The sequence below is a fragment of the Geotrypetes seraphini genome, chromosome 9 (genome assembly GCF_902459505.1).
Source record: "Geotrypetes seraphini chromosome 9, aGeoSer1.1, whole genome shotgun sequence".
Lineage (NCBI taxonomy): Eukaryota > Metazoa > Chordata > Amphibia > Gymnophiona > Dermophiidae > Geotrypetes > Geotrypetes seraphini.
The window spans coordinates 67938111-68009754 of NC_047092.1; the positions used below are offsets into that span (position 1 = coordinate 67938111).

The window sequence follows — 71644 nt, forward strand, 5'->3', positions numbered from 1 at the left end:
TCTCTTCTCCTTTCTTTCCTTCGCACCCCACAGTCTGGTATCTTCCCTTCCCTGATTCTCTAGCATCTCACTCCTTTCCTTTTCTTCCATCTCTCCCTCCCCCACCATGCTCTGATATCTCCTCCTTCCTTTCCCCCTTCCTTTTCCCTTGGTCTTGCATACTTTCCTCCTTCCCTCCATGCCCTGGCATCTCTTCCTCCCTCCTTTCCCTCCAATCCCTGGCATCTCGTTTCATTCCCTCCCTCATCTTCTTTCTCCCTCCAGTTGGGTGCAGCAAGTCTCTCCCCCTCTGCTCCCTTTCTTCCTTCTGTCACCCATGACCTGGCGTCATGAACTTCTTCAGGCAGCAGCATTCACAATTCGCTGCTGTTGCCAGCTTCGGGCCTTCTTCTCTGTCGGGTCCTGCCTTCATGGAAACAGAAGTAGGCAGGACCCAGCAGAGAGGAAGGCCTGAATATGGCAACAGAAGTGAATTGTAAATGCTGATGCTAGCCGAAGAAGTTCATGATGCCAGGTCGAACACCCGGGGCAGACTGCTACTCTTCCCCCCCCCCACGACCCTCCTATCTCTCCCTCCCTCCCATCACGAGACTCTAAACAGCACTGCTGTACTCTAAGCAGGCTGCTTCAGGGCTTTCTCCTGCCGTGATTCCCTCTAGCACGTCACTGATGAGGGAAGGAGGGAGAGATAGGAGGGTCGGATCGGGTTGGGGGTCGCCCAGGATGATGATGAGGCTGCTGCTGCTGCCAGCGAATCCAGCAAGGATGAGGCCCCAAAGCACAGCACTGGCAGGCCCCCCCTGACTATTTCAGGCCCTAGGCCTGTGCCTACTGGGCCTATCCTTTAATCTGGCCCTGCTTCCCCCCCCCCATATGCCCTGACATCTCTCTCTTCCACTCCATGGTATGGTATCTCCTTTCCCTCCCTCCCATGGTCTTTGCATCTCTTTCCTCCTTTTCCTGATCTTCCTTCTCCCTCCTTCCCTCTCTCTCTCTCCAAATGGGTGCAGTAGTATTTCTCTTCCCCCTCCCCCCACTGGGTACAGCAGTATCATCAGCATTTCTCTTTCTCCCTCCCAATTAGGTACACCAGAAGCAGAATTTATCTTCCCCCTCCCCCCTAATTGGGTGCAGCAGCATTACTCCTCCCATTCCCCCCCGTCTCACATACCCGGCAGATTCGCTACAGACAAAGGCAAGCTGCAAGTTTCCCTTGGTCGCTGACCTATCTCCCAAAGGGCAGCGACAGAGGGAAGTTTACAACTTGCTGTTCTTGCTTACTTCGGGCCTTTCTCGTTGCCGGGTCCTGCCTTCACGGAAACAGAAAGTAGGCAGGACCCGGCAGCGAGAAAAGCCCAAAGTAAGCAAGAGCAAGTAAGCTTCCCTCCGTGGCTGGCCTATCTCCCGCATGCTCCGGGGCTCTAATGGTCCTGCCGGCTTCTCTTCTCTACCCCCCCCCCGATGTAACTTCCGGTTTCGGAGGGAAGCTGGGTTCGAGACAGTCGCTTGCTGGGGTTTTTTTTTGTTCAAAGTCCGGTGGGTTTTTCGGCGGCTCTTCAGGCTGCGCATTAAGCAGTGGCGGCAGCAGGATTCGGCAGATGACAGCCGGGCGGGCATCTAAATTTGCTGGGTGTTGCGCCCGGCTGAAAAGCGCTGGGGAGAACACTGGGGAGCCCGGGCCCCCTGTCAGCTCCAGGCCCCTGAATGCAGGACTGGTAGTACTGCCCTGATGGTGGCCCTGGGTGTTGCCACCCTCCCACCCTACTATAATGCGATCCAAAACTCGCCATTTCAGATCTTTTAAAGTGTGACCACAATTAATCCAATGACGGACTAAAGGAGACGATTCATTTTGAATGTGGACACGCGATTTGTGGTCTGTTAAACGAACACGAATGGGGCGAGTAGTACGGCCCATATACAACTTGGGGCAAGGACATTGGACCACATAAATGACATTATCAGAATTACAGGTAGTGTTATGTTTAGTGACAAATACTTCCCCCGTATTAGGGCGAGTCCACATTTCACCAGGTATAGTATATATGCACCATTGGCATTGGCCACAAGGGTGGTGACTTCCACGACTCTGGGGGGTATACTCCTGTAGTTTATTATGATTTAAATATTCACCAATATTTCTTCTTCGCCTATACGAGCATAAGGGGTGATCTTCCAGAGTAGGGATAGCCAACTTAGGAATGTGCCAATGTTTCATGATGACCTGAGAAATACGGTGGGCAAGGGTGGAGTATTCCTGGACAAAAGCCACCGTCTCCAAAGGGTTGGTATCTTTAACCGTGTTTTGTAGCAACCACTCCCTATGAGCGTGTTTTGCTCTCTTATAAGCACTTTTTACTACCTCATAGGGGTATCCTCGCTGGTAAAACCGGTTTTTCATGATTTTGGCTTGAACACGAAAGTCATCTGTAGAGTCACAAATTCTTCTCAACCTGAGAAACTGACTTATAGGTAGACTTCTCTTTAAACCTTCAGGATGGAAGCTATGGAAACGTAGAAGGCTATTACGATCAGTTCTCTTTCTGTAAAGTGTAGTAGATAAAATGGGTAGCCCCTTTCTTTACTAAAATATCCAAAAACAGGATCTCCTTGTGTTGTATAGTAACTGTAAATTTTATATTATTGTCCAGAGCATTTAATAAGTCTACAAATTGGACAAGATCTTCCTCGGTCGAGGTCCATATACAAAAGATGTCATCTAGGAACCTCTTCCAAATTTTCACATATTTGAACCCAGGCATTTGATAAATCTGATGCTCCTCCAGATCAGCCATAAACAGGGCCGCCAGAGAAGGTGCTAGAGAGGCCCCCATAGCTATCCCGTGCTTTTGGAGATAAAACTCATGATGGAACCTTTGTGTTTATTAAACGGAAGTCTGTTGCAAGATTTCCCTTATCCAGCAATTGCTAGTAGTTGTCTATGATATCAAGTAAGACAGTTTCAGTGCTGTGGTGTTTTCTGAAGCCTGAATGGAATGTGGAAAGGGCCTCCTGTTTGTCGATGAATGTTTGTAGCTTGGTTAGTGCTGCCTTTTCCATTATCTTAGATATACAGGGCAGGTTGGAGACAGGCCTGAAGTTGGTTGGTGTGTTTGGGTCAAATTATGTTTTTTTTAGGATCGGCTTTAAGATTGCTGATTTCCAAGCACTTGTCCTGTTTGTAGCGAGGTGTTGATGAGTGGAAGGATAGAGTTTCTAAAGGAGTGTTTGACTGACATTAGAAGATGTGATGGGCAGGGGCCCAAGATAGAATTTGAGGGCCGGATTGTGTCTGCAATTCCGTTAAGTTCTTCATGGGAGATGGTATCGAAGCTGGTTAGGGTTTCTGTTATTGCTGGTGGTATTTTGGTTGGGAGGGGGGTCGATGTAAGGTTGAGGAGTGTGATGGGTGGAGGAGTCAAAGTTGGAGTGCATTTTATCTGCGAAGAAGGTAGAGTGTGTCTCATTATCCAGGTTGGTGTTTAGGAGTTGATCGTTTCCTTTGGATGGGGTGAAAAATCTCCTTGTCAGCCTAAATAGGTTTCTTGATCTATTTAGAGACTTTAGTAGTTGCTGAGAGTAGTAAGTCTGTTTTGCTTCAAGGTTGGCCTGTTTGTATTGTTCAAGTAGTTCTTTCCACTTAGTCTTATCAACGAGGTGTTTTGTTTTGCACCATTTTCTTTCAGCTCTTCTCAGCTCTCTTTCTTTTGGTTCTTAGCTGATCAATGAACTAGGGAGAGGGTGGATTGTGAGGGTGTTGTATAATCACTCTGGTTGTGGCTAGGTTGTTGCAGAGGGATTTGACTCCTGTGTCCTAGTTTATAGTGATATCATCGATAGAGGTTGGGCTTAGTTTTGCAGGTTTTGTTAGTTGAGCAATGCCAGATGAGAAGGTTTCTAGACAGCTGCCTAGGACAGCAAATTTAGAACATGGTATATGTATTAGTACTTGATATTCAGGTTCCCTCTCCTTCCTCCCTTCCTCCATCCCAACATATTTAGGCTTTACCTCCCTCTGGGGCAATGATGTGGCAGTTATACAAAATGCCTGGGGGCCAACCTGAGGGGATAGGACTTGAGCATGCATAGAAGCCTAATGCCCTGTTCTGATCACAATACATCTTCTATAGCTGTTGACTGCTGCATGGCTACCATGAAGGAAGGGAGTTAAGACCTGAACATCTTGCAGGGGGAGAGGGAAGGGGGGGGGGAGGGAATAAGAGAAATGCTGGAGACCAAGAGACAATTAGGGGGGTGAGGAGGAGAGAAATATTCCAGAGACTCGGGGGAGGGGGTATTGTGGGTAGAAGAGAAATATGCTGGAGACCAAGGGATTTTGGGGGTGGAGGAGACAGATGCTGGAGGCTGAAGGAAGGGAAGTAGGGAAAGAGAGAGATGATGAACACCATGTGAGGTAGGGGTAGGAGTGGAATGCCTTGAGCTACAAGCTGTCCCTGTGTGTGTGTGTGTGTGTGTGTTGGGGGGGGGGAGGGGGAAACTAAATGTTTGCCTAGGGCATCCATGCTCTAGTTTTTCATCTCTGGTGCGGACTAGTAGTCCTAGGTTGGAGGCAAGCTGGGCCAGCCCAACCATTAGGCAAAACTAGGGCAACAGCTTCTGGGTGAGAGAGAGAGAGAGTGTGTGTGGGGGAGGAGGGGGCAGCAAAATGTAGCTACAGTCAAAGCAAAACAGCACACATCCTAGCAGGAATCATCAATGCATATTTCCTGCAGAAAGGATGAACAATTTTATAATAGCCCTTTTATTCATTTATTTAGAGGTACGAGATCTGATAGGGGTGGGGGCTGGGGCAAAATAGGGGCCTGAAAGGTAGGGAGTATGGCTAATTATTCATGTATTATTTTTCAATTTTTCACAGCTATAGATCATTTAGAATACAAACTACTTGTGAATGCAAAAAAACAATAATGATAATAAAATTATATAAATAATTTGTGAAGTGCTCAGACCTGATAACCCGTTTAGTAGTGATGTCACCACAATGAGGTTAACTAGGGGACCATCATTGCATTCACTTGTCCCCTGCCATCCCTGAAGATTGAATACTTTTTGCTTAACTAATGGTGGTACTTATCTTCGTTCAGGGGTTGTTCATGTTGAAGGTGTTAACTCCCATTGGTGACTGGTGTCTATTAAAGTGCTCGTGCTTCTTTAAAAATGTTGTTAGTTTCTTAGGTGATCTCCCGTCCCCCCGACCCGGATTTCGTCTCTTCGTCAGGGAGGGACACTAAGAAATTTCAAACAGCGAACTAAAAATAAAGTATACTAGGTTATATTTCTACCATCTAAGCAGTAATTAGATACCTGAAAAACTCTTATAACCAGTTTCTAAAATACATCTTATTTGTTATTAAATTACCTGATATCGGCTCGCTATGATCAGAGAAGTTCAGAATGGACTGAGCGAATGAGGCTCACTTCACTGCGTATGTATTATATAGGAAGGCTAACCGGAACTTAGCTTATATGCTTATTGACAACAGCCGGAAGTAAATGCAGCATTGAGAGATTACTTCGCAGGATATGGATCTATATTGTCAACCATTCAATATCTAAATTTAATCCTGCTGGTTGCAGGGTCTGCCAGTTATATATCAGACGCTGTTCTTTCAATATTAAAGATCTTGATATATCCCCTTCTGTTTTACGTGTGTGGATTAGCACTGTATACTTTAGATCTTCTAGTTTATGTGAATGCTGGGACCAATGGGAGACGAGGGGGGCGGTAACCCTATTGGTTCTAATATTGCTTAAATGTTCCGTAATTCGGGTTTTGATTTTACGTATCGTTTGACCAATATAAACTTTTTTGCATGGGCATTGTATGTAATAAACCACTCCCTTAGAGTCACAATTGGTCCCAGTGTTCAGAAAGAAATGTCGTGATCGTGATGGCGGGATTTCTATAGAAGTAGCGTCTAATACATAACTGCAAACCCTGCATTTACCACAAGGTTTGTGGGGTGATCTGTTTATGGGGCTTTGTTGATAATAGTTATATTTGAGCAATTCGCCCAAATTAGAAGCCCGTGAGTACGCAAATTTAGGTGGATTTTGAAAGGAAGGGTGGTATTGCAGTAATGCCCAATGTCTTAAAATGATATGTTTTATGGCATTACCTTTGCTAGTGTGTGGCATCACACAAACCATATCCTGCTGAGTTTGTTTATTGTGATCGTTGAGCATTAACCAGGGGCGGTGACAATTTTTAGCTCTTTTCCACGCTTTTCTAACGATTTTCCCAGGATACCCTCTCTGAATGAATTTGTCATACATATCATGTGCTTCTTTGTCAAAATCAGATTCATCAGAACAGATTCTTCGAATACGGAGGAACTGTCCAATTGGGATACTGTTCCTGAGGGCTTTGGGATGGAAACTTTGATATTGTAACAGTGTGTTTCGATCAGATTTTTTCTTGTGGAGAGTGGTGGAGATTTGTTGTTCATTTTTAACAATCTTTATATCCAAAAAGGATATTTGATGTTTATGATATGTATATGTAAAAGCTATATTAGCATCTTTTTGATTTAATTCTTGCATAAAGATTTTTAAAGCTTCTTCTCCACCACTCCACACAAAAAATATATCATCGATGAAACGTTTCCAACAGGAAACCAGATGGAATTGTGAAGAGGTGTAAACATTGGTTTCCTCGTACTGAGTCATGTATAGGCACGCTAAGGTAGGAGCTACAGTGGCTCCCATTGCTACTCCTTTGGTTTGGAGATAGATCTTGTTCTCGAATTTGAAATAATTATTAAAAATAACCAATTCAGCAAATTTTATCAGTAGATTGCGTTTAGAGGTGGAACAATTCAATTTTGTGACTGATGACTCAACCAACCGTACTGCTTCCATTTGCGGTACGTTAGTATATAACGCAACCACATCAGCGGTAACTAATAATACTTCATGGGAGTCAATTTGTTCAGCATATTGCTGTATAAATTGCAAAAAATGTGTTGAGTCCTTTATATATGACTCAGCACGAGGAACCAAATGCTTTAATTGGCTGTCTAAATATTGGGAAACTGGCTCAAGAACTGAGCCTGTGCCGACGACTATTGGTCGTCCTGGAGGTGTAGTGTCTGACTTATGAATCTTAGGAATAAAATGAATTCTGGGTATCCTGGGAAAATCGCTAGTGAGGAATTTAATCTCTTTAGGGGTTAAACTCTGTTCGATTCTAGCTGTCATTAATATATCGTCAATGTTGCATTTAATTTCGGGTGTAGGGTCATTTTGAAGCTGCGTGTAATATGCCGTATCGCTTAATTGGCGCTGAGCTTCTTTTTTATAATCTGTATAGTTTTGAATAACGATTCCCCCTCCTTTGTCAGCCCTGGATATGTAAATGGTACTATCATTTTTTAATTTTGATAAGATTTGTCGTTGTTCATATGTAAGATTGGGATGGCTGGTCTCGTGTGAATGTTCCTCTAAATTTTGTATGTCTTTGAGAACCAGTTTTTCGAAAGAAGCTATTAAAGGGTCCGGGAGCCCGGGGGGCATCCAGTTAGATCTATACTTTAAGCCTTCTGGTAGGGTTACTTCTGTGGATGGTTTATCGTGAAAAAATTGTTTCAATTTAATGGAGCGAAAAAATCGCTGTAGATATACTCGGGTTTCAAAACCATCATATGTGGTATTTGGGACAAAAGAAAGTCCTTTCATCAATAAATCTTCTTCAGCTTTATTGAATTGGCGTGAAGAAAGGTTGAAGATACCTATTGGCTCCGTGGTTACTTTTTGTCTTTGTTTTTGCTGCGTGTTCCTATTCTGTTTGTCGGATAGGGTGTTCCTTCGGGGGGTTGTAATCTTAAAAAAGAATCCGGAAGAGTATTACTATCTTTATGGATAGTTGCTTCTGACTGCTTAGATGTTGCATTCGAGTCATCTGACGAGGAAGAATTACTGGTGGATAAATTGAAATTAATTCTCTTATTCTTATTGTTAAATGTCATTCGTTGTCTTCTAGTTTTGATGTTTCGATTCATCCAAGGGTATACGTAACCCCTGGTGAAATCACTTTCATCCCGACGGAATTTTTTTATTTTTAGTTGCCTTTGTTCTTTTTGATATTTGTCCATTTGGGATAAGTGTTCTTGATAACTGTTCATGAAGGAATCATCCGGTAGCTGTTGTTTAATTAATTCCAATTTAGTGCCCAATTCTTTTTGTTGTGTTTCAATCAATGGTACTAGTGCATCAATAGTTAAGAGCATAAGGTCGATTGAGCATCGTGTTAGAGTGTCATTCCAGTTTTTTATAAATTCTGGGTTCTCTTGGAACCTGGGTTCTTTATACAGGCGTAACCCTCTAGGAACTCTCATGTAATGACAGTATTCAACCAATGCAGCTGAATGCAATTGTGATCTAATCAATGCTTTATGAGTAAATTTGATATCCTCCCATGTGATAGTTTGATCCATTATTCCGTCTTCAAACAAGCGTGCACTACCCATCAGTGAAGAGATACGCTCTTCCGACAGTCCAGACTTTGAAGTTCTACTGAGAGCAGCCATTACTCTCTGTTGTACTAGATTAATTACTCAATAGAGAGATAAGTTACTTAGTAATCTGTGGCTAACAGGGATTATTTTTCAATTTTTCACAGCTATAGATCATTTAGAATACAAACTACTTGTGAATGCAAAAAAACAATAACGATAATAAAATTATATAAATAATTTGTGAAGTGCTCAGACCTGATAACCCGTTTAGTAGTGATGTCACCACAATGAGGTTAACTAGGGGACCATCATTGCATTCACTTGTCCCCTGCCATCCCTGAAGATTGAATACTTTTTGCTTAACTAATGGTGGTACTTATCTTCGTTCAGGGGACAAGTGAATGCAATGATGGTCCCCTAGTTAACCTCATTGTGGTGACATCACTACTAAACGGGTTATCAGGTCTGAGCACTTCACAAATTATTTATATAATTTTATTATCGTTATTGTTTTAGCTCTGACCACTATACCACGCTCTCCTCCAGTGCTATAGAAAAGATAATACTTTTCCTTCCAGGAATCCTGAGTTTGGAGGGATCATCGTGGAGGTGTTTGAGAGCATTGGAAAGGGGCTGTGTTGAGGGGAGCCCCGTAGTCGAAGTGGGGAGAGAGTGCTCCTGATAAAGCGAGCTTTGAGAAGCCGGAACTGTTCCACGCTCGTAAGCTAATGACATAGCGAGCCAACGCCTCCAGAGGAATTGGTTGTTAGTTTTAGCACTGGGGCATATCCTGAATCCAAACCCTGGGCTTCCTGCCTTTCCTGCCAAGGGTCGCCCTCCCTCTTCTGCTTTCTCTCTCACACAGGCAGAGGGTCGGGCAGTGTGCTGTTTTGCTTAGCACGCCCTCCTGGGCCCTCAGGAGCTGCTGACTCTCCCATGTGCCCTTACTGTGTGGCAGACGAGAAAAACAGAAGCGGGTTTTCATTGCGCATCTGGGCCTGGGGGTTTGGCATGGCCTGGGCAGGTAGGGACAGGTCAGTGGCCCTCTGGCTGTCTCCTCTGACACTACAATCTTTTTATCTGCAGGAGGGACCTCCCAGCCACCTTCAGGTGCTTCTGGAGACAGAGGGGGGTCCGCTTTTCTTGGAGCTTCAGCAAAATGAGTAAGTGCGAGATAGGAGATTGGGGTTAGTGGGGGGTTCACAGCGCTTGTGAGTGAAGAGGAGATTTGGGGAACACATTAAAGGGGAGCTGGGCCTTTCAGGAAGGGAAATGGGAAAGGTTTGAAGGACTTTGGGGTGCGCTGAGGAGAATGGGAAAGGTGGGTTTATTGAAATGCCTATGGGGGGGAGCCAGGAAGAGTTGTGATTACTCACTGAATTTTCTCTGAATGCTTGCCACCATGAGGTGGGACAGGAAGCAGATAAGGGAAGGAATTCTCAGTGGTATTGTATACGTTAAAACTTTCAAATCACAGCTTCCACGGAGCTGGACCAGAGCCCGTGAAAAGTTAAATCTGGAAACAGAAGAAGGCCAAGAAGTATTTTGGGAGGGGCTGTGGCGATCTGGCTTTGCTATTGTTTTGGGGTTAAAAGCAGAGGAACATTTGTCCAAATGATGCAGAGGGAAACTCTGAGATACCGAGGGATCTGGGAGAGTGGGTGAGGGGCAGCCTGGCAGGATATGGGACCCAGTGTCGGCTCTGCAAGCTAGGACTCCCAAGTGACTGTAAAGACTGAGGAGAGGGTAACCTTGCGGGTTGTGATACCCGAGGATCTTTGTGATGTGCTGGGGGGGGGGGGGGAGCCCTATAGAATGTGATTACCCAGGGGTCTTGGTGATGGAGGGGTCGGTTTTGTAGCCTGGGATAACTTGGGGCCTTTGTGATAGGAAAGAGGGAATAGCTCTGTAGGTTATGATGCAGAGGGTCTTAGCGATGGGGGAGCAGGGGCAGCCCTTTGCCATTGGGGGGCAAATATCGCACAGACCCCTTTTAAATGGTGCATCCATGCTGCTGTACTGGAGTGGCGTTCTAGCCCAATGTTTGAAACGATCCGGGTTCAAATCCCACCATGGGTGCATTGTCAACTTGGGTAAGTCGCTTTACCCTCCATTGCCTCGGTTACGAATTTAAATTGTAAGCATGCCAAGGGCAGGAAAATATCGCCTGCACATGAATATAATTCTCCATGACCTACTGAGAAAGATATTACTTAAATCTAAATCCCCCTCCCCCCCCCTTATACATGTTGCATTTAAATTAAGACAAGGGGTTCAGATTAAATAACGGAGAACGTAGCCTAGGGGATGAGGAGTGACACTGGGAGAAGTAGTTCTCAGCCCTGCTGGTGCTTGCACTAGGTCAGGAGTAGGCAATTCCGGTCCACGAGAGCCGGAGCCAGGTCAGGTTTTCGGGATCTCCACCATGAATATGTACGAGATGGATTTGCATGCATTGCCCCCTCGAGATGCAAATCCATCTCATGCATATTTATTGTGGATATCCTGAAAACCTGACCTGGCTCCGGCTCTCCAGGACCGGAATTGCCTACCCCTGGCCTAGAGCCTGAATAGGTATAAGCCAGACACAAATGGAAGATCAGCTTAGATCAGGGGTAGGCAATTTCGGTCCTCGAGAGCCGGAGCCAGGTCAGGTTTTCAGGATCTCCACCATGAATATGTATGAGATGGATTTGCATGCACTGCCCCCTCGAGATGCAAATCTATCTCATGCATATTTATTGTGGATATCCTGAAAACCTGACCTGGCTCCGGCTCTCCAGAACCGGAATTGCCTACCCCTGGCCTAGGCTGATTCCAGGCTGTCAGTGTAACCTCCATTGTCGGAAATACCTGGGCTGGAAGCAGGAACTTTGTCTCGCTGGTGGTGAGAGAGAGCAGGATGGTCCAGTCGGACTGAGGGAGATCTAGAATCATCTTTTCTTTCGTGTTCTCTTCCCTTTCTAGGGTGCTGCTGAGCGGTACGCACACGCTGGTGTTTTACCTGCCCAATGGAACACGGGTGTCGGAAGATGGCACAGGACAGGTACAGGTTATTCCCGCAGGATCCTTGGCTCTCACTAGAGAATGACACGGGGACAATTTTTCCCTGTCCCCCGCGGAAACTTATTTTCCCGTCCCAGCAAGTTCTTTTCCTGTCCTTGCCCCGTTCCTGTAAGCTCCGTCCTCATCTGCACAAGCCTCCAACACTTTAAAATCCTAAGTAGCAACATTCTAGAGCTCAGCTTGTGATGTCATAATGCCTCATTCCACCAATGCCTAAGCTCCTTCCTCATCTGCACAAGCCTCAAACCCTTTCGAATCCTAAGTAGCAACATTCTAGAGCTCAGATTGTGACGTCATAATGCCTCATTCCACCAATGCCTAAGCTCCATCCTCATCTGCACAAGCCTCAAACCCTTTCGAATCCTAAGTAGCAACATTCTAGAGCTCAGCCTGTGATGTCATAATGCCTCATTCCACCAATGCCTAAGCTCCTTCCTCATCTGCACAAGCCTCAAACCCTTTAAAACCCTAAGTAGCAACATTCTAGAGCTCAGATTGTGACATCATAATGCCTCATTCCACCAATGCCTAAGCTCCATCCTCAAATGCACAAGCCTCAAACCCTTTAAAACCCTAAGTAGCAACATTCTAGAGCTCAGATTGTGACGTCATAATGCCTCATTCCACCAATGCCTAAGCTCCATCCTCAAATGCACAAGCCTCAAACCCTTTAAAATCATAAGTGTTTGAGGCTTGTGTGGTTAAGGCAGAGCTTTCAGGAATGGGGCAGGGGCAGCAACAAAACTAGCGGGGATGGGGAAATGAAGTTCCTGCGGGGCCAGGGACAGAATTTGTCCCCATGTCATTCTCTAGCTCTCACCCTTTTATTTTAGAGGCATGTAGACCTTATAGACTAGCCAGTTTATTGAGGACCAGAGGCCTGTTCATACTGAAAGCGCCAGCGGCAGCGTGAGCCTCGTTTCAGCCAGGCAGGACTAGTCAGGGCCCAGGTAGTGTGAGATTCCCTTTGACCTAGCCTTCTCATTTTCTGTTTCAGGTGAATTGTTATTATCATGGCCAGGTGAAGGGCCACCTGGGCTCCTGGATCAGTGCAAGCGCGTGCGGTGGACTCAGGTATCGGATAGGAAACTTCGGGAGCGAGTCCCTAGGGTTCTCGCCTCCTGTGCCAAATGGCTCAAGCTCCTCTTGGCCCTCTTTTTTTTTTTTTATTCCAGGGGGCACCTTGCTGTGTCTGGAAACAGAAGCTATGGCGTTCAGCCCGTGAGTGGACCTGGTGACCCGAGACATTTCTTCTTCGAGATCCAGGATACGGCTTTCCCAGACACGAAATGTGGCCTGACCCAGTGGACGCCAGTGCATCCTTCAGGGGAAGATTCCTCTCGTCTGCACAGGGTAGGGAAAGGACTTAGCATGGCTTAGATCCTTCTATGAGAGACAGTGCAGCTCGGTCTCACCTGCCGTGTCTTGAAAGATGGTCTTAGAAATGATCCAGCTGCTTGTGAGGCTTCTGCTCAGGTCCCATCTAGAGGTCTGCACGGGAACGGGGATCGCGGGAGTCCCGCGGGTCCCGCGGGAGTCCCGCAGGAATCCCCTCCTAACCCACGGGACTCCCACGGGGACCCCCCTCTGGCCAACGGGACTCCTACGGGGATGGAAGGCTTTGGAAGCAGGGTTCGTCCATATAATATAATGGACACGTCAGCCTTAGTGAAAGGAGGGGGTTTATAAGTTAATTACCTGAACAGAAAACAAAAAAAGGGTTCCACCAAAGAGATTCCACAAAGAAAACAGCAGCGCAAACACAAGAGAAACTGTGGAATTGATGATCCAGTCAGAAGTAATTGCTGCTTTTTATGGGGACGGGCGGGGATGGAGGTAATTCCTTGCGGGGATGGGTGGGGACGGAGAGGATCCTGGCAGGGACAGGTGGGGACGGAGAGGATCCTTGCGGGATCGGGTGGGGACGGAGAGGATCCTGACGGGGATGGGTGGGGACGGAAAGGATCCTGGCGGGGACGGGTGGGGACGGAGAGGATCCTGGCGGGGACGGGTGGGGACGGAAAGGATCCTTGCGGGATCGGGTGGGGACGGAGAGGATCCTGACGGGGACGGGTGGGGACGGAAAGGATCCTGGCGGGGACGGGTGGGGACGGAAAGGATCCTGGCGGGGACGGGTGGGGACGGAGAGGATCCTGGCAGGGACGGGCGGGGATAGGTGGGATTTCTGTCCCCGCGCAACTCTCTAGTCCCATCTCTCCCAGCTGAATCTCTCTCAATTCCATATCCCCTTTTCCGGTCCTAGAATTTGAGAACCGATCCAGGAGACCAAAGAACTCTGCTACCGAGTTCCAAGGCCGAGGAGCTCTAGTAAGCCACCGGTTTCCATCTCAGCTGGTGATTTCCTGTGGTGTACACCTTAAAATGCTTGAGGTCACCGAGAAACCGTATGTGGAACTGTGTATGTGTGTGTGGGGGGGGTCAGTGGCCCCTGCAGCACCTGGCTTATGGTCCACGAAATGCTACTGTGCCTGTCTGTTGAGGAGGGGAGGGGGCGGAAGGGAGAAGGCATGTCTGTAGCCTGTGTCTTTTCACTTAGCCCCCTTTTGTCTCTTGTAGAGGAAGAGGGATCTCGTGGGCGAGGTGAAATATATAGAGCTGGCGATAGTTACCGACAAGAAAGAGGTGAGAAGACGGTGGACAGCGTGTCACGCTCCTGCACGCCTTGCTGTATGACTCGAGTGGGCTGAACTCTGGGCTGAAGTTTATATATACTTTTATATATATATATTTTATATATATATATATATATATATATATGGGCCATGCTTTATATACTGTGCACCGCTGACATGCGTGTTGTATTCTCTGTATGTGTGGTATGCTAATCTATGTACGCATTGTGTTTTAACTGTAACTTTTTATTGGTGACAACCAAGAAATGCATAACAATGAAGGCATTGACGATATAGGTGAGGTGGTTTGTACCATGGCACCACATATCAAGAGGCAAGGAGTGATTGTGGATGCAAGTGGTCAAAGGAGGAGCATCTTCCAGTTAATAATAATAATAATAATATTATTCTTATATACCGCCATACCGAAAAAGTTCTAGGCGGTTCACAACAAGGTGAGCTAATACACGGGATACAGATAAAATAGAAATTAGAATAATGGAGTTAAAGACAGAAAGCATTTACAGTATAATGCAGAAAATGCCAGCACAGCAGGGAAATAAGTAATACATAGAACAGATCAAATACATCAAGTTGACTATAAGGAACTTGATTGAAAAAAGGAAGCAGAAGGCATTAAGATACCAGCCTAGCAAAGAGTTGAGTTGATTATTACGATTATTGTCAAGAGTAAGAAATATGATGTCTGGGTTTGATTTCTGAACTGTGGCACAGAGCTTGGTGCTATCCAGATTGGATTATTGCTATTCCCTGTTGTTAGATAGCGCGAAAAATAAAATCAAGGCAGTCAAAGTGGTGCAAAATGCTGCGGCGAGAATGATTAAAGGGGTGGCATGGAATGAGCATGTTACGGCGGTAATGAAGAGTCTCCACTGGTCGCCAATTCCAGGTAGAACTGAATACAAAATTTTAATGGTTATTCACCAAGCGATCTATGAGGTAGCACCGTGGTATTTAAAGCAAGCATTGAAACATAATATACCATCTAGAACAGGGGTGGGCAGCTCCGGTCCTCGAGGGCCGGAATCCAGTCGGGTTTTCAGGATTTCCCTAATGACTATGCATGAGATCTATTTGCATGCACTGCTTTCATTGTATGTTAATAAATCTCATGAATATTCATTGGGGAAATCTTGACAACCCGACTGGATTGCGACCCTCGAGGAGGGACTTTGACACCCCAATCTACAGTCTATGGCAGACATGGGCAACTCCGGTCCTCGAGGGCCCGGAATCCAGTCGGGTTTTCAGGATTTCCCCAATGACTATGCACGAGATCTGTTTGCATGCACTGCTTTCATAGTATGCTAATAGATCTCGTGCATATTCATTGGGGAAATCCTGAAAACCCGACTGGATTGCGGCCCTCGAAGAAGGACTTTGGACACCCCTAATCTACAATCTATGGCAGACATGGGCAACTCCGGTCCTCGAGGGCCGGAATGCAGTCGGGTTTTCAGGATTTCCCCAATGACTGTGCATGAGATCTATTTGCATGCACTGCTTTCATTGTATGTTAATAGATCTCATAAATATTCATTGGGGAAATCCTGACAACCCGACTGGATTGCGGCCCTAGAGGAGGGACTTTGACACCCCGATCTACAGTCTATGGCAGATATGGGCAACTCCGGTCCTCGAGGGACGGAATCCAGTCGGGTTTTCAGGATTTCCCCAATGACTATGCATGAGATCTGTTTGCATGCACTGCTTTCATAGTATGCTAATAGATCTCGTGCATATTCATTGGGGAAATCCTGAAAACCCGACTGGATTGCGGCCCTCGAAGAAGGACTTTGGACACCCCTAATCTACAATCTATGGCAGACATGGGCAACTCCGGTCCTCGAGGGCCGGAATGCAGTCGGGTTTTCAGGATTTCCCCAATGACTGTGCATGAGATCTATTTGCATGCACTGCTTTCATTGTATGTTAATAGATCTCATAAATATTCATTGGGGAAATCCTGACAACCCGACTGGATTGCGGCCCTAGAGGAGGGACTTTGACACCCCGATCTACAGTCTATGGCAGATATGGGCAACTCCGGTCCTCGAGGGACGGAATCCAGTCGGGTTTTCAGGATTTCCCCAATGACTATGCATGAGATCTGTTTGCATGCACTGCTTTCATAGTATGCTAATAGATCTCGTGCATATTCATTGGGGAAATCCTGAAAACCCGACTGGATTGCAGCCCTCGAGGAGGGACTTTTTGACACCCCTGATCTAGAATGTTAAGATCTGAATCTGCCGTGAAGCGTTCGATAGAGGCGCTTGGTGAAACCCGTTACAAGAAGATGCGAGCAGCGGCCATTTCTGTGGCGGGTCCTCTGAAATGGAATGCCCTGCCAGGATTTTTGAGGTTATGTGAGGACAAGATATCAAAGCGATCAATTGCAAATACAAGAAAAATAAGATAAGAAACATGGAATATCCGGAGCTTGTGGTCGTCGAATACACTTTTCCAATAAAGAAAGCCAGAAGAAAAAAAATCCCACTGATCTCTTCCCCCTTTTCCCCAAACCGCCCCCAACCGAACAAGCATCAAACCAAAGCAGACTGCTGCAAAGATCCCTCCAGTGAGGCCATCCGGGACTTGTACTCTTTTTAATCCTCGGAGTAGGCCCTAGGAAGCAAAAATGGCATCGCCAAGTGCCCCACAAGGCGACAAATCAAAGGAGAGATCCAGACATCCCCCAACCCCCCACCCCTATATGAATTGTGTTTTATTAATAATCATTACCTTAGTGCAGGGGTAGGAAACTCCGGTCCTCGAGAGCCGTATTCCAGTCGGGTTTTCAGGATTTCCCCAATGAATATGCATGCACTGCTTTCAATGCACATTCATTGGGGAAATCCTGAAAACCCGACTGGAATACGGCTCTCGAGGACTGGGGTTCCCTACCCCTGCCTTAGTGCTACTAGATGTACACAGCAGTGTACACATTATGGAGGTACTGTGTCTGTCCCTAATGGGCTCATAAGCTAGGGCAAAGGAGGGTTGGGTGACTTGCCCCGGGGCGGTCCGCCTCCCTGCTTCTCCCTCACTACGCCACTGTCTGCACCAGTGGTTCCCAAACCTGTCCTGGGGTACCCCCAGCCAGTCAGGTTTTCAAGATATCCCTAATGAATATGCATGAGAGAGATTTGCATATAATGGAAGTGACAGGTATGCAAATCTCTCTCATGCATATTCATTAGGGATATCTTGAAAACCTGACTGGCTGGGGGTCCCCCAGGACAGGTTTGGGAACCACTGGTCTGCACTGACCTTTAGCTCCTCCTCCACATATTCCATTTCATTATTTATATTCTGCCACTACCCCAAAGAGTGAATCAGAAAGAAAGACGATGACTAGGATCAAACCCAGTTAAACAATCATAATAGGAATAATTTGTCTACAAAAAGCACCTAAAAAGTTCTTAAATAAATGTGTTTTTAATAATCTCCTAAAAGTCATGTAATTACCTTCGGATCTTATAAAAAAAAAAAAAAAAGAAACCTTATTCCAAATTATAGGTGCCTGATAAAAAAAAGGCCTTTCGGTATATTGCATGTTATTGGGTGATGCAGGGGTGGGAGGGGGGGTCTCTGAAGCTGTGAAATTTACATGTTTGCTGCATCACTGTGTGAGGTGGTGGTCTCTACACCTGGCCCTCTGTTGTGACTTTGCTTCTCTTCCCTTTGACAGTACGAATACTATCATGGGGACATCAGGCGTTTGCAGATACGGATGCTGGAAATCGCCAATCAGGTGGATTTGGTAAGTGGGCAGCTGCAGATTTGCCTGTGCGTACATTGGGCTAGCACTCCGGGGATCCTTTGAGATTTGACTTGTACCCTTTTTCATCACACTCTCTCTTCATACCTCTGCCTCCTGACCGTCTGTTCTCCCCCTACAGTTTTTTCGTCCACTGAATGTGCGTGTGGCTCTCGTGGCGGTGGAAATCTGGAACAAGATGGACCATATCACTGTGGATCAGAACCCTTCCGTCACACTGAACCGCTTCTTGGCATGGCGGCAGGCCGAGCTCCTGCCGCACATCAGACATGACAACGCCCAGCTGGTAATGTACGTGGGGGCATGGGGAGGAAGGATAGAAATCATAAACACTTTCACATGGATTTTGTGGAAGGCACACACAAAAAAAAACACTACCGCGTGAGCTAAAAAAAAAAAAAAAAGCCCCCACAGGGAGGAAAAGCCTCAGACAAAGCCCTCCCAGCGCCGCAGCTGTGGCCAAGGTGTTCAGGCGGAGAAACTGATCGGCGTAAAAACCTCGGCTCTATGTTGTGTAACCAATGGTGAAATAAAATAGCAAATCTAAGTGGCAAAATGGTCACCCTCTCTTAAAATTATAGTGACTCAAAAAGTCGCCAAATAGTCACACCTTAGAACAGGGGTAGGGAACTCCGGTCCTCGAGAGCCGTATTCCAGTTGGGTTTTCAGGATTTCCCCAATGAATATGCATGAGATCTATTTGCATGCCCTGCTTTCAATGCATATTCATTGGGGAAATCCTGAAAACCCGACTGGAGTACGGCTCTTGAGGACCGGAGTTCCCTACCCCTGCCTTAGAATATAAAGTGACTTAAAACTTGTCTTTTGTTTGTAAGCTCGGTCGGAACACCAAAGATGGCCAGCGTTTCGCATAACGCTGCCTCAGGGTGTAACCTCCGATCGTGAGCTTTCCAAAACGAACAGGCTGAATCGTGTCTCAATGCACAAAAGATGGATTTTTCACTACTTCTGAGTCTGGATACTAGACATGGGGAGGATAAACAGAGAAACAATTAAGGCAGATAAAGACCACATGGCCTATCGAGCCGGCCTACCCATGCCGTCTACTGTCCCTTCCTGTCCCAAGCTTTCGTTTTGTCTCCCACCACCTCCACTGGGAATGCCGCTGGAAGCGTAAACTACCCTTTCTGAGAAAAAAAAGTATTTTCCAAGGTTACTGTAACTGGGGATATTGGGATCATTCGTGTTCGCTGAGGACTGGACCGGGTTGAACCACTTTTGTGGCTGCAGCATCTCAGGTGTCCGATTGCTGTGTGGAAAACATTTACTTGGCCACCCCAGGTGACCTGGTGCACAATAAGGTGAATGGATGTGGGACTGGGGACTGGAGTTCTCCCCCAATCCTGAAACATGCCTCACTGTGTTGAGAAGGGAACTTGTAGACTTGGTTTGTAACGTGCACGTGTGTGTCTGGGGTCCCTGTGTGTGCGTAACACTTTGTGTCTAGCTTCTGTCCTGCACCACTGCTTCCTGTCCCTCCCTGCTTCTCAGGTTCTCTGGACCTTACTAGCTGCAGGATGATGTCTGAACTAGCAGCGTTTCTCTTGCCTCACTTCCAGTTCCTTGTGGTTTTTTTTGCACAGAGGGGGGAACTTTGAAGGCTCTGCAGTTGGTATGGCCACCCAGGCTTCCATGTGTTCCCCTGAGCGCTCTGGCAGAGTGAATATGGTGAGTATTGATCCTTGTCTACGCCTTTACCTGTCACGTCTCTCCCCTGTTCCCAACTATCCCCTCTCCCTGCCTTATTGTCCCTCTCTTCTCGTGTGTCTGATTCCGTTTGTTGTTCTCCCGCCTCTCATTCTGCTTCTCCTCTCCTATTCCCCACTTCTGGCGACATCGTGGCGTTCTCTGCCCTGAAATGCCCTCTGTGTTTCCAGGACCACTCTGTCAGCACCCTGGGCGTGGCCTCCACTATTGCACACGAACTGGGACACAACCTAGGCATGAACCATGACACTGTGGACAGGAAGTGTAACTGCTCCAACCTTCTTCAGGTGAAAAGCTGCATCATGGAACCAGCCACAGGGTAAGGTTCGGTCCTAGTCAGGTGGGGGGGAAGGAGGATTTGGATGGGCCATGTTGAGTCTCCTCCAGCAGCAGATGGAGAAGGACGGGGATGGAACGCGGAGCCGGCAGGCTGAATATGAGCTCTGGGATTTCAGTAACGTGGTGGGATTTAAATCATAAGAACATAAGAATAGCCTTATTGGGTCAGACCAAAGGTCCATCAAGCCCAGTAGCCCGTTCTCATGGTGGCCAGTCCAGATCGCTAGTACCTGGCCAAAACCCAAAGAGTAGCAACATTCTAGAACCTCAAAGAGTAGCAACATTCTAGAACCCCAAAGAGTAGCAACATTCTAGAACCCCAAAGAGTAGCAACATTCTAGAACCTCAAAGAGTAGCAACATTCTAGAACCCCAAAGAGTAGCAGAGTTCTGGAATCCCAAAGAGCAACAACATTCCATGCTACCAATCCAGGGCAAGCAGACTATGGACTTTTCCTCCAGGAATTTGTCTAAACCTTTCTTAAAACCAAACTATCTACTATCTTAAACTTTCTTAAAACCAAATTATCTGCTTTTACTACAACTTCTGGCAACCCGTGAAAAAAATATTTCCTTCTATTGGTTTTAAAAATATTTTCCTGCAGTTTCATCAAGTGTCCCCTAGTCTTTCTTTCTTATTACATATACCCTGTGTCCTGCTGACCCTAGATTCCTCTTTTTTTTCAGGTTCTTGCCTGGCCTAGGCTTCAGCAGCTGCAGCCGGTCTGATTTAGAAACCAGCCTGCGTCAGGGTGGAGGCATGTGCCTCTTCAACGTGCCGGAAGCCCAGCGCATCTTTGGAGCCCAGCGCTGTGGCAACCTCTTTGTGGAGGTAGGGGAGGAGTGTGACTGCGGGCTGATGGAGGTAAGGGCTGCATCTGCAGGGCGTCTGGCTGTCGGGAGTCATACCCATCTCTCTCCTCACTCCACTTCTTGTTCTCTCTGCAGGTATGCAAGGACCCCTGCTGCAATGCTACTACTTGCAAACTTGTCCCAGGGGCCAAGTGTTCCTCCAGTGGTATCTGCTGTGAGAAGTGCCAGGTAAGACTATGCCCTCGCCAGCCTATCGTACAAGGAGAAAGCAGGTGGAGAATGACACGGGGACAAATTTGTCCCTGTCCCCGCAGGAACTCAATTTCCCTGTACTGTCTCTGCGGGTTTTGTCCCTGTCCCATTCCTGTAAGCTCTGCCTTAACCACACAAGCCTCAAACACTTATGGTTTTAAAGTGTTTGAGGCTTGCGCGGATGAGGATGGAGCTTGCAGGAATGAGGCAGGGACAGGAAAAGAACTCACTGGGGACAGGATGGGAAAATGAGTTCCCACAGTCATTCTCTACTTGGGAGAACAGTAGAGAAAATTGAATGAATAAATAGTTAAAAAGTTTCAGCCTCTGAGAACCAGAACTGGTATTGTGACATCATAACGCCTCATTCCACCAATAAGAGCCAACCTCATCAGTGATGTCACAATGGCTTCATTGTCCTTTACTTGGGTCACTTTTACTACATTTTCTTTTCTAGAGTGGTGCAATGTAGAGAATGACACGGGGACAAATTTGTTCCCGTCCCCACAGAAACTCAATTTCCACGTCCTGTCACCACGTGTTTTGTCCCTGTCCCATTTCTGTAAGCAGTGCCTTAACCACATGATTTTAAAGTGTTTGAGGCTTGTGCAGGTGAGGACGGAGCTTGCAGGAATGGGGCAGGGACCAGAAAAGAACTCGACGGGACAGGAAAATGAGTTCCCGTGGGGACAAATATGTCCCCCAGGTCATTCTCTAAAAGCAGGTAACCAGGAGAAACTATAGCAGGAGTGGGAGCACACAGGGTTCTGATCTTTCCTAGCAAAGACCTTTGGCCAGGTTTTTGAGTATTCCAGAATCTACGCCTATTTATTTCAACAAAATGTTAATGCTAATACAATGCACTATAAGTCAGCAAGACCCTGGGTTGAATTTCTCGCTGTATAAAAGAGCTAAGCCCTCAGAGAAATGCCTTGCACGACCCACAGACACTGCTAAGACCGTTGCAGCCTGCAGGGTACAAGCTACCTGCAGTGAGCACCATGTGTGATGGCTCACTTACCCCCTTTAACAAAAGCATAGTGCGGTTTTTAGCGCCAAGCGCGGCGGTCACAGCTCCTACACGTATAGAAATTCTATGAGAGTCGGAGCACTAAAAATTACGCTACGGCTTTGTAACAAGTGGGGAGGGGGTGTTATTCAGTAAGAGACCTCTTTTGGACAACAGCTCTTGGGGGTCAGGCACCCCTAGTCTTTGCCCTTGCTGTACCCATATTGCCTATTGAATCAGTCCAAACCAGCATGGCTTGAAGTGCTTTGGAGTGACACATTAATGTGTTACTTACCCCTTTTTCTTATCGTGAAATCCATCCTGTCAGGGGAGAGAGTTCTCACCCGGCCCAAGGTCTCTGGGTGATGTGGACTTAACTGCCACATCTTCCATGCATCTGTTCCCTTGTTTGTTGCCGCTTTGCCAATAAATCTTTTCCCTGTCACCCCGCAGTCCTCCATCCCTTGTTGCTGTCTGGCTGCAGCCTTTAATTCCAGTGAACCACTCTTTGGACACCGACTCCGTTATTGTGGCTTTCCTGAAAAGTCTCTCTGCATCCTGGAAATGAAGGGGGAGGCCCGAGTCCTTTTTCCAGAATCTTAAAATCTTCTTAGTGAGAGTTCAGCAGAGTTTAAACTTAAGAAATATTGCAGGGAATTTTTTGAAAAGGATCTGTGCAGGTAAATGAGCGTTTTGACCCCATCTGAAACTGGCCTTCATCCCCCCCCCTCTCCCGAGTTCAAAGCAGCAGAGGCTGGGGGACTGCAGTTTGTGCCTTCAGATTATGCAGGTTAAGTGATTTGATTTGTGTCAAAAAGGATTTTAGATAAATCATACTATCAAATCATTTATTTATTTATTTAGCCATCCTCCCAAAGGAGCCCAGAACGGGTTACAGGAGTACATTCATAGTATGGGTAGGACAAATTTTAGTGAGACATAGACTTTACCGAAGAACAACAAACAAACTGCAGATAATGTACAAGATGCAGGCGTCGTTTATTAATTGAGAAAATGCAGTAAAATATACAACCTTATTACCAACCAAGGGACCCGACACGGTCCGTGTTTCGGATAACACGCCTTCCTCAGGGGGTCCATGGTGGTTAAGGTATGAGACAAACCGCATAAAAGATATCAAACGAACGCCTATATAGAACGAATGTACTCAAGCGAATCCTACCCAATGGCAGTGGACTTTACAGCATGGACAAGGGTTTAGATTACAGCAATTACAGTCTAGACATAACATGCAGACTTACAAATGCAGACTTAGTGGCCACAGGGTGGTTGAAATTGCAGCATTTTCAGTGTCGATAGACTAGGACATGAAGTAGCTCTTCTTTGCAGGTGGGTGCATCTTTGTTGTCAGAGAATGTGGTAGTAATTCAGGTTATATTTGCGGTGGCGTGTGAGTTTTAGCGAGATTCCGTGTGGTATATTGGGTGGTGTCTTTGGGATCCCAACCGTCCAGGGTGTAGACGTGGGTCTTCAAGGAGCTGGGTTTGTAAAGAGGAAGGTTGTCACGGACTTTCTGAAGTTCCAAAGACTGTCTTGTGATCTAATGGATGGGGGGATGGTGTACCACATTCTGAGTATATAATGAGAATATGAGCGTCTTCGGGCTGTCTCGGACATGAGTGAGAGCGGCCTGGTGGCAGGACCAGCCGTTTTTCTGTTTGGGATGTCAGTGATCGGTTGGGGATGTAATTTTGAAGTTTTGACGCTATGTAATTGTTGTCATTTTGTGGAAAGTCTTGAAAGCTAGCACTAAGTCTTTAAAGATGCATCTTTTTAGGATGGGTAGCCAGTACATGGATGTTAGCGTACGGATGAGGCAATGAACTTCTGATACGTGCATGACCAATGCAATCGTGTCACTCCACCATTGCTGCCTGTCAATTACAGGATTCAATTAAAAATTTTGACCTTAACACACAAGGTTCTTCACACGCTGAACCCATCCTACTTCTCCTTCCTGATCTCTCCTTCCACACCAACTCGAGCCCTACGTTCATCGTTTGGACATCGCCTCGCAATCCTGCCTCTTCCTTGCTCTCATCTGGAGGTGATGAGACTCTTTCCTTTCTTATGCAGAGCACTTTTTTCATGGAATGTCTTGCCTCTACCCCTCGGATCTAAAAAAATTTTAATAGGCGATTTTGGATCTTTTTTTAAAGGCCTACGTATCTTCCCAGGCGTTGCTGGGTGTCTCCGTTGGCCAAAAGTTGAACGGACTATTTATTTTAAAAATTTCTATACCGTTTACAATTAAACGGTTTACATAATTTACACACGTAGTTTTAAAACAAAAAACAGGATAAAATAAACATACAAACAAACCTTAAAAATCATGGCTGCCAAATGATACCATAACTTTGCGTAATAACGATCATGAGTAGTTCATCAGCTCTACCAGAGAAGAAAATTATTTCTAGAGAAAGACATGTATAAATAATTACGTCTTAAGTAATTTTCTAAACAAACCCCTTTCACGACAATTCTGTATCTTAACTCCTTAACTCAGTTCTATAACATAGATCATTTTATTTATATACCTCTATACATCTGGTAGTTCGATGCGGTTAACGGTTAACAGAATTATCTCTAAAGGGAGAGCAGAAATAGCACAAAGGACAAGAACAGTGATAAGGACATAAGATTTGCCGCTGCTGGGTCCATCGTGCCCAGCAGGAACTTATCCAACCTTTTCTTGAATCCCTGAAGGGTGTTTTCCCCTATAACAGCCTCCGGAAGAGCGTTCCAGGTTTCTACCACTCTCTGAGTGAAGAAGAACTTCCTTACGTGTGTACGGAATCTTTTCCCGTCTAACTTTAGCGCGTGCCCTCTCGCTCTCTTCACCTTGGAGAGGGTGAACAGTCTGTCTTTCTCTACTACGTCAAGAGAGGTTGTTCACCCTCTCCAAAGCTGGGCAGAGTTGGAGAAGTGTACGGATACACAGATCAAGGTTCGATCAAGAGCTTATTGCACAAATTCTGAAAAGTGTGTGCAGCGCTGTGCATGCAACATGAAACAGATAGTCCCTGCTCAGAAGAGCTTACAGTCTCATTTGGACAGACAGGCAAGACATACACAGGGGTTGGGGAGTTTCTTGCAGAGAATGATAGAATGGACATGCGTAATTTTATGGCGAGTGGGCGTTAGGCATTGAAAAGTAGGCTTTTAGCTTGGATTTGAATACGGCACCATTTCCTGTATCCGCTCCTTTCTTTCTTTCTTTCCCTCCCCCACCTTCTCTCTGGTAATTCTGCTTCCCCGCTGTACCAATTATACTTTTTTCCTATATTAAGTTGTATACTGCTTTGATTTGTTGTGAATATTAAGAGCCTAGTAAAAAATACACAGAGGGACTTTGTGAACGGACAGTTTGCTAAAAAATACAAGTTTGCTTTTCATGGGCACTAAATATCCTGGTGCTCTCCAGATAGTCCCAGAGATTTTATTTATTTTAAAAACTTATATTCTTTAGCACTCTCCAGACCAGTAGAGGTTATTCTTTACGAATGGGGTGTATATCCAATCATGACCAGCAGATGGAGACTGAAACCAAAACTGTGAGATAGTACATAAGATATCCCCTTCTCTATTCTCATCAGTCTCTTCAGTCTCCAGCAGGTGTCGAGTGATCTGTACCCATCTCCTGATGAGAATAGAGAAGGGGATGTCTTATGTACTATCTCACAGTTTTGTTTTCAGTCTCCACCTGCTGGTCATGATTGGATATACACCCCATTCGTAAAGAATAACCTCTACTGGTCTGGAGAAGCTAAAAGAAAGTAAATTAGCAGGTAAGAATCTAATTTCTCGATCCAAGATGGCGACGGGATAGGTAGCCTGTGCGTTTGCTCCCGATAACCTCCCATAAGCGGTTTATATTTCTGCAGGCAATTTATAATTACCTATTTTTGAGATGCCCAAGCGAAGAGGGAGAAGCGCCGCTGCGGCCTCGCGGCGCTCCGAGACTTCGACGGCGGGCAACATTGAGGAGCTTATCCGGCGCATGCAGGAATCGTCAACTCGTTCAGGGCTCCCCCCGCTGGAGACGCTGCAGGAGAACGGCATGCAGCAGGTCTCCTTGGGGCTTGAAACCACCTTTAGCCCTGAAATGCGTGCTCCTCCCCCGCATCCCCGAACAGCCAGTTCCCCGAGGGAGGGGGAGCTTCCGGGAGTTCGAGAGCTCCTTCCTTCAGAGGCAGTGGAGAACAGTCCGGGGGACGGAGATTCGGGTTCCCAGTTTTTTTCTGGGAACCTGAGTATGGAGTTGGAGGCCTCGACATCTGCGGGAGAGGGAATGATCCAGACTGAACAGTTGGTGGAAGACTTGCCAGTGGGTGAGCACAAGAAATTATATTCACATCTACATTTTCAATTTCCTCAGTTAAACAAACCCCAGGAAGTAACTTTGGATGCCCTGTGGGACTTGGTTGCCACTATACCTAAAACTCTAGCGTCTCAGTTAAATCAAGTAGAAGAACGGTTTAATATGTATGATAAGAGTATTTCAGAACTACAGAAAACTTCCACTGATAATAAATTGCAAATAGAAAATCAACAACAGAATATAGATTCTTATAAAGCAGTGCAGGAGGCACTAATTAAAGATAACATAAGTTTAAGAAGAAAACTTGAATCAATTGAAAATTCCTCAAGATCAAATAATCTTAGATTAATTAATTTTCCAAAGATTACAACGGTAACTCCTAGGGAAATGATTATTCGTTATCTAACAGAAATTTTGGAAGTTCCTGAATCTTCGATACCACCTTTCACTCAGGTTTATTATCTTCCTGTTAAAGATATTAAAGAAGAGAAAAATTTACAAGAAGTAAATCAAGAGCCTTTGAATGTGACGGCTTTATTAGAATCCTCTGACAGGGAAGTAGCCATTCCGGCAACTTTACTTATCTCAGTGGCTCTTACAATGGATAAAACATGGTTACTGAAGCTATATTTCAAAAATAAGCATAAAGAGTTTCTAGGACTGAGAATTCAAATGTTTCCTGACTTGGCCAGAGACACACAGAGGCGGAGAAAAGAATTTTTGATATTGAGACCAGCAATTACTACTCTGGGGGCCACCTTTTTTCTTCGATACCCTTGTAAATGTATAGTACATTATAAGTCGCATAAATTCGTTTTCTTTGAACCCTCACAACTGACAACATTCCTATCAATGTCAAGGCTGGAGAAAGCGCAAGATGGACAAAATGATAAATGACTTCCTTGCACAGATTTACCTATAACTGTTTTTTTCTTATTATTGATGATTGCTTGAATTCCGTTTTTACTTAATCTTGGATTTCAAATGATGAGGACTTGAGTGAGATTTAAGATAAAAAATATTTTTCTTTCCCTTTATATATATATTAAGTTTGAACTATTTTCCTTTTTTTTTTTTATCTCTTGAATTTTGCTTTCTGTACAAGTATATACTTGATTGTTATATTTGAAAAATGTATAAATTAAAAAAAAAAAAAAAAGAATCTAATTTCTCCGACTGCACTATCATAAAAAGTCTAGGCGGTTCACATATCAAACGTTCACAATAAAAATTCAAACAAGCATTGCAAAAATATTGGCATAAATAAGCAAGAAGGTTGGGGGTAGGACCCTGCTCTAGAACAGATCTAAGGCGCTTAGGTTAGGTGTCGGAACAGTAGCGCAACCCGGTATCAGCACGCCTAGCGTTTAGAGCTTGCATAAGCGTGGGCCCCCCGAAGGCAGCAGGGACGCGTGTGACTTAGCGTTCCACTCGCGCTCTGCACGTCTGCGCCTCCCCTTGCAAATGGGCATCACGCAAGAGTCTTCGTCGTATTTTATTTACGTATACGTAAGTGGAGCATAAAGAACAAACGTAACTGTTAAAACAGGATATCAAAACCACCGAAAAACAAACATTTTGCTCAGTGGCTTGTGTAAAGAGTTGTGGCCATGTTCCTTGGCAGGTGGGAAGAGGATATTCTTATCTTTGGTTTTGTTGGGTGCTAGCTGATCACCCATTTATTTATCCCAATCTTCCGGTATCGATAGGCTTGTATTCAATGATTACGGCCGGAACTTGGACTTACAACAGCATTGGGAGTGTCATCTCAGCGAGCCCAAAAACTACGGATTAGACACCCCCTTCCCATCTCCTCCCCAGGTAGCAAGTCAAATTTGTTTGAAATCTCTCCGTGCGCTTCAGAGTTATGCTGAGTATTCATCTCGGCGAGGCCGAAAACTCTATGGGGTAGACACAAAAATCTGTTGCTTTCAATCATTTTTACATGTCACCCCCATCCCACCCCCCCATAGTATTTTTTCACACATAGTAAGTGATATGTGTACCAAGTTTGGTTGAAATCTGTCCATGTATTTCAGAGTTATGTTGGAACATACACACACACACATACATCGGATTTTATATATATATATATATATATATATATATGGAAGTGAACTCCATGCCGGCCTGTATTTCCAGCCTTGAACCCACTCTTTCTTAAAGTTTCCCTGCATGCATGTGCTACGGAATACTTGAAATTTCTTGGAGTAAGGTTTGCTGTTCCGTCTGTACCCTGGGGGTGCTAGGTGTGCTCCTGACACCCCTCCCATCTCTTTCCTTGCTCTGCAGCTGAGACACTCCGGCTCTGTGTGTCGAGAGCCCTTGGGCGAATGCGACTTACCCGAGTACTGTGATGGAGTCTCCTCCTTCTGCCCTCCTAATGTCTTCCTCCAGGATGGGCATCCGTGCAAGAATGGCCAAGCCTTCTGCTACAGCGGAGACTGCAGGACCTATGAGTCACAGTGTCAGGTCCTCTGGGGCCCAGGTAAGGGAGGTGGGGCCAATGGAAGGGAGGTGGGGCCAAAGGAAGGGAAGAGGGTAATGCAGAGTGAGAGAGAACCTGGGTATAGATTTATATGGAGGAAGAGGATGTACAGAGATGACCCTGGTGCTATGTAGGGTGCCACAATGACTTGGAGAGGGGAGAGTTGGGATAGGTGTCCTTAAGTGACAGGGGGTCTAATTCAAGAAAATGTAGACAGGAGAGAAGTGGTTAAAAGGCATTTTATGAAAGAAGTAGTTCAGTACAGCTGGGATGTCTTGTCGAGGGGTCTGGGAGAGGAGGAATAGGCAGATGGAGCTAACACGGGGTAGGAGAAGAGTGAGGAGATGCCTGAGGTCTTGATCAATGAGCCCCTCCCTCAAGTGTGACACCCCTCAGGGCCATGAATGTCTTTATTTTCTCTTTGTGTGGCTTTCCAGGCTCCACCCAGGCCCCCGACGACTGCTTTCGTTCTGTGAATATGAAGGGCGATAAATACGGTAACTGTGGACGGAACCTGAACGGCACGTACATCCCCTGCAGGGCTCAGTAAGTCCAAGGTCTTGATGTTTTAAGAACTGGGGGAGTAAACTGCAAAGGCCTGAAGACTGGGCCTTCACCCGCTTGCTGGAGCCTCATGAATGTAACTGAGAGTGTGTGTGGGGGGGGGAGAACTGTTTGTTTATAAAAAATTTTATATCACTATTATGGAAAACAAATCCGTTTAAAATGGTTTACAATTAAAAAGAACAACGTAAGTAGGAAAAAGATGAAGAAAAGCAGCAAAGACATTCAAATGTTACCAACTTCAGTAATGACAACGTTCAAAGCCGTTGACACCCTGATGAGGCCTTTTCTACTGAGCGGCGGTAGGGAGAAGGGCAGAGAGACACGTATGCTGCGAGACAAACCTTGCAGGAAGAGTTTGGAGAAGGGGGTTGGGGGGTTTATTTTCATGGAAGATTCTGACTATTTTCATCAGACCAATGTAAGAATTATCCAGATCATTGTCTCTGAGCGAAACGTTATAAGAGAACACTCGGCTTCGTTTTTGTATATCAGGTGGAGGGGCCTAATCGAACGTGTGCCTAAGTCTGAGGCTGGATGTTTTGTGCAAGGCTGTCCTCGACCCCAGTAGGGAAAATGTCCATTTTCAAAGCTGCCAAACGTCTATCTTTTATTTTGCCCATTTTCAAAAATAAAAATGGCCACGTGAAAAACGTACAAAAGCAAACGCACCCACCAAAAGACGTACCCACCAACTACCTTGTCTGATTGCGGCAGAAGGAATCCCCATCAGCTGAGCCAGTTTTGGGGATTCCCCCTGCCAGAATCAGCTGAGCTGCGGAGCCCTACACCCCTCCCCCCTGACATCCATGGATCTCCCCCGCCATCCTCTTCACATCCCTGACATCCTCCTGATATCCCAGACCTCCCCAACATCCCCTGATATCTCCTCCCCCCCCCACATCCCCCCAACATTTCTGGGCCCCTGGACCATCCCCCGTACCTTCGGATGAGAAAACAGCAGGAGGGAAGCTCACTCCCTCCTGCCTACAGGGCTGTGTGCTGCAAACCTTGGGATGCAGTGGAAGGGGCCAAGGACCCTGATTGGCTCAAAATGGCGATGTGGGGGATGTTGGGGGAGGACCTGGGATGTCAGGGGGAGGGGGGAGGGCTCCATTGCTCAGCTGATCCTGGCAGGGGGAATCCCCATCAGCTGAGCTTCCAGGAATCCCCGAAACCGGCTCAGCAGATGAGGATTTCTCTGCCGTGATCAGCTGATGGGAAGCCTACGGGGGGGGGGGGGTTTGGGGGGGAGGAAGGTTCACTCTTTGGATGGTGGGAGGCGGCCTTGACCACTTGTGGCGTAAGGGGGGAGGATCATGCCTTAAATCCTCCAGTGGTCGTCTTCTCAGTTTGGGCACCTTTGTGGAACTTAGACGCAACTCAAACAGGTCTAACTGCCGGCGTCTTAAGTTCCCTCTAGGAAAGTTTTGATTATGGCTGGGGTAGGGCTAGGTCAAAGCCCACCCGATTCCAGGTCATAACACACCTTCCCACGTGCCCCTTTGATCTCTGGACGCACTGCAGCTTAGAAAGTGCTGCTTCATGTCCAGAAAGTTGGTTTTGCGTATCGGCCCTTGAAACGTCCCTGCTATTAGGATGCTTTTGGAACGTTTTAAAGTTTTTGATGGTGAGCTCCTTAATCTCTTGTCTTAAACTTCCACACTGCCATCTCTCCTCCTTCCACCTCTTCTAGAGATATGAAATGCGGGAAGATTCAGTGCCAGGGAGGGAACGATCGCCCACTGCTGGGCTCCAACGCGGAGGTCGTGAACCACAGGGAAACGGCATGCCGCAGTGCCTTCTTCAACCTTGGCGAGGACATCATGGACCCGGCCATGGTGATGCCTGGCACAGCCTGCGGCAGTGGGAAGGTAGCGCTAGTGACTCTTTTTTCCCTTGCATGTGTTCCGGGGGCACAGAGTGGCGAGGAAGTGAGATTCTGGCTGCCTGTCTGACCGTTCTGTTTTTTGCCCTGGGCTGACAGCTGACGAGATACCCTTGCTCTGTAGGTGTGCATCAACCAGAAGTGCCAGGAAGTGTCCGCCCTGGGGGTCCAGGAGTGTCGGAGAAAATGCAGCGGGCACGGGGTAAGACTAATTTTGAGGGGGGGCTCCGTGCCGCAGGAATGGGTGAGCTCAATAAGCTGTCCTTTCGGTCTTTTCTGTTCCTCTTAGGTGTGTAACAGCAACGCGAACTGCCATTGTGATCCAGGCTGGGCCCCTCCAGACTGCAAGAGTTCGGGGTACGGAGGGAGTGTGGAAAGTGGGCCGCTGGAACCGGAGAAAGGTAATTGCAAAGCACAGAGCTCTATGCAGAAATGCAGAGCATAACAGCAGGTCTATTCAGTCTCTGTCCTGGCGATCTCTGGCATTCTCTTTACTTCTTCTCAAACAAAGATGAAAAAGTGAACGCAGTGCCAGGAGGGAAAAGGATTGATGTGAAGCTTAAGCAAGGAACGCATCTTGGAAGTGTAAAGGTTACACAAGCATCTATCTGACGCACTTCTAGTTTGGAGGGGGGAGCTGCATGGGAAGGCCCCTTGGGGTGGTGGGTGCATTTCTGTTGGCTCCCAGAAGTGAATTTCCTTTCAAACTGTGTGAGGGATTCTCGCCTAGCTCTGGTCCCAGATTTCTGTGAGGGGTTCTCCCTCTTGCTCTCGGGCCTCTTTAGGGGTGTGAAGTAGAGAATGACACGGTGACAAAATTCATCACCGTTCCCGTCCCCGCGGATAACCGCGGGAAACCATCTTCATGTCATTCTTTAAGGAGAGAGGGAAGAATCAGAGTATAATTGGGCAAAACCTCTGACCCTCAAGCTTTGCTTTGAAGAATGCTGGTGTAGAAGGACTGGGGTTGAAACAGACACTACAGAATGACAGTCTCTGGTATCCAGAGCAGATATTGTGATGTCATAATGCCTCATTCCACCAGTGCCTAAGAGCCAATCACATCAGTGATGTCACAATGGCTTCATTATCCTTGGCTCCCATAAGAATCAGAGTATGAATGGCCACAACCACTGACCCGCAAGCTTTGCTTTGAAGAATGCTGGTGTAGAAGGACCGAGGTTGAAATAGACACTAGAAAATGACATGGGATTATTTCCCGCGGTTATCCGCGGGGACGGGAACGGTGATGAATTTTGTCACCGTGTCATTCTCTAGTGTGAAGGGTTCCCTCTTGCTGTATAAGAGCATATTGAATGCTTTTTTTTTGTGAAGTGGAGTCGCTCGCTTTTGTCTGTGTCATCAAAAGACGTCACAGCACTGACTTGATTGCTTTGCCCGTGCCTATCCCTCTCCCGGCTCTCCATTACGTTCATGCCCCCCCCCCACCTTATCTCCCACGCTTCCGTGTTTATCCTTCTGCGCCTGTCTCTCTTTCCACATCTCTCTCCCCATTGCTGTTGTTCACTATTCCTTTTCTCTGTGCCTCTTTCTCCTCCCTTGCAGATAGCAGCGCTGTATCCACAGCTCTCCTCCTCCTCTTCCTCCTCGTACTTCCACTGACCATACTCGTGGGCGTCTGCTACTTCAAGCGCAGCACCCTGAGGCAGGGTCTCTGCAGGTTCAGAAAGGCTTCCAGCTGCCAGTACAGGTACCTGCGTCCCACACCTACCAGATGCTTGAATGCAGCCCTGACTTGTCTGATTTGTTTAGATTTTTATCCCGTCCTCCCAGTAGCTGAGAACAGCTTACAAGCAAACATTCGCAGTGGCATACATTTGGACTATACGGCAATTAAAGTGGAAGTTTAGAAAGGAGAAGTGAGGGTAGAGGGGAGGGGGGTTTAAGGGGGGTGAGGCGTAGACTGTGGATGAATTTTAGTTGAAGAGGAGGGTCTTTACCGCTTTCCGGAAGGCCATCAATGAGTTCTGTAATCTGATTTGCGGGGGGAGTTGGTTCCAGAGTTGGGGGATGAAGTAGCTGTAGGAGCTTTGCGGGCGGTTTCTGTCAGGAGGGACCTTCCTGGGGGGGGATGCATAGGCGTTTCTCCATTTCCGATCAGGGAACAGATATCTCTGCCCATGTATGCAGCCAGAGAAGAGGCTGTGAGGCGCAGAAAATTCATGGTGTTTTGTGACTACTTTTGAACCTTTGGTGGGAGGTGGGGGGGTGGGGGGAATGGAGTGTGTTAGGAAGGAAGGCTGGGATGAGGGTTGGGGAATAAGGTGATGCTGAGAGACTTGGAGAGCTGGGTTCTAATCCCGACCTGACTCTGCTTCTCCTCCAGTGCAGAGCCTGAGACTCGAGTCCGATTCCTCGGTGAAGGCATCACGGCTGAGGGGAACCGGTAAAGTCTGCAATGTTCCCTGTTTACTGGCGAGACTGATGGCTCTGGGGACTGCTGCAGCATTTCTGTATGGGCAGACTAGGGGGAAAACCCAAAGGTGGCTTGTTTTCCCCTTCTGGCTTATAGTACACATTTTCCTCCCATCCTAAGTCTACCCCTAAGGTAACTTGTGACAGTGTTCACTCACTAACTCTTACCAGAGGTAAACAGATCCCAGGATTTCACTGCTGAGTCGAGAGGGTCCTTCTGAGCTACCACATTACCCAGGAAAGACCTCCCCCGATCAGAAATGCTTCAGTAGGTTATAAACGTTTAAATTTAGCCTGCTTTCTGCTGGTGTCCCTCTGCCTGTTCCTGCCTCTGTCCTCTTTGCAGACTGAATCAGTGAAGCCATGACACACAGGTTTCTGCCAATTATATCTGGCTCTAAGGAACCGAACAGGATTTCGCACCCACCCATGACAAGCAAGTGGGTTTAGAAGCTGAAGAGGGCATATGGGAGCTTGTGGGTACAAAGAATGGAAGGGCAAAGTTTATATAAAGTTTTTTTTTTTGTCTCTATCAGACCTGGGGATCACTGTGCTGGTACAATGGAGACAGAGGGGGGTGGGGTAAGGTTATACTGCTAGAACTTTCTAAAGCAGAAGCTCCGCCCATAGGAAAATGTTTAAAACGTTTTGGTTTACTGTAAATAACTCCCATGCTTTAAATTATCCTTTGTGTGAGGGATAAGGGAACAGGTGTCCTCTGGTGCTTGAGGCTTTGTGGCTAGAGGTGGTCCCAAAGGGTTTCTCCTTGTGAAACAGCAGTATGCCAGCCAGTGAGGGGAGGAGCTTTCAGAGGGTCCGCGCCTCGTCTGAGCTCTGGAATTTCTGCAGCTTCTCCGTCGCATTGTTTTTATGTTAGCCGAGGCAACGTTACACAGCTGTTACGGATTATAGGCAGTGTGGGGGACGGGGGGCCCTGAGAAATGCTAGGTGCATGGAACAGGATTGTGATTCCTGGGTGCATAAAATGAGGTGGTGGGTTGCTTTTGCTATAGGATAGGGGACTTCTTTTTGCTCTGGGCTCTGCCTTGCCCTTTTGCACTTTCAGGTTAGAATAATATCAATTGTTCTTTGGCAGGATTTCTCATACAGAAGCACGAGCCATGGGCCAGGCACCCCCTGAACGCCCAAGACCCCCTCAGCGGATGCAGAGCACAGAGCTCCAGGTGATGCCGCCCACGACTAAGGTACGAGATGAGTGAAGGCACAGGGTGCGCTGGGTTGAGGAGGAACATGGGATGGTGAACCTCTGGCTTCCATGTTTGCGCGGCTCATCTTTGTCCACCTCTGGAACATCTGGGCCAGATCACTTGTTTCTGTGGAGTGTAGAGAATATCGCCCGTTACACATTGTGGCTGTTAGGACGCCAGGCTTTCAGAGCAGGGGCTTCCTTTAGGTCTTCTTGGAAAAATTCTAGGGGGGGGGGAGGTTGAGACAGGACATTTTCCACTGTAAAATGTATGCTAGAGAATATATCTGCTGTACAGTTGATGGTTGTGTCCATGTCTGAATACCTCTGTGGTTAGCTGTGTGCTAGCCTGTAATTCTCATCGTGAGTCGGTTTAACTCTGGGTCCTCTGCTTGTATCAGGTGTACTCAGTGCCCCTGTACGCTACTAAACCCCTGGAAGTTAGAATCTTGCACATCTGAGTTTGGAAAGGGCGTTTCGCCAGTTTAGCGTCTCCTGAGTAATCCTCAGTGGGGGGCGGGAAAGGAGGGAAAAGTCACATCCTCTGTGCCACACTGCCTCTGTGCCATCCCATCTGTTCCACACTGGAATACATCGGGCATGGAAAGGATGAAACAAGAACCGCATCAAGGAAGCCGAGTGGAAAGGGGGAGGGGAAGGACGGAGGCTGATTTTAGCACACTCTGATCTCCTCCTAGCCTAACTGAGGCTCTGGCTCCGATTTGCAGACCCAAAATGATGGGTTTTAGAGCCTGTGGCAAGCTGGATGGAGAGAGGACCTTCGCCAGCAGTTGTGGAGGAGGGGCAGGTTTCACCCTAACCTCCTCCTCCCACTTTTCTGCATGTCTGCTGCATGAGGCCTCGTGACATCCCCTCCGCATGTGCTTATGAGTTCACCACTGTAACAGTAACGGCACACTCTCTCTTCTCTCCTGCCACCTGTCTCTCCTTTCTCACTTTGTTTATGTGGCTGGCACCTCTCAGCCTTTTTCTCAAGACTCTACAAGGCCAGATCCACCTTCCAAGCCTCTTCCACCTGATCCGGTCCCAAAGCAGTTACAGGTAACACCACATTACTGGCATGGGGCTGGTGGTGGGATGATGTGGGACAGCTGGGACCGGAAGATGACAGCATGCAATCTCTTTAGTGAGGGCAGGGGTGTCAAACTACAATCCGTTCATTTTTCCAGGATATCCTTCATGAATATGCATACGATAAATAGTACCAAAATATCCATTTTTATTATATTTGTATATTAATCTTGATAAAAGCACATAAATACATATACTGCTATTACACCAATCACAAACCTTCCCAACGAGACTGCCTTCCCCGCCCCCCCCACTGCTTACACCCCACAGTTCACAAATTCATGATAAAAAGTCCGCTCGGATGTTCATCAACTTGTTACCCTCCTTGGCAAAAGATCACAATGGCTGTCCTCCTTGATTTCACTTTAAGGAATCGGGTCCAGCCCAACACAGAGCTGTGTTTCGCAACCTTGCGTCATCAGGAGCTGCGACACGGGAAGTCTCCCCTCATGTTTCTAAACATAATCAAACAAATACATAAAACCCCACCTCACTTATGTATTACACAAATCACGCATATTGTCTACGAGTGACATCAATCTTATCATTTGCCTGCTCCCTCAAATAGTATATTCACAGATTGCTACCTCGATGAGGGTTAGCCCAAGCCTGGTATCCACCACCAACCACCACTATTTGGTTATTTGGATGAATTGATTGGTTGGTAGTGGTTCATGAATATGCGTGAGATGGAAGCAGTGCATGCAATATCTCATGAATGGTTTTTCAGGATACCTCTCGTGAACAATTTGCATGCACGGATTCCATTCTATGGAAATGTATCTTGTGCATATTCGTGAAGGGATATCCTGAAAACCTGACCCTGTCGCAGACTTTTCTGACTTCAGTTTGGCACCCTTGTTGTGGGAAAGGAGATGGCATAATGACAGGTGGATCGTCTGTTCTGTGGGTGGGTGGGGGGGAGGTGTTATGCAAGTTAATGGGGGGGTAAAGCTGCAAGTTCCACTTCGCTCAGTGAAGATCAGTGTTGACCTCTTAGCAAGGAAAGAGAGCTAGAACCTGCTGCTGCTCTAAGAATTTACCTCCTCTCTCCCTGTCCTTCTGTCCTGAACATATAGGGTTACCAGATGTCTGGGAAAATCCAGACATGTCCTTTTTTGAGAGGACTGTCTGGGTGCCTGGATGGATTTCCCAAACCCTGCAGTTTGTCCAGGTTTTGTAAGGCCCCGAGCTTGGGGCCACGTCTGAAGAGCCACTGAACATGCCTTGATGCGGCGTGATGATCTCACATGCATGCACGCGTGTGTGTGACGTCGCATCTGCTCATGCTCAGAGGCCCTCCAGCCACGGCCTGGACTCGGGAAAGAAGAGTCGATGATTATGTGGGGGCGGGTCTGGAGGCGGTACCTGGTGGGGCCATGTATCCTCTTTTTTTTTTTTTTTTTGCACGAACAAATCTGGTTACCCTATATACGTATAAACGCAGCACACGCATGTAGGATGCATGCCAGTGGGGAGTCTCCGAAGACAATGCAATGCAGCAACCGCATGGCTCACCCACCCTAACTGCTTAGGATCCCATTTGTCTTAGGGGGCCTCAGGTGCCCCTCAGGGTGAGTTCTAAGTGACCGGCTCTCTTGCGTATGCTCCTGGCTTCCTGCCACTCTGCTGTTCACATTCTTCCCGCTCTGTCTGTCCAGGGCACAGCTTTCGACAGGCCTGCCCCACCCTCAAGACCTCTGCCAGATGACCCCGTGCCAAGGAAGTCTCAGGTAACACGGCCGGCACGGTGTGTGGGCATTGTGAGTCTGCTCTGCTCAGTGCTGGTGTGGCTTTGGTGATGGGAGCTTTGCAGCGCCAGCATTGGCGCTGCTGGTTTTTATGGCAGCGCCGATGCCGTAGTGAATATATTGGTGACGCTTATTAAACTGGATAGAGCCGAACGGAGAGTACTTGCCTCGTGAGAGAAGAAAGAGAAAAGGAGAAAACAAAGGCAAGGGAAACGATCTAATTAACCAATAAGAAACCTTTATTATGAGACTATCCCAACAAGGATCCAAGTTTCGGCATCTACAATCAGGGCTGTGGAGTCGGAGGAAATTTCGGGTACCTGGAGTCGGAGTTGGAGTCAGAAGTACAAAAAACTGAGGAGTCGGAGTCGGAACATTTATCTACCGACTCCATTTTTGAACTTGGCATACCAATCACGAGCGATTCTTTCAGCTATAGCACCCACTATATACACAGCACAAATGTTGCGAGCAGCTTCTGCGGCCTTAGTACCTTGATTAAAAGGAAAAAGAAGGTGGTGTCGAAAATGCTCATTTCTCTCAACTTGACATTCCATTTTAACGATCTGAAAATTAACCAGTTCTGTGGAGTCGGAGTTGGAGTCGAGGAGTCGGAGTCGGAGGAAATTTCGGGTACCTGGAGTCGGAGTCTGAAGTACAAAAAACTGAGGAGTCGGAGTCGGAACATTTATCTACCGACTCCACAGCCCTGTCTACAATGCCTTCCTCTGAGGACACTGAGACAAAGTCTCTTAGTAAGCTAGGGTTGAATGTCAGCGAAGCCAACGCTATCGGTTAAAGCAGTGGTTTCCAACCCTGCCCTAGAGGACCACCAGCCAGTCGGGTTTTCAGGATAGCCCTAATGAATATACATGAAAGAGATTTGCAAGTAGTGAAGACGATGGGAATGCAGATCTGCCCCATTCACATTCATTAGGGCTGTCCCGAAAACCTGACTGGCTAGTGGTCCTCCAGGACAGGGTTGGGGACCGCTGGGTTAAAGGATTCAGCTGGGTTGACATTCAATCCTAACTGACTAAGAGACTTCATCTCAGTGTCCCCTGAGGAAGGCATCGTAAATACCGAAACTTGGATCCTTGTTGAGATAGTCTTATAATCAAGGTTTCTTGTTGGTTGATTAGATCATCTCCCTTGCCTTTGTTTTCTCCTTTTCTCGTTCTTATTAAACTGGATGCAAGAAACAAGGTGAATTGGTGGTATTTTGGGTGAGGTTTTGTGTTTGAGAGTAGAGAACGACACGGTGACAAAATTCATCACCGTTCCTGTCATAATCCCATGTCATTTTCTAGTGTCTATTTCAACTTCGGTCCTTGTACACTAGCATTCTTCAAAGCAAAGCTTGCGGGTCAGTGGTTGTGCCCAATTATACTCTGATTCTTCCCTCTCTCCTTAAAGAATGACATGAAGATGGTTTCCCGCGGTTATCTGCGGGGACAGGAACGGTGATGAATTTTGTCACTGTGTCATTCTCTATTTGAGAGCTATTGTTAGTAGAGGAGGTTGTTTGGAAGCCCTTCAGTAGTCCCGTAGAGCAGTTTCTCTGCTGTGACTGTCCAGTGTGCCCACTGAGGCCCTCCGCTGTCTCGGAGCGTCTAGCCGTGCCTTCTGCTAGCCCATTGTGGGCCCTGATGAGGCGTGGAGAAAGGACTTTAATCTTCTACCACTGTTTTCCAGAGTCAAAGGGAAGGCGTTTGGGCCACATGGGGTGAGTGCTGAGAAGGGGGACGCAGCCTTCCTGGTTCTGAATATTTTTTTTCTCTTATCGTTCAGCCTCAAGTTCCTGTGAAACCACCTCCCCCAAAGAAGCCCCTGCCCTCGGACCCGGCGACCCAAGACCAAGAAGAGCTGCTTTCTGCCGTGCCCATATACACGCCTCAGGCAGTAGTGTTCCCTTCCAGGCAAGTGTCCAGTCCCTCCACATAAAGTTAGTGTTCAGGAAGAAATCCACAAGCTGACCACATACTTGCTGGCAACGCAGGCCTGCAACTCCTCCAACCATAGCAGAAAGGCATTGCCCCGAGATAACCATCAGGGTCTGGCATGCTCACTCGGGTAATGTCTCCAGATGGGTTGGGTTTCCATATACCGTGACAGGAACGAACGTCATTCATAAGCAGGGGTGTGTGCTGGATAGGATCTCGGTTTCAGAAATGGACTGCTAGAGTTTTATCTTAGTACTTGCATTGTGCCAGAGAGAGCCTCCAGCTATAGAGTGGCATAGGATGTCCTGTGAAGTTGCACTTGGAATTTCTGTTTTAAATTGTATTTTTGTTTGAATTTCCCAATGCAATCTATAAGATGAAATGTGATGTGTTTGAATGAAGCTGATGGTGGAATAATTTCTGTATCCTTCCACATTTTTGGGGTCTCTGATTGGGTCTCAGACATATAAACTTGGCTTTCCCACTGTTAAAAAAAAAAACCCCAACTACGGCCAATTTCTGTCAATCATTTTCTTTTTTATTCGTAAAAGTTTGGCATGACATCCCTTCTACAATTATAGTTCTCTTTCATCTACCCACTTTTCGTAAAGCGTTGAAAGACCTATTTATTTCAGAAATTTATGAATGATTTTTCTGTCTGAAATAATCAATCATAAAAGATACTACTTTTGGCTTAAAAGATACAGTTCTTGTTCTAATCTTATGTAAATTTCTTAATATTCTGTTGAGTCGAGTCCTCCTGTTGGGATGAATCGGTATACAAAATCAAAGATTAGATTAGAGATGGGCAGGAAATGTCATTTTGGATGTCCCTTCCATCTCCAGGCCTTCCCCCCAACTCCAGCTTGTTTCAAGGTGTCCCTCTGCCACCTTCTGACTCTCTTTTTTTTCTATTCCAAAGGCCGGCGCCCCCTCCGCCTACAGCCATTGGTGGGAACCTCCAGGCGCAGCAAGTGTAACTGAGGCCGGACACTGGTCGTCGACGCACACGAACGGGTGGTAAGGGGGGAGCTGATAACCACTCTGCTCTTGCGGTGGAACTCTTTCCGCAGCTTCTGCATGGGTCCTATGCATCCATCGCCTCGACCTTGCTGTGGCACGGGGGTAGATTCTACCAGTCCAGCATAGGTGAGAAGAGGATGTTGCCTGCCCTTGGCCCACACCGTAAGAGAGACTGAGGCTACAACGTAGTGCTGAACTGTGTGTGTGTATGGGGGGGGTGATCTTCTTTCATACAGACAGAAGCTGGAAAGGTGCAGATAAAATCATGGGGGAAACATGGGGGCTGGGCTGGGCATGGGACTTGGAAACCAGAGGGAGCAGAACGTTTTACCGGAGCCCGAGGACTGTGGATACATTTCGGACTTGCACAAACGTTACTCCGGTCTCTAACCACTGAGAACCTCATCACACCTGTGGATTCTGGAAGCAGGGGCCTAGAGCGTAAATTTAGGACTAAAGGGCAGCTGGAGGGTGGGGGGGAGAGGTCTGTTCTGTTATTTATACTGTGGCGAAAGTTCAGCAACTTTGTAAGTCTATATTTTAAAACTGCTGTAAACCAATGTGCGTCTGTGTATTTCATGGGTTTGCCTGTGGCCTTGTAGACGAAGAAGCTCTTTTATATGTGTGTGGAACAGAGCAAGGGCAGTGGTGCCTGGCCCTGTCTCTTAGTTCACACCCCAATCCTAAAATTTCTAAATGGTTTTACAATAAAAAGGGTGCATTAAATAGAAAATATTAAAAGAGATGGTATGATAGGAGACCTAGGTAGAGGTCTGCATGGGAACAGGGATCACGGGAGTCCCGCGGGAATCCCCCATAATCCACGTGACTCCCACGGGGACACCCCTCTGACCCACGGGACTCCCACGGGGATGGAAGGCTCAGGAAGCAGGGTTCGTCCATATAATATAAATGACACGTCAGCTTTAGTAAAAGTTTATAAGTTAATTACATGAACAGAAAACAAAAAAAGGGTTCCAAAGAGATTCCACAAAGAAAACAGCAGCGCAAACACAAAAGAAACTGTGGAATTGATGATCATGTCAGAAGTAATTGCTGCTTTTTATGGGGACAGGCGGGGATGGAGGTAATTCCTTGCAGGGATGGGTGGGGACGGAGAGGATCCTGACGGGGACGGGTGGGGACGGAGAGGATCCTGACGGGGACAGGTGGGGACAGAGAGGATCCTGGCGGGGACGGGCGGGGACGGAGAGGATCCTGACGGGGACAGAGAAGATCCTGGCGGGGACGGAGAGGATCCTGGCGGGGACGGGTGGGATTCTGTCCCCGTGCAACTCTCTAGACCTAGGTTCTAATATCATTTTAACCTCATTAGATTAAATCATTAACCTGCTCTCCTAAGATAAGGAAGGGAGCGTGTTAAGTGAATGGAGTTTAACAAACAGTATAACAAGACTTACCCCCTCCTTTAAAAAAAAGCCACGCTAGCGTTTTTAACGCCGGTCGCCACAGTAACACCTCCGACGAGTGTTGCGGTGCAGTGGTTAGAGCTACAGCCTCGGCACCCTGAGGTTGTGGGTTTGAATCCCGCCCTGCTCCTTGTGACCCCCGGGCAAGTCACTTTGGGGCTCCTTTTACGAAGGCGCGCGAGGGCCTTAACGCGCAGAATAGCGCCTCCTCTTGAGCAGGCGGTAGCTTTTCGGCTGGCGCGCGCTAAAAAAAACCGCTGGCGCAGCCTTCGTAAAAGGAGCCCTTAATCCCCCTTGCCCCAGGTACATTAGATAGACCGGGAGCCCGCCGGGACAGTTGAGGAAAAATGCTTGAGTACATCCGCACAGAATTGTTAGGATATGTGGAATATAAATTATGAAATAAAATACCAATATAAATTCTTAAATAAATGATTATTAAATAAGACGCTCATGGAATTCCTCTGAGCGTCCAAGCCGTTACCGCTGTGGCCGGTGACTTTTCTTGAATGTACTTCCATGTTAATTGTATTTTTTTCCACTGATTGCTTTGATGTGAACCGCCTAGAACTATGTGGTGTGACGGTTTATAAGAATAAAGTTATTATTATTAAAAACACTAGCGTGGCTTTGCAAAGGAGGGGCTTAATTTTTAGTTCAAATCTATTTTATTAAGCAACAGTAAATACAACGGCAATAACAACCATGGGATACATTTTCATCAAACACCCGCGGAGGACTGGACTCTTATGTCCTCCCCGGACCCACCATACCCCCACCCCCCAACAAAGAAACCCCTACCCCCCACCCACCCCTCCCCCTCCCCCCACATATAAACTCGTAAGCAGGGAACAGCATAGACACCGCAAATCACAGGTTCAGAGGTGGAGTCTATTCAAGACCCGACTACGACTCTCAGGAGTCAAAATGTTCAAATATGGAGTCCAAGTGTGAACAAAATCTCTGCTCCGGCGTCGAGAAGGACTAGCCAAACGGGCCTCCCATCCCATAAGTTCATGAAGGCGATTCCTCCAGTACCAGAATGAAGGTGGTTCAGATGACAGCCAGCAACACAAGATACATTTCTTCCCCAAAATAAAACATTTACTAAGAAATAATTTTTCATAAGAATTGTACATATACAAGAATGAGAAATGGGCAAACAGCATAGACTGCACGGATACTGGCACAGGGGTCTGCAACAAGCCCTGTAAAAAGGAGGCCACTTCCGTCCAGAAGGTCTGAATCCCCTCACAACTCCAAATACCATGAAAATAAGAATTGACCTCCACCGTACAGCGGACGCATAACTGAGTATCTATGCAACCCATATGGTAAGCCTGACTCTGGGAAGCATAGGCCCGCAGGACAGTTTGAAAGTGACATTCACGTAACTCAGCACTATGTACCAAACCCGCAGTTCGGTTCAGGGTTTTTAACAAGAAATTATCCCCCAATTCCCTACCCGGAGGGGCTTAATTTTTAACTGCTTACACTGTTTGTAAAGCTCCATGCACTTACAAGTGTATTGAAGTAAAAGGCTGCTAACTTCTCTTCACTGGGAGTGTCCGATGTGATGGAGGAAACCTCCCCCCCCCAAATATTAAAAAAAAAACCAAAAATATTACATTGTATATGTCAAAGCAAATAACTTTTTAGTCTAGTAATTAGTATTATAGCAGCATTTGTCAAATCAGAAATAAATCAGTTCGGACATATACAATGGAGAGAAAAAAAAAAACCTCATACCAACAGTGCCGGCATCTTTCTGTAAGAGTGGCGCAGTTTCTCCAAAGAGACTGGCTCCTGTCATCCATCTCAGTTCTAAAAAAAAGAAAAGCAAAAAATTGCAAGAGTCTGTCCATGTGATTGAGGATGGATAACCCAAAAAGACAAGGAAGGGCATTTTCGATAGGACATCGAAGCCTGACATTTCCCGCAAGATGTCCAAAGTTGGGAACGAACTAACGGCCAGTTTCGAAACCAGCAAAATAACTTTAAACCGTGCAAAACACAGCCCTCAGACTGATCTACTCACTGAAGAAGTTCGACCACATTCACCGCCACACGCTGGCTACCTGTACAAGCACGAATACTTTTTAAATTCTACTGCATGCTCTTCAAAACCCAACCTGGCAATGGACCATCCTACCTGAACACTCGCCTAACAAGGAACAGCTCTTCCAGACCAAGTGGAACTCAGACACCCTTCACCCACCCCCCAATCAAAGGCATTCAGCGTAAAAAAATACACGACAGACTACTCGCCACGCAAGCAGCGAAACTAGACAGCCACATCTCCAATCTATTGATTTCAGCACCGAACTACAGAACCTTCAGGAGGGAAATAAAAACCAGGTTGTTCAAGAAATATGTCAAGCCAAACTCCTGATACAACCAATTATCCTCACTCCATTGCCAGACTCCAAATGTTCCAACCAATAGCTTCCCTGTAATCTTCTGGAAATGACCAGAATCTCTTCCTTTTGTAATCCGCCTACAACCGCAAGGTATTGGCAGAATAAAAGAAACTAATGTAATGCAATATAAAACTGCTAGACATCCCCCCCCAAAAAAAATTTTAATTGCCTATTTAGATGTCTTGGCCAACAGGATGTCCAACCTTAGGACGTTTTAACTTTTTTGGGGCTTTTTTCGACCACAAAAACATCCTAGTTCAGAACCATCTAAATTTAGACCATTTGGACATGGGAGGAGCCAGCCTTGTGATGGACTGGCCATGGGGCACTTTAGAGGGCACTGCTGTGAACTTCACATAGAGTGCCAGGAGTACATTTTACCAAATACCCCTTATAATTTATGCTGAGCCCTCCAAACCTACTATACCTACCTGTCTACACCCCTATAGCCCTTATGGCTAGTAAAGGAGGGTTTGGTGTCCTCACTCTTTCCAGTATAAATGTAGTTGGTTAGAGTGGCTCGTGAGCCTGGGTCCTCTTCTCTATGACTCACTAGCCCCCCCACCCCCACTGGGCTACTTAAGACATCTGTGTGATATACTATGCTTTCCCATATCAGGTGCTGCTGTTCTAAAGACAGGTATGTACTCTTTCATTCATATCTTTGTGGGGTGGGAAGGAGTCAGTGACCAGTGGGCGGGGGTCAGTTTGTGAACCTTTTTGGCACTTAAACACTTTTAAAACAGGTCTAGCTCAGAATGTCTAAGTTCTGTCCAGGACACCCTGGGAAAGGTTCAATTATTACCGCAGGACATCCCAGTCTAAGTCTGCCCAGAACATGCCTTCAGCAAGCTCCTCCCCCTTTCTGGACTCACAGGGAGTAGGACGCCTTGCAAGACGTCCAAAAAGACGGTTTCAAAAATCAGCACTTGGATGTCTTGGTGATTAGGACTTCCAAGAGCCAATATGTGGTAGTGGTGGTGGTGGGGGGGGGGGGGGTTGGTAGTAAAATCCAGACGTCTTGATCTGTCCTCCTTACTTCCATTGCTTTCAGTGACAATAAAACCCATGTGTCTCCATCCATCCTCCTTTTTCTGGAGCCATAGGGTAACCCTAGCTCAGGGATCTCAAAGTCCCTCCTTGAGGGCCGCAATCCAGTCGGGTTTTCAGGATTTCTCCAATGAATATGCATTGAAAGCAGTGCATGCACATAGATCTCATGCATATTTATTGGGGAAATCCTGAAAACCCGACTGGATTGCAGCCCTCGAGGAGGGACTTTGAGATCCCTGTAAGTCTTTCAAGTCTTCTGTTTAGGAGTCACCAGTGTGTGTCTGACTCATGCAGAAAGTGAGTTACTTACCTGGACTAGGGGAGCTCAGTTGACAGCAGAATAAGTTAACCACTCAAACCCTCCTACCTCCTCTTTAGGGATGAACCTGCTTAGTGCCGGAGAAGAAACAGGTGGCCCGCACATGTTCAGAAAGGCCTTTTAGGCTTTTCTGAGCTCTAGAAAAGCTAATCTGTCTCTGACATCATTGGGAGATATTACTAGTTTATGGCTGACATCCTGCTGTCTTTGGAGAATCCCCATTACAGACAAGAACCTCACTCTATTTGTATTAACTCTTGAAATAGCACCGGGACTTTGCCTGGCAATGGAGGCCTTTGCCCAGTGGGTGGCGCTTTGGTTTTATGTAAGGATGCTTGGCTGGCGCTGGGCTGTGTCTGCAAGCTTCTCTTGCTTAGGCAGTGCTAGAAGCACCCAAAGATAAGGCACTTAACCTTTTTGCAAGTAGGAACTAGCTTCGCTTAGAATCATTAGCAGTCAGTGCTGTCACAGGCCTTGAGGTCTTGGTGCGATTTGAAGCTTAATATGGAACATGCAAGGCAGGAATGAGGTGCATTGGCAGAGCTGTGTGTGGGGGGGAGAGAGTGAGGAGTTCTCAGTACTGGGGTAACAGAAGTTTGGCAGAACTGGAGGGGGGGGGGGTGTGTGTTTGTGAGTACCAGAAGGCACTGCGAGGAAGGAACGGGGTATATTAGTAGATCTGTGTGTGATGGAGGGCACTAGGGCCAGCAGGAGTGAGGTACATAGTTAGAGCTGTAGAGGGGGGGAGAAGGAGGGTGTCCCTATTGCAAGGGAGGAGTGAGGTTTTCCCTCGCCTTTTCTTCAGTCCTAAAGTTCACATTTTCTGGCTTTGGCTGCCTTCAGCAGTCATGCGACCGGGTAACAAAGCCCCCTGACCCTGCACGCTGTCTGATTCGGCTGCTGTTGAACAGTTTGCGTGCCGGAACCCTTCTCAGGCTGAGTGGAATTTGGGTTATGAGCTGCAGGGAGTGGTTGTGAATTTCTCCGTGAGAACCTTGTGCATCCTCCTCCAGCTTGAGTTCCGATCCTCCCCGAGGCTGACGTATTTCCTGTTGCCTCAGCTTTCAACAGCTGGAGGAGGGGAGAACAAGGCCTGGGAATGCATTTATCTGAGTTTGGGGTTTAGGTTTCTGCCACTTGGTGCACGCGTAGACGCCCGCACTAGACGTCCCCACGTAGACGTCCGCACGTAGACGCCCGCACTAGACGTCCCCACTAGACGTCCGCACTAGACGTCCCCACTAGACGTCCGCACTAGACGTCCCCACGTAGACGTCCGCACTAGACGTCCCCACGTAGACGTCCGCACTAGACGTCCCCACGTAGACGTCCGCACTAGACGTCCCCACGTAGACGTCCGCACTAGACGCCCGCACTAGACGTCCGCACTAGACGCCCGCACTAGACGTCCCCACGTAGACGTCCGCACTAGACGTCCCCACGTAGACGTCCCCACTAGACGTCCGCACTAGACGTCCCCACGTAGACGTCCGCACTAGACGTCCCCACGTAGACGCCCGCACTAGACGCCGCAGCAAGGCGCGGTTTCTTTTCTCGGTGCTCCCCCGCTGGAAGCCGGGAAATCAATGTCCATACTATCAATGTCTTTTTCCTAACTTTTCTCCTCTGCACAAAATGCATCTGCTTAGAATTTGCCTTTCAGCAGTTTCCTGCCTTTGCCCTCTCCCCCAGATCAGCTTCTACTCTCCGCCTTTTAATGAATCCACATCCTTAATACGGATGGCATCATCTGATTTCTTTCCAAGTAACTCCCTAAACATTTTCTTTGCTTTTCGAACCGCTGTTGCACGGTGATTTTAGGATTTGATCCTGCAATTTGGATTATTCCTCCCCCCTTCCCCCCCCCGTATGTGCTGTATGCGCTTATCCACATTACGTTTCAGCTGCCAGTTTTGACTCTCGCTCTTCGAAGGTCCTCCTGCAGCTTCTCACAATCAGCTCATGATTCAACTACTTTAGAATCATTTTTTGTCATCAGCAAATTTGATTTCTTCATTCATTGCTCCCTTTTCCAGATCATGCAAAAACCCCAAAACAGTATGAAGGGGTGCTGAAAAGTTCTCAGCCCTACCAAGAATGGAATGATGTGGAGCCATGAAACTTACAAGTTATTCCGCACTTGGCGCATCATGTCTGAAGTTTCTGTAACCCCCCCAGAATACTCTGATGTCATGGAACTACTCCGCCACTTCAATCGCCTCTGAATCACTCGAAAATTGTTGACCTTTCAAACTCTTTTTAAGGTTTGGAAACAGAAAATAGTCAGATGGAGCAAGATCTGGTGAGTAGGGTGGATGGTCTATGCCAGTGTTCTTCAACCGCCGGTCCGTGGACCGGTGCTGGCCCGTAGAAATTTTCTGCCAGTCCACAGGGCTGGCACGTCCATCGGGCAAAAGACGGTGTTCTTCAGACTCCAGTCCACAGTGCGATCAACACGGCGTTTTTGGGCCGGCTCTCTTGAGTGCCGCAGTGCACAAAGCCGTGGGAAAAGGCTCCTACGCGTATCCTGTGCCTGACCTTGAAGCCTTCTGTCTGACGTCGCAACGTCAGAGGGAAGGCTTCCAGATGAGGGGGCGGGACGCGCGCTGCCCACAACTTTGTGCAACGCTGCACTCAGGGAGCCGGCCCGAAGACGCTGCATTGATCTCACAGTGGACCGGCCCGAAGATAACACTGGGAGGCAGGCCAGAAGGCAACGCACGGCACAGCATGGAGGGAGAGAGACAACAACGGTAGGGGGAATCTTTTTCTTGTATGTTATGCTATGTTTGTCGTACCTTATTTTAAATTTTGTGCATCACATTGACGATACGATAATGCGTTTTAATCAAAATTGTATTCAACTTGAAACTTGAAATGAAATTCATGCCATAACTGGACACCCAGCGTAGTTTCCTGTTTTTTAGCTAGTTAACAAAAGTTAAGAAGGTGGTAGGAGATAAGAAAAAATCCTTCAGGACATGGAAAAAGGATAAAACTGAGGAAAATTGGAAAAAGCACAGGAAGCACCAAAAAGAATGCCACCGCGTAGTCAGAACAGCAAAGAGAGAATATGAAGAGAAACTTGCAAAGGAGGCACGGAACTTTAAACCTTTCTTTCGATATGTGAAAGGGAAACAGCTGGCGAGGGAGGAAGTGGGACCCCTGGATGAGGGGGATAGGAAAGGAGTGGTAAAGGAGGAAAAGGAAGTGGCGGACAGATTAAACACGTTCTTCTCGTCGGTCTTCACAAAAGAGGACACATCCAATGTTCCGGAACCGGAAAAATTCTTCAAGGGGGACCAAGAGGAAAAATTATCGTGCATGGAGGTAAGCCTCGAAGACGTACTCAAACAGATAGATAGGCTAAAAACTGACAAATCGCCAGGCCCGTACGGAATTCACCCAAGAATACTAAGAGAACTTAGAAACGAAATAGCGGAGTTACTGCAACAGATTTGTAACCTATCCCTGAAAACAGGGGTAATACCGGAAGACTGGAGGATAGCAAATGTTACACCTATCTTCAAGAAAGGAACCAGAGGCGACCCGGGGAATTATAGACCGGTCAGCTTGACCTCAGTTCCGGGGAAGATGGCCGATCAAGAACAGTATCAGTGAGCACATAGAAAAAAATAAGCTGATGAGAACAAGCCAGCATGGTTTCTGTACTGGAAGATCCTGCCAAACAAACCTACTGCACTTCTTCGAGGGGATAAGCGGACATTTGGACAAAGGTGACCCCATAGATATAGTATACCTAGACTTCCAGAAAGCCTTCGACAAGGTACCTCATGAGCGCCTTCTAAGGAAACTGTGGAACCACGGGGTGGAAGGGGACATACACAGATGGATCAAAAACTGGTTGGCAAACAGGAAACAGAGGGTAGGAGTAAAGGGACACTATTCTGACTGGAAAGGGGTCACAAGTGGCGTCCCACAAGGGTCAGTGCTGGGACCGCTGCTATTCAATATATTTATTAATGACTTGGAAACAGGGACAAAGTGTGAAGTTATAAAATTTGCGGATGACACAAAACTCTCCGGTAAGGTTAGATCTGTAGAGGAATGTAAAAAACTCCAAAGGGATCTGGACAAACTGAGTGAGTGGGCAGGTAAATGGCAGATGAGTTTTAATGTGGAGAAATGTAAAGTTATGCACATAGGGAAAGAGAACCTGATGTACAACTACATGATGGTTGGGATGACATTGGGAAAAGGCAACCTAGAAAAGGACTTGGGGGTTTTGGTGGATAAAACAATGAAACCGGCAGCACAATGTGCAGCGGCCTCAAAAAAGGCGAACAGAATGTTGGGCATTATCAAAAAAGGTATCACTACCAGAACCAAGGAAGTTATCCTCCCGCTGTACAGGGCAATGGTGCGACCGCATCTGGAGTACTGCGTCCAGTACTGGTCGCCGTACCTAAAGAAAGATATGGCGATCCTCGAGAGGGTCCAGAGAAGAGCGACAAAAATGATAAAGGGCATGGAAAACCTCTCGTATGCTGAGAGGCTGGAGCAGTTGGGGCTCTTTTCCCTGGAAAAGAGGAGACTTAGAGGGGATATGATAGAAACTTATAAGATCATGAAGGGTATAGTGAAGGTAGAGAGAGACAGATTCTTCAGACTGGCGGGGGCAACAAGAACTAGAGGACACTCAAAAAAATTGAAGGGAGATAGGTTTAGAACAAATGCTAGGAAGTTCTTCTTCATCCAGAGGGTGGTGGACACCTGGAATGCGCTTCCAGAGGGGGTGGTTGAGCAGAGTACAGTTTTGGGGTTCAAAGAGGGATTGGACGAATTCCTGAAGGGTAAGGGAATCCAGGGGTACAATTAGAGGGTTACTATACAAGACAAAATGCTCTTGAGTAATAGTTCACTACAGGTCATTGACCTGGGGGGCCGCCGCGGGAGCGGACTGCTGGGCATGATGGACCTATGGTCTGACTCGGCAGAGGCCATGCTTATGTGCTTATGTGCTTATATATTAATACACAAATAAAAAATTTCCTCCTGTAGCATAACTTTTATTTTCTGACAAGTCTCCTATGAGCTTCCTTGCAGATGTTTTCTGAAAATCCAGAGGAGCTCTATCCATTGACTCACCGTTGTCCGTATGTCTATTAAAAAAATATATATATATATGTTTAAAAAAAAAAATCTAACAAATTGGTAAGGCAAGACTTTCTCCTCTGTCTATCCAAATGGTAAATTATTTTGTTCTTCAGACTATTTTGCTTGACATGAATGTCAAGCTTATCGGTCTCTAGTTTAATGGATCACCCATGCAGTCCTATTCCTGAAATACTGCAATTGATTTGAAAGAGAAGTTACAGATTGCTAGTCTGGAATTTAACTCTTGAGTTCTTTTATTATTCTGGGGTGTCTGCCATTTGGTCCTGGTGATTTGTTATTCTTTAGTTTGTTCATTTGATCTATTGCATTTTTTTTTTTCTGGTTTTCTGTGATCTGCTTTAAGTTCTTCTCAACCTTAAGTAATGTTTCTGGCTTCCATCCTCTGAAACGTCCTGTTTTGGAAGGGGCGGGAGCTGGCATGCTCACGCGCTTCAGGTTCTGTGCTGGCTGACCGGAACGCTTCTGGTGTTATGTAGATCAAAGTATCGCTGACCTGGGCGATGGATATAAGGAAGGAAAAACCTCATGGGGAGGAGGGTGAAAGATGCTGGAGGGTGGGGGTAGGGAGGAGGAGGAGGAGGAGAGAAATGCTGGATACTCTGGGGGGGAGTTAAGAGGTAGGGAAGAAGAAAAATGCTGGGTACCAGGGGGAAGGAAGAGAGGACATCAGGGAAAGTTGACCTGATTTGGGATGTAATTTATAGGAAACCTTTCTCTGTTTATATGGGAGAATATACTGTAATTAAAAGTTCATTCTCTTATATTAACATCTAGAGCACCTTAGTTCTATGGCAGTTTTGTCCCAACATAATTTTAGCAAGCTTTAATGCTCCAAGAGGTTAGAATTGGGCATGGGGCCACTTCTGGGATGCACATCCTGGTACCACCCTTTTTCCAGCAATAACATTGAGATTGCTGTCTCCTCGGCGGAGGAATCTCGACAGTGAGCAAAGCTGCCAGCTGTTTAATGACTCCCAGTGGTACATCTTGGGATTTCTTAAGACAGGGCCTGACACACAGGGGCTTGGATTAGTGTTAAAAAATCCAACAAGGACCTGATGAACTGGAATTGGTTTGTAAGACACATCCACCCTCTGGATTGGGAGTTTGAGCTTAAAATCAGGTTAATAGGCGTACCTTGGTTAGGGTTACCAGGCATTCAGGAAAATCTGGACTTGTCCTCTATTTAGAGGACTGTCCGGGCTCCCGGACGGACTTTCCAAAACCCGGCATTTGTCTGGGTTTTGGAAAGCCCCGACGAGCTCCAGCTGCATCTGGAGGGCCTCTGAGCATGGATGATGTCACACACATCCGCGCATCCAGATGCAGCTGGAGCTTGTCAGAAAGAAGAGAGGAGGCTTTGTGGGGGCAGGGCTGAAGGAAGAACGGGGCGGGGCATGCAAAACGGGGGGGGGGGGGGGGGGGGGGTCCTGTGCCTGGGCTTTACATGGAAACATGATGGCAGATAAAGGCCAAATGGCCCATCTAATCTGCCCATCCGCAGTAACTATTATCCCTTCCTCTCCCTATTGGCTAAGGCTCTTAACATTTGCATCACCTCTTCCTATAGGCTAAGGCTCTTTACACCTGCATTGTGAGGTCAAAGAGCAGATAAAGGCCAAATGACCCATCCAGAGCAGCCACTATCTCCTCCTCTCCCTATTGGCTAGGTTCTTAACATTTGCATCTCCTCTTCCTATTGGCTAAGACTCTTTACACCTGCATTGTGATGTCATAGAGGTTTATGGTTATAGAAACATGATGGCAGATAAAGGCCAAATGACCCATCCAGAGCAGCCACTATCTCCTCCTCTACGTATTGGCTAGGTTCTTAACATTTGCATCTCCTCTTCCTATTGGCTAAGGCTCTTTACACCTGCACTGTGATGTCATAGAGCTTTATGGTTATAGAAACATGATGGCAGATAAAGGCCAAATGGCCCATCTAGTTGGCCCATCCACAGTAACCATAATCTCTTCCTCGCTCTAAGAGATCCCACACCTTCTTGAATTCGCACGCAGTCTCTGTCTCCACCACCTCTACCGGGAGACTGTTCCACGCATCTACCACCTTTTCTGTAAAAAAGTATTTCCTTAGATTACTCCTGAGCCTATCACCTCTTACTATGCACATGCACGGACTTCCTCTCTGCCTAACAAGAGCAGGGGGGAAGGGGGGGAATTAAGGCATTACAGGGCGGGTCTATGGGGTCTGGATTTTCCAATTGGAAAATCTGGCAACCCTACATACGATCAACATCTGTGAGTGGCTCTATTGCAAGCCTTTCTGCATTGTCCACTCGGCCTTCTGATGTGCACCAACTCCAGGCCTAGTCCCAACCACAAATACATTTAATTTATGTACTGGGTACGTACCACTCATGGCATGCACTAGGCAACTGCCTAGGTGACACACAAACTCGGGGTTAGGCATATTTAGGGGATCTAGTTATGAATCCTTAGTAGAGCCGCTGCGATTGTAACCACACAGATAAGGTGGTATATCAAGACCCACCCTTTTTACTCTTTATAGCAGCTGGGGGTTCCTTCTGTTTCAAAGCCCAGCTATGCATCATAGAGCCTGAAGTAAGATAAACATCTACAGTGCGTGATATTAAAACACCCGTGTTAGCCAGCAGCTGCAGAAAGAAAATGCTGATTATGGCTGGCTGGAAACTAGGCCTCGCTGTTAGACCCGGTGCTAATCCTGTCTGGCACTTTTCATGTTGTTGGACAGATGGAAAGAAAACATTCCTTTTTCCTAAGAGAAAGGGGGGGCTGTGTTCCCTTTATAACCTCCTCTTTATCCCTGTAGTAAGTAGAGATGATTGTTATACAGTCTTACCTCACTCCCTAAATTAACACGTGACACCTTAAAATAGGGACATGTCGTCTGTATTTATTCCTGCCTGGGCTGAAATTACCCTGGGAAATCCCCCCCTCCCCCCTCTCCAGCTGTAATCGAAGTTTATAGGAAATAGGGGGGGTGCCAGTATTGGAGTTGTCGTAATTTTTAAAAAGCACTAGTGACAAAATGGTACAATTTTATGTGGAAAAGCAACGACTAGCTTTAAATTTTGTATAATAAGTTATTTACCTAGGAAATTTCTCAGAATTATGTAAAAATGCACAAATTCCCTGAAATATATTTAAGAGCTCTGATAAAAATTTGAATGCTTTCATTGCATATTAATGCCTTTTATGCCCCAATTATCAATTTATCTTACTTATTTGCTAGGGCTGCATATTTAACATGTTAATGGCGTGATTAACATGTTAAATATTTAACGTGTGTTAAAAATTGTAACACACTTTAACGGAGATTTGACTCATGTGCATTTACACCACATAGGCATTTAAACGTCTCTATAGAGAATGACACGGTGACAAAATTCATCACCGTTCCCGTCCCCGCGGATAACCGCGGGAAATAATCCCATGTCATTTTCTAGCGTCTATTTCAACCTCGGTCCTTCTACACCAGCATTCTTCAAAGCAAAGCTTGCGGGTCAGTGGTTGTGGCCATTCATACTCTGATTCTTATGGGAGCCAAGGATAATGAAGCCATTGTGACATCACTGATGTGATTGGCTCTTAGGCACTGGTGGAATGAGGCATTATGACATCACAATATCTGCTCTGGATACCAGAGACTGTCATTCTGTAGTGTCTGTTTCAACCTCAGTCCTTCTACACCAGCATTCTTCAAAGAAGAGGGTGGGACCGCAATGAAAGAACCAGCTCTGAAGCAGTACTAAGATTGCTAACACCGCAATCTTGCTTGCAGGCTGTTCTGGCTGGAAGGTAAACAATGCGGGGAGGCCGGGGGGAGCGGAAGGCCGAGGGGGTGGGAGCCGTAAGCCGGACGCCGGGAGGGGGGAAGCCGACAGCAGCACTTCCCGACTGACCCTCCCCCCTCGCCTTCTAAAGCAGGTGCGGCATCTGCCGCTCCTGCTTTAGGGGGCGAGGGGGGAGGGTTAGGCGAATCGGGAAGCTGGGTTTTTTTTTGTTGTTTTTTTTGAACCAATTCGAATCAATTCACCCGAAGTGAATCGGTGAACCGATTCGAATTGTGAATCAGGCAGCACTAGTACAGAGGTAGAAATGTGGTCATGGGGATTAGATGGAAGAAAATAGGAAGCTGTTAAAGATGGGAGAGCTAGTAGATGGAAAATTGAAAGGTAGCTGAAAATTAAAAAGGAGAAAGGGTGAAATTTGGATGGATAAGAACATAAGAAGTTGCCTCTGCTGTGTCAGACCAGAGGTCCATCGCGCCCAGCAGTCCCCACCCGCGGCGGCCCACCAGGTCCATGACTTGTAAGGTGATCCTTGTCTAAACCCTTTAATCCCCATTACTCTTTCTATAACCTATCTCCACCTCTATCTGTATCCCTCAATCCCCCTATCCTTCAGGAATTTATCCAATCCTTCTTTAAAACCCCACAGTGTACTCTGTCCTATCACAACCTCCGGAAGCGCATTCCAGGTATCCACCACCCTCTGAGTGAAAAAGAATGGAAAAGATAAAAAAAGGGAAGTAACTGAAAAGGAAGAATAAATATATTAGATGTAGTGAGGGAATGAAACAAGAGAGAAGAGAGAATAAATGAAAATGGACAGCAGACGCTAGAAAGAGAATTAGCAGAAGACTAACATGAAAGCAGAAAAGAGAAACTGGGACCAAGATGACGGAAAAGCAAAATGTCCAGACAACAAAGAGTGAAAAAGTGTTTTAGTCTGACTTTATTAATGGGAATATGTTGCCCAATGCAATTCCTCTCCACTTAAACAAACTGCAAAATATGTTCTCCCACCAGACGCCTACAGAGATGACAGAAAAAGCCTCAGGTCACAGGTGAACCATTATGCAGCTAGCTCTACCCAACTGGACATCATTGGCATAAAATACTTTCACCAGTTGAGTAAGCAAAAAAAAAAAAAAATGGGGGTGAGACAAACCACAAAACAGTGTATTCAACCAACGTTTCGTGGTAATAGACCAGTTCTTCCGTGGCTATTTGGACATTGGTGAAAGCCGAGCAGGCACGGGGTGGGGGCTGCAGCAGCTTGGGCGAGTTCTGGCCCCTGGACCTGAGGGGCAGAAGGTGGTCATCAGCTGGTAAGGCCAGGGCAATGTTAATTGTGGGGGTTGGGCCACTGATTGTGCTCAGCACAAAATTATTATTATTTTTTTTAATTGTGAAATTTCAATGACAGGATATGGAAACATAACAAATCATTTTGCATAATTGTTATCATTTCAAAAATCAGAAATTCCATCTAGCCCTTATTAAAAGAAGAGGCGCACTGTTGAATAACAGAAATGTATTTCAAAGGAAAATTTTTTGCGACGGCTCATTGCAGTGGCGATTTTTGACGTCGCTGATACTTTGCTGCTACTCTACAATTTTTTGTGACTTTTCTTGTTATCCCCTTTTTTTACCATGGACCCCTGACGAAGGTTTGTCCGAAACACGGACCGTGTCGGGTCCCTTGATTGGTAAAAGGGTTTGCATATAATTATTTTGTCACAATACATTTTGCCTGCGTCTTGTACAGATCTGCAGTTTTGTTTTGTCAGCACAAAATTAAAACACAGCTCTGGGGTTTTTAAATTGTTTTTTAAATTTCTCCAATACTCCAGTTCCCAGTTTAATTTGGCAGATTTTTTCTTTTTTTAATCTTTATTCATTTTTAAACTTATAATTTATAACTTATAATTTGGCAGATTCACATTTCCAATTTGTGATATCTGGTTGTGAATTGGGTGAAAATCTGTCTGTGTTTTGTGCATGGAAAAAGTAATTTTTGAATGAGTTGATGTGTAGTGGCAAATCAGGACCTAGGAGTTGCCCCCCCTCCTTCATTTTTGCCCTGGGGGGGTGACTTGGCAACTCTGATGGCTACAGTGAGATGTTTATTATGTCTTGAGGGGCTGGATTTTAACCGTTTCCAGGTCGGGCTGTGGCTTCTCCTTTGCAGGGGATGGCGAGAAAGGGTTAGTGCAGGCCGAATTTGGGGGGGGAGTGCTGCTCCCGCCTTCCGATTGGCTGCCAGCTGGGCTCCGGGGGGCGTGGCCGGCCTCCCCTCTGCCTCCCTCGGCCTGCACGAGCGCAGTGAGGCGTAGCGCGAGGCCGGGGCGAGTCATGCAGTGGGAGCTGGTGTGGCTGAGCCTGGTCTTGGAGGGGATCCGGAGGGTCTGCAGCCTGCGCCATGCCGTGTACTGGAACTCCAGCAACCCCAGGTGAGCTCCGTGGGTCAGGGGCAGAAAGAGACCTCTTGCAAGAGGCTTTGCAGGCGGAAAACTTGCTCCCCCCCCCCAGTTTATTCGCTGTTAAACTTCAACATTTAACCGTTGCAAAAGTTTTAAAGCCCCCCCAGCTTCAACATTTGTTTTGCAAAAGTTTTAAGGCCCCCCCAGCTTCAACATTTGTGTTGCAAAAGCTTTAAAGCCCCCCCCGCTTCAACATTTAAGTGTTGAAAAAGTTTTAAAGCCCCCCCAGCTTTAACATTTGTGTTGCAAAAGTTTTAAGGCCCTCCCAGCTTCAACATTTGTGTTGCAAAAGTTTTAAGGCCCCCCCAGCTTCAACATTTGTGTTGCAAAAGCTTTAAAGCCCCCCCCCGCTTCAACATTTAAGTGTTGAAAAAGTTTTAAAGCCCCCCCAGCTTCAACATTTGTGTTGCAAAAGTTTTAAAGCCCCCCCCAGCTTCAACATTTGTGTTGTAAAAGCTTTAAAGTTCCCCCCACTTCAACATTTAAGCGTTGCAAAAGTTTTAAAGCCCCCCCCAGCTTCAACATTTGTGTTGCAAAAGTTTTAAAGCCCCCCCAGCTTCAACATTTGTGTTGCAAAAGCTTTAAAGCCCCCCGTTTCAACATTTAAGCGTTGCAAAAGTTTTAAAGCCCCCCCAGCTTCAACATTTGTGTTGCAAAAGTTTTAAAGCCCCCCCCAGCTTCAACATTTGTGTTGCAAAAGTTTTAAGGCCCCCCCAGCTTCAACATTTGTGTTGCAAAAGCTTTAAAGCCCCCCCCCCGCTTCAACATTTAAGTGTTGAAAAAGTTTTAAAGCCCCCCTAGCTTTAACATTTGTGTTGCAAAAGTTTTAAGGCCCCCCCAGCTTCAACATTTGTGTTGCAAAAGTTTTAAGGCCCCCCCAGCTTCAACATTTGTGTTGCAAAAGCTTTAAAGCCCCCCCCCCGCTTCAACATTTAAGTGTTGAAAAAGTTTTAAAGCCCCCCCAGCTTCAACATTTGTGTTGCAAAAGTTTTAAAGGCCCCCCCAGCTTTAACATTTGTGTTGCAAAAGTTTTAAAGCCCCCCCCAGCTTCAACATTTGTGTTGTAAAAGCTTTAAAGTTCCCCCCACTTCAACATTTAAGCGTTGCAAAAGTTTTAAAGCCCCCCCCAGCTTCAACATTTGTGTTGCAAAAGTTTTAAAGCCCCCCCAGCTTCAACATTTGTGTTGCAAAAGCTTTAAAGCCCCCCGTTTCAACATTTAAGCGTTGCAAAAGTTTTAAAGCCCCCCCAGCTTCAACATTTGTGTTGCAAAGGTTTTAAAGCCCCCCCCAGCTTCAACATTTGTGTTGCAAAAGTTTTAAGGCCCCCCCAGCTTCAACATTTAAGTGTTGCAAAAGCTTTAAAGCCCCCCCAGCTTTAACATTTGTGTTGCAAAAGCTTTAAAGCCCCCCGTTTCAACATTTAAGCGTTGCAAAAGCTTTAAAGTCCCCCCCACTTCAAAATTTAAGCGTTGCAAGAGTTTTGAAGCCCCTCCTTCCCTCCCCCCCCCCCCCGCATTTTTCATCCTGTCCTGAATTTATTAGTTTGGGAATTCGGTGATGTTTTAAAATCAACAAATTGAGCAGCCCAAGTCTAACATAGTTTCGGCCGCAAAAGAGAGAAACCTTAGGTGAGGCGACTTCTTTCAATGAAAAGTTTCCACTGATGGAGTGGGAGGGGGCTTTTGCCCTTTGAAACCGCGGGCTGTCTCTCATTTATTCCTAACAAGCGAAACCAAAATATTTTCCCCCCAAGCTTCCGACGATGGAAAAAAAACATGTTTAGTCTGCTGGAGATGCTAAGTAATCTGCAGGAAAGACCTGGGAATGCAAGGGACACTTCAAAACTTAACTTATTACTCCCCCCCCCCCCAAAAAAAAAAAAAAAAATACCCTGAAAGATGGTCGAAAAAATCTAAGCGGTCTTTTGATTCACTTTTATAAATTACAGATTTTCTATGAGCTGGAAGATTTTTAAACTTTCACTGTGGGGAAAAAAACTTCCTCTTTGCATTTTTTTTTCTTCTCTTTTATAGAAGTACTTGAAATTTATCTGAATCTTCTACTATTCTGGGATAATCTAATTAACCAATTGGCCAGAAAGACTGGGCCTTTGATTTACCCCATTTTTCCTTATTGATAAGTAAAACAAAATATCTTAAAATCCAGAGACCCTGAAAATGTTTCAAAATGGGGTTTTCTCCCCCCCCCCCGAAAATAGTACTCAAGGATTAGGGCCCGAATATATCCCTTATTAACTCAAAACAAGCCCCACACGGACAAACGATACACACACCCAACCGCACTACAAGGCCTTAAACATACGGTTCATAAACAAAACCGCCGAAGACAAAGGCGCGCTCCGACAACTGAGCGTTTTTAGGGGCTCTGACGGGGGGTTTTGTTGGGGAACCCCCCCACACTTTACTTAATACAGATCGCGGCAGCATTGTGGGGGGTTTGGGGGGTTGTAACCTGTTTTTTAGGGAAAAAGTGAAGTTTTCAGTAAAATGTGGGGGGTCACAACCCCCCAAACCCCCCACAACGCGGCGCAATCTGTATAAAGTAAAGTGTGGGGGGGGTTCCCACCCCCACACCCCCCGTCGGAGCCCTTTAAAACAGTCATTTGCTTCGGCGCGCGCCTCCGCACTGTGCTCGCTTGTCTGCGCGCGCCTTTGTCCCGACACCTAAACATACAACCAACAGCATTCACACTCCCGTTTTCTTTTGGGGAGTGTGAATGCTGTTGGTTGTATGTTTTCAGGCCTTGTAGTGTTGGGGGTGTGTATCGTTTGTCCGTGTGGGGCTTGTTTTGAGTTAATAAGGTTTTTTCCCGCCCCCTTGCTAAAAGCTGAACATCTTATTGCTCGCGCCATACAAGGTGCGCACGGAAATTCCAATTCAAAGTGATCAGTAGTGCATACATGCACAATTCCCAGCATGAACGTGTGAGTTCCTGCTCTCTTGTCCAGAGCGCTTTTTGTGTGCTGTTAAGAAGCCTTGCCGCCTGCCAGGTGAGGTCCCCCCCCACCCCCCCTCCCCGTGAAATGCTGCGGAGCAGGGCTGAAAGGTGATGCTGATCTAATGAATCTATCTGAACTTACCATATTCTCTTCCCCCACCCCCCACGCCTTCTGGGAGCTGAGCATACAGTGACTCACTGGTGAAGAATTAGCGGTGCCGATGCCGTGCCAAGGAAGCCGTACTGGAGTTAAGTGGGCACGGTCAGTCACGCACCTACCTGTACAGGAGCAGCCTGAGAGGAATTTAGCTTCCTTTTCAGCGAACTGTGGGCCTCTCATCTTCCCCTTTGTCACTTTAAATTTGAGGACGCTAACGCTGTGTGTGAAAGCTGTGACCAGGCTTGGGCCCGAGGAGGCTTGGGCCTCAACACCCTGGGGTTATGGAGTCACACCCACACTGGTCCTCGTGACCCTGGGCAATTGCCCCAGGTAAATTAGATAGATTGTGAGCCCACCAAGACAGATAAGGCAAAATGCTCCAGTACCTGAATAAATGAATGTAAACCATTCTGAGTTCCCCAGTATAGAAAATTGAATAACTAAATAGCGTGACAAGTTTCAGCCCTTGATAACCAGAGCTGATATTATGACATCATAATGCCTCATTCCACCAATAAGAGCCAACTTCATCGGTGATGTCACAATGGCTTAATTGACCTTTATTTGGCTCGCTTGTACTACATTTTGATTTCTAGAGTGGTGCAGTGGTTAAAGCTACAGTCTCAGCACCCTGAGGTTGTGGGTTCAAACCCCTGCTGCTCTTTGTGACCCTGGGCAAGTCACTTAATCCCCCCATTGCCCCAGGTACATTAGATAGATTTTGAGCCTGCAGGGCTTCTTCCGCTTCGTGCTCTCTGGGGGAGGCCCGCTGTCTACTTTACTGCGGTCGCTCGGAGCGCTTGACTGAGGCCCGCCTGGACGGCTCCGTCGAGATCCTCAACCTGGCCGCCAACTGGGAAAACGCAGGCAAACTCGGCAGGCCAGATTAGAAAACTGCCCTAATGCGTACACTGCTTCTGCCTCCTGCTCTGCTAAGGCTTCCAGGCCTCATCCTCCCCTTTCCCACCGAGCCCAGGATTTCCTGAATTCTGTAAGTATTTTGAGGCTCTATAGTTTTTTTTTTTTGCACGTGAGCTTCCTGAAGACTTGAACTCATCTCTCCACCGGGGATGGGAGCAAAGGCTGCAGGTGTTCACTGGATTTGAATTCAGCGGGTTTCTTTTCTCTTTGGAGTGCGGTGTCTGGCACCCTCTTCTTGCCTCTGTCTGTCTCTTATCAAACAGAAAGCGAGAATCTTGTCCCTTTCTCCTCTTCAGGAGCTGAAGGAGAGGTGCGGTAATGATATATTCAATTAACACTGGGGCAAAAAATGTAAAAAAAAACCCATATCAATTAAAGCTCAGTTAAAAGAATTAATAATTAAAAACGACATCACAAATGAATAGACCGTGTTTTCAAGACTCGGCTGTGCGCCAGCTAAGTAGTCTGACTGAGCCCGGCGGCGTCCTATGCTTGGAGAGCTGGGTATGAACCACTTACTGCTCTCCTGGCCATGTCGTAATCTTTTCTAGCCCCAGTCCACAGAAAAAGCCTTCTGCCCTAAATCTTCCCCCCTCCTTCCCTTTCATTTGGTTAGTAGAGACTTTGATGTTTCTTCCGCTTGGTTATGTGAAATATAAATATTCCTAAGCCGGTCATAGGTGAGGCTGTAAATTTTCTGTAGAAATTTGTTTTGGGGGAGAGGACGACGCGGCATAAGAATACATCTCGTCTTTATTTTAGTTAGAAGAAACTTGTTTTGTAACTTTTTAAAGCCGAGGTGGAGGGGAACAAACGAACCCTCTCAACCCTCTGGGCACCCACGGACAAGACTTCTTTGTGAATCAATGTTTTATTGTTTCTAATACCCAAGGACCTGTGACCCTCGAACATACGGAATCCCTCTCAATGCCAGGCCTGGGCCTCCAACATGCCGGCCACTTAGCCTGTTAGGAGTCCATAAGATGATTAGGTTAATTTAGTTTCCAGCTTGATTTTACCCTTAGGCCAAGGTTTCACTCTGCTGTGCCTCTCGGAGCTGGTCTGGAGTCTTTCTTCTAACCTGTTCCTTTCCCACTTCTATCTCAGTTTTGTGGTGATATGGGGTGGGGACTATATTCTCTTTCTTATAGCCTACAGTATCGACCAGGATTCTTTGAGGATAACAGACAAATATCCCATGGTTTGGAAAAGTTAGTCATATAAATGTCGCAGTTATTTACTAAATCCCATTAAAAAGATATGTTTTCAGTTCCTTGCTAAACTGAAAATGAGAACTAGTTTGCCTCAAATGAAAAGGCAGATCGTTCCAAATCTTAGGCCCTAAATAGACAAAAGATAACTCAAAGAGGCGACAACACTGAATGTTTACCACCAGGGGTGTCCAACCTGCGGCCCGAGGGCCGCATGTGGCCCCGTGAAGTATTTTGTGCGGCCCCGGTCGAGGGCGATGCAGTGTTTTCCTCTGCTGCCCCCGGGTGTTTACCGTCTTGCCGGCTTCCTTCTCTGTCTTGCTGCAGCGTTTGCGCGGCCCCAGAACCATTTTTTTCGGCCGATGCGGCCCAGGGAAGCCAAAAGGTTGGACACCCCTGAAGGGAAATTTAACCTATTTCATTCACGCTCGCAAATCACAATGTTACCGCTAGAAATATTCAACATATGAATTAATCCAAATGAACTGTAATGACATTTGGCCTTATGAATTAAACATGCCGTTTAAATAATACTTTTTTGTTTACCGCCGGAAGCCAGTGAAGAGTCTGCAACAATGGAGTCATCCTGTCAAACCCATTTCCACAAAAAATGAACCTTGAATATTCGCAACGGCTGAAATCTGTTAGCTTTAACCACTGCACCACTCTAGAAATCAAAATAAAAGTGGGCCAAGTAAAGGACAGTCGAGCCATTGTGACATCACTGGTTAAGTTGGCTCTTGGGCATTGATGGAATGAGGCATTATGATGTCATAATACCAGCTCTGGTTATCAGATGTCACACTATAATTTTCTATAATATGGCTTACATGAATGTATTCAGGTACTCAAGCATTTCTTCCTGTCTGTCCTGGTGGGCTCACACTCTTATCTAATGTACCAGGTGCAATGGGGGGAGGGAAATTAAGTGACTTGCCCAGGGTCACAGGGAGCAGTGTGGGATTTGAACCCACAACCTCAGGGTGCCGAGGCTGTAGCTCTAACTCTCCAAATACTCCTTAATAAAGAGAATTACATTAGTCTAAGCAAGGCCTGAACAATAATACAAAAACTATCTGAAGACAATGCAGATCTTATTACTTTTAAGTTGTATCGCACTTTTTTTTTTTTTTAAAAACCAAAGCAGTAATCTAATGTTCTAAGGACGCAGCTGAGACTCTTGAGCTTGTAATCTTCTTGAGGAAAGATGTGGTCCATATAAAACCATGAAAAAAACAGGGGAAAAAAAACAATACTACAGACACAAATATGCAACAACCAGAGTGGAATTGTCCAAAAGAGAATGATGTGCACTAAAAAAGTGTCCTTCAGTCCGTCTGGTGAAATGACGATCTTTATTGTTCAAACGTCAAATTGACTCGACATGGCCATGTTTCGGCCAACAGGCCTGCCTCAGGAGTCTTAAAAGTCACTAATGATGATATACGAGGTATACTGACACTCGAATGAATCTGACCACAAATCAATCTCAGACTTGTTAGTATGTCTTTGCAAATTCAGATGATACTCTTCTTTGATTGATTTGTGGTCAGATTCATTCGAGTATCAGTATACCTCGTATATCATCATTAGTGACTTTTAAGACTCCTGAGGCAGGCCTGTTGGCCGAAACATGCGCATGTCGAGTCAATTTGATGTTTGAACAATAAAGATCGTCATTTCACCAGACGGATTGAAGGACACTTTGTTAGTGCACATCATTCTCTTTTGGACAATTCCACTCTGGTTGTTCCATATAAAACCATTGTAGACACGGGCCAATTTTTACATACTTGATGCGGCCCAGCCCCAAGTGGTTCTGCTCCATAAGATTTCATCCCCCCCCCCTCCCTGAAGTGGCAGCATCTGCATTTCCATTTAATTTGGAGTTTGTTTACTGCTTTTGGGATCAGCAAAGAATCGCCCAGTGCGGCTCCCATCAGTGTATGGAAAGAAAGTTTTTTAATATAAGGTGATAACGTTTTTTGCTGAATTCATTTAATACAGGCCTTCAGCTTTCTGGAGGTAGTTATCCCTTCCTCAGGTCAGGAAGGGAAGTGTAAGGGAACGTACAGTGAATTATGCAAAGCATGTCACAGAGACCTGAAAGAAAACCATGGGGGGAGGGGGAGGCATGGTATAGTTCTTACTTCTTTGGAGATCAGAAGGTGTTGGGTAGTGTAATTTTTGGCTCATAATGTGTGGGGACTAAGCTAAGATCTGGGCTTTATTTCTAGTGTGTCCTTGTTTTTTTGATTGTGCTAGTTTCCTTTCATACAGCTTATTCTGAGGAAGGGGTGGGGGGGGGGACTCTTCAGTTAATTCAATAAAAGTGTTAGCTTTAAGGAAAAAAAAAACCCCTTCACTTCTGTATACTCAAGTGGACTGACGTGGCACCTCCCCACTGTAAACACTTATGCCATTTGTTTGTAAAGAGTATAATTCAGCGAGCGTTTGTATCCTGGGCTTCTTCAGTACCCCTTTATACTGAAGGATTATTGGGCAGGGCAGGTCTGGAGCCCCACGGCTCTGGCTACCAAGCAAGCATCCCGTCACCACTAGACGCACAGAATCCTGGTCACTGGCTGTGTACTGGCTGTGTTCTCTTCCATGGACCCTTAAGACAGCCGCCTCCCATCCCTTTCCAGTCAGCAGCCCTCAGAGGGCTCTTCCAGCCAGTTTTCATGTTATTTTTGCTCCTTTTCTGCCTACAATTTATATTTTCTAAAAACAGTATTTTTTTTACATAGTGGATTGTAGCGAGATACATGTCTAAACATGGTTTTAATCCCCTAAAACACAAAATATCAAGAGTAAAATGCAGTATAAGTGTGTTCCTTTAGCGTGCGATAGCTGGGTGACCCCGCTAACTGCTTCAGGGCCATTTTGCAGAGAACTTCTTAGGGGCAGTCCATCTGCATAAAGCTCGGTGAAGTGAATTTCTGTCCTAATTGATGAAAGATACTTAAAAAGCACAATACTTTTTTTAAAAAAAATAATGGTTCTGAACCTGCTGATTATAATTTTTTGGGAATTTAGAGCAGCGTGTATATTTATGTTTCCTAAAACAGTGAGCTGGTTAAAACATGCTCTTCAGCTCTCTCTATTGGTTCTTGCTTGGTTTTTTGGTGTTTTTTTTTTACCTATCCAGTTAAGAAAGGAATCTGTATTATTTTTTTCCCCACTTAGTGAATCAAGTTAACTCTCTTTTTGAATGGGTATTTCACTGGAATTGTGGTGGGGGTGAAGTGCAAAGAGAAAAGGGGTATTGGTCTCTATTCTAGAGTTTCTGGGAATTCGCTTCCTCCTCGGTGAAATGCACAGAAAAAAAGATTAAGAAATGAAATATAAGGCGATGCCTTTTCTATTGGAATAACTTGCGTAATATGTATGAACAAAATGAAGAATCTTTATTTCTGTGCATTCACGGGCCTAAGCTAGTAACTGCACTCCTTGGGCAGAGAAATTGGGAACAAGGAGAGAGGATCGGGTGGCTTTTTCTTGCAAAATAGCGGAGATTAACATTTATTTTCCAGCATTGTATAATCTGGGGATTCTCTGGTTGTTGATTTAGTCTTGCATGTCTTAAGAAGTAAGGAGCAACTTTTTCCAAAGTTCCTTTCTGCATTAAAAATCCATCTTTTTCATTTATTTTGTGGAATTTGAGAAACGATCTCCCTCCCTGCCCCCCCCCCCCACCACTCTCCACAAGAAAAAATCTGATCGAAACACACTGTTACAATATCAAAGTTTCCATCCCAAAGCCCTCAGGAACAGTATCCCAATTGGACAGTTCCTCCGTATTCGAAGAATCTGTTCTGATGAATCTGATTTTGACAAAGAAGCACATGATATGTATGACAAATTCATTCAGAGAGGGTATCCTGGGAAAATCGTTAGAAAAGCGTGGAAAAGAGCTAAAAATTGTCACCGCCCCTGGTTAATGCTCAACGATCACAATAAACAAACTCAGCAGGATATGGTTTGTGTGATGCCACACACTAGCAAAGGTAATGCCATAAAACATATCATTTTAAGACATTGGGCATTACTGCAATACCACCCTTCCTTTCAAAATCCACCTAAATTTGCGTACTCACGGGCTTCTAATTTGGGCGAATTGCTCAAATATAACTATTATCAACAAAGCCCCATAAACAGATCACCCCACAAACCTTGTGGTAAATGCAGGGTTTGCAGTTATGTATTAGACGCTACTTCTATAGAAATCCCGCCATCACGATCACGACATTTCTTTCTGAACACTGGGACCAATTGTGACTCTAAGGGAGTGGTTTATTACATACAATGCCCATGCAAAAAAGTTTATATTGGTCAAACGATACGTAAAATCAAAACCCGAATTACGGAACATTTAAGCAATATTAGAACCAATAGGGTTACCGCCCCCCTCGTCTCCCATTGGTCCCAGCATTCACATAAACTAGAAGATCTAAAGTATACAGTGCTAATCCACACACGTAAAACAGAAGGGGATATATCAAGATCTTTAATATTGAAAGAACAGCGTCTGATATATAACTGGCAGACCCTGCAACCAGCAGGATTAAATTTAGATATTGAATGGTTGACAATATAGATCCATATCCTGCGAAGTAATCTCTCAATGCTGCATTTACTTCCGGCTGTTGTCAATAAGCATATAAGCTAAGTTCCGGTTAGCCTTCCTATATAATACATACGCAGTGAAGTGAGCCTCATTCGCTCAGTCCATTCTGAACTTCTCTGATCATAGCGAGCCGATATCAGGTAATTTAATAACAAATAAGATGTATTTTAGAAACTGGTTATAAGAGTTTTTCAGGTATCTAATTACTGCTTAGATGGTAGAAATATAACCTAGTATACTTTATTTTTAGTTCGCTGTTTGAAATTTCTTAGTGTCCCTCCCTGACGAAGAGACGAAATCCGGGTCGGGGGGACGGGAGATCACCTAAGAAACTAACAACATTTTTAAAGAAGCACGAGCACTTTAATAGACACCAGTCACCAATGGGAGTTAACACCTTCAACATGAACAACCCCTGAACGAAGACAAGTACCACCATTAGTTAAGCAAAAAGTATTCAATCTTCAGGGATGGCAGGGGACAAGTGAATGCAATGATGGTCCCCTAGTTAACCTCATAGTGGTGACATCACTACTAAACGGGTTATCAGGTCTGAGCACTTCACAAATTATTTATATAATTTTATTATCGTTATTGTTTTTTTGCATTCACAAGTAGTTTGTATTCTAAATGATCTATAGCTGTGAAAAATTGAAAAATAATCCCTGTTAGCCACAGATTACTAAGTAACTTATCTCTCTATTGAGTAATTAATTATTCATGTAAAAATAATACAGAAAAAGAGAAAGATTAACCACACATAACTAGATCCACCAAAGGTTAATCAACTGGAAAAAAAAAAACCCTTAATGAAATAATTTAATTTTAATGTTTAAATTTTAACGGGCAAATGAAGGAAAGAATCTCAGAATTGCCACCCCATGGATCATAATAATATCATCCATATAAGGAATCGTGGCATGGGTATCTTTCATTGATCCAAAACCTTCATGTATAAACGTGACATAATTTTGTCATTATTTAAATAAGTATCTTCACTACTCAATAGATTTAAACATGTATCTAACCTATTTAACTTATTGTTTCTATACTTTTTTTTACTTTAATTTATATTTTTTCTTTGTTTATATTTTTTGAACTGTGCAAATAGCAAATTTATCTTGTTTATATTTTTTCAAACTGTGCAAATAGCAAATCGCAGAGCTGTGCAAATAGCATTTCTAATAACAACCTGACAGTCATTGCTATAACCCGTACAAAAAACCCTGAGGAAGCTGCTTCACGGCGGCGAAACGAGTTCCCGTTGGAACACACATTACGGGGCTGCAGCGGTGATAGATTGTATGCCGTTGCTTCATAACACAACATCAAGTTAAAAAGATAAGTGCTTAACTGAAGCTCTTACTGATGTTATATTTGGGCTATAGATAATCTATTTTGCTCTTTTGCACAGTTATTTGCCTATTTGCACTTTAGAAATGCTATTTGCACAGTTTGAAAAAAAATGTAAACAAGATAAATTTGCTATTTGCATGGTTCAAAAAATATAAACAAAGAAAAATTAAAGTAAAAAAAGTATAGAAAGAATAAGTTAAATAGGTTAGATACATGTTTAAATCTATTGAGTAGTGAAGATACTTATTTAAATAGTGACAAAATTATGTCACGTTTATACATGAAGGTTTTGGATCAATGAAAGATACCTATGCCACGCTGTCTGGTGGCGTAATGAAGGGGGCGTGATAGAACCAGATCTGGAGGGTGTTCCTTAAAGGATGCTTTCTCCGCTCCCGCTGGCTTCTTAGCCTTTTTTGAACTGTAGCAGTGGCGCACCAAGGGGGGGGGGGGAGAGGGGTATCAAAAAATGATGTGCCAGGTTGTGTGTGTGTGTGTGTGCACATAAAAAATGATGGGCCCCGAGTGTCACATAACTTAAGTACGCCACTGCATGGCAGAGTATATTAAGGTGTTAAAACTGATTGCTATGGCACTGGACACACTGCAGGCTGAAGACCAGTGTCCCAAGGGAGTTCTTCTGCCAACGATTTCTTCCCTGCATGTACCTCTTACCTCCATCAGGCCTTCACTCAAATTTGCCAGCCCACTTGTTGATGCTCTAATGCAGGGGTGTCCCATGTCGGTCCTCGAGGGCCGCAATCCAGTCGGGTTTTCAGGATTTCCCCAATGAATATGCATTGAAAGCAGTGCATGCACATAGATCTCATGCATATTCATTGGGGAAATCCTGAAAACCCGACTGGATTGCGGCCCTCGAGGACCGACATTGGACACCCCTGCTCTAATGAATGGAATCATTAAGCGCTTTGAGCCACTTGAAGCTAATGATGATTTGATAGTAGCAAGTGCTTCACATCCACAATTCAAGCTGCTCTGGATCCAGTCAGATGCTGCCAGAGCTTGTGTCAAATATTTGCTGATGCAAGCAATTCAGGCTCAGGCTGACTCTGCAAACACAAGTCCTAATGTAGCACCAACTTCCAGTGAAGATACCAGCTTCTGCTTCTATGAATCAAATAAAGGGACAACACTGTGCAGTCAAAACTAGACCTCTTCTTGAATGATGCTTCAGATGAAATATCCTGTCTCCAGCTCTATCCAACTGTGAAAGAAGTGTTTATTCTGAAGAATATAAGCCTTCCATCAAGCACACCAGTGGAGAGACTCTTCAGCATTGGTGGACAGATTCTTACACCATGGAGGAACAGTTTAAATGATGAGCATTTTGAAATGCTGTTAATGCTCAGAGCCAACAAGAAACTCTTGAAAATAAAGTACTCATTGTTGTAATGTTCATATAGTTATAATTAATAAACAAAGTAACTATTCACTACCTAGTTAATTTTTTTTATAGTAACTAGTAAAGTAACTACATTTAGTGAAGAATAACTGAAATCAGTAGCTAGCTATTTTTTATCCCATGCAATTAAAGTGTGTCGCGGCCATGTTTTATGAAGCAGAAGAATGCCAGGTTTAATGCCGGTTAAGTGAAGATGAGCTTGAGGTGTGTGTTCAACAATGGCGTATTTGGAGAAAATTTTATTTATCAATTTATTGCATCAAGAGTTTCTTTTTCAGCAGGAGAACACCGGGATAGTACTGAATGAATGGATCGATTGAACCACACCCTGAGGTAGCTGGAATAGCAAAACGCTAGCCATCGTCAGTGTTAATCGACCTTCAGCATTTAAGATAAGTACTTTTTTTTGTTCCTGTTTTGGTTTATTACAGTTTGATGCTCTCTTGCCTAATATACACTACTTGTGAATGCAGGAGTGGTCTTGAACAAGTTTCTTGCTCCGAACATTTGAACACACAGTTTTGAACAGGACACAGTTTTAAAATACAAATTGCTTTTGGATTTTTGCATTGTACAAGGTTATAGGTTAAGCCCTTTTTGAGGAGGATTTTTTTTTTTTTTTTTTTGCCAATGAGGTTTCCTTCACCCTGTTAATTATCTTCCAATCTGATCTCTGGAGGGTAGTGGTGGGGTTCAGAGGCTATTTTCTCCTCTTTCTTTGTGAGCTGATTTTTCCTATGCCATTTCCAGTGCTCTAAATTCAGTGCATTTGGTTTGAACAATGTGTGTCTTCACGTACTGTGTCTTTATTCAGTTGAATGCACATCTCTAGTTTGATTAATTTGATGTACTCTTACAGAAATGGAGTAGTTTATATATATATATATATATATATATATTTATTTATTTGTTTTACAGATTAGGAGAGTGGTTTTTGGTATGTTCAGGTCCTAATATTCTTGAGTGGTTGATTCATCCACTAATCTCATCATTGGCATGTAGCCATTAAACAAAGGTATCACATGAGCCCTTATCGACACCCTTTTTTATAGATGACAATGCCTCATGCACTGATTAGCGCTGTCACACCCACTCTCCACCCCAAAACACACCCCCTTAGAAAAAATTAGAAAAATGATCGCCCCTCCTCCTTTTACTAAGCTGCAATAAAGGTTTTTATCGTGGCCCGGAGTGCTAAATGCTCTGAAGCTGGTCCGACGCAATTTCAACCCTTATGGAATTCCTTTGAGCACTGGAGCACCATCAGAGCATTTAGCGCCCCAGGCCGTGGTAAAAACCTCTATCAGAGCTTAGTAAAAAGGGGTCTATATTAATACAAAGTGTATACACACAGATAGGGATATTTACTGCAGGAGGTCAGCAAACACTCCGCTGTAAGCCCTTTTAACGTGGTATGCATGTGCAAGTACTTACCACAGTTTAATAAAAGGACCCTTATGTAAAGTATGTGAGTGAAGGGAAGGACAGCTTCTA

At 45.8% G+C, this 71644-nt stretch overlaps 1 protein-coding gene across 8 annotated transcripts; it reads left to right on the plus strand.

Annotated features, from left to right (window-relative positions):
• The first annotated feature begins 9415 nt into the window (after positions 1-9415).
• On the plus strand, positions 9416-41743 carry LOC117366956 (disintegrin and metalloproteinase domain-containing protein 15-like). Of its 8 annotated transcripts, none has more exons than XM_033959045.1 (23): positions 9418-9640; positions 11445-11523; positions 12541-12617; positions 12719-12896; positions 14121-14186; positions 17892-17963; positions 18103-18272; positions 19586-19670; positions 19880-20028; positions 20735-20879; positions 20996-21088; positions 28756-28951; positions 29389-29497; positions 31212-31389; positions 31528-31605; positions 31693-31804; positions 32970-33114; positions 33751-33810; positions 34936-35044; positions 36031-36108; positions 37800-37871; positions 39681-39807; positions 40755-41743. In XM_033959045.1, the coding sequence occupies exons 1-23, from the start codon at positions 9489-9491 to the stop codon at positions 40814-40816; spliced, it is 2592 nt and encodes an 863-aa protein (XP_033814936.1). In that variant the 5' UTR covers positions 9418-9488; the 3' UTR covers positions 40817-41743. The 8 variants fall into 8 exon arrangements, with proteins under 8 accessions (XP_033814943.1, XP_033814939.1, XP_033814936.1 ...); XM_033959044.1 differs by having other exon boundaries at positions 9421-9640; positions 20735-20912; positions 39681-39808; XM_033959048.1 differs by lacking the exon at positions 36031-36108 and having other exon boundaries at positions 9417-9640; positions 20735-20912.
• The last annotated feature ends 29901 nt before the right edge of the window (positions 41744-71644 follow it).

Coding starts and splice junctions, on each gene's coding strand:
- LOC117366956 (XM_033959044.1), top strand. CDS start 9,489: ATGGCCTGGGCAGGTAGGGACAGGTCAGTGGCCCTCTGGCTGTCTCCT. Junction 17,964..18,102: donor TCGCCAATCAGGTGGATTTG/GTAAGTGGGCAG, acceptor CTCCCCCTACAG/TTTTTTCGTCCACTGAATGT. Junction 31,606..31,692: donor GAAAATGCAGCGGGCACGGG/GTAAGACTAATT, acceptor TGTTCCTCTTAG/GTGTGTAACAGCAACGCGAA.